Below are 70,161 nucleotides of genomic sequence, written 5' to 3' on the forward strand. Positions count from 1 at the left end.
TGGGTTAGTTAAGAGTCATTGAATGAGCCTTCCACTTAGCCCAAAATTGTACTAAGGCTCAGTTGGCTCCTAATTGAGTTAGTAGGGTTACTCCCCAAACTAACTCAAATTGACACCTAACTATGATAATTAAGGCTAAAACAATTCAATACAAGCAATCTCAGTTTTCCGACATGTTAATTGTTTATCCAAACTTCTGGTAAACTTCCGGTGAACTCCCAATGAACTCTCGATGAGCTTTCGGCGCATTATCTGAACCTTCGGTGTAATGCCCGATTCATCTATTCTTGGTGCATTGTTCGATTCTTCTAGCCCGATGCCCGATCTTTGGTTCTTGCCCAACATTTGATTCTTTAATTATTTTACCTTTTTATGATTGAAGTTAGCCCTGCATCACTTTTCTTAAATAATATATTAGATTGTAAACTCATCAATTGATTTCATGATCATCAAAATCTGGGATTCAATAGAAACAAAATAAATTTTATAAAATAAGATAGAACAAAAACGAACTCCAAAAGGACATAATCATTTGCTACGAATGCAAGAAACCAGAACACTTAAAAAATGAATATCTTTAATTGAAGAAGAATAAGCTACAAAAAAAAAAACTTAAGGTGACTTTGGATGAATCGAGCTCATCCAAAGATGAGGAGCAAACCAATGAAGGTGAGGTGACGAATTATGCATTAATGACTCTCAATGATGAGGTAAGTGACTCAATCGAATCTCATTTATCTTATGATGAATTACTTAATACTTTTAATGATTTATATAATGAATGTATGCTAGTTGGTAAGAAATATAAGTTATTAAAAAAGGATCATGCTTCTCTTACTAGTGAATTTGAAAAATTAAAAAATAAGTATGATAATTTCAAGTTAACTTCTTGCACTAAGTGTGAAGAGTTAGATTCACTTAAGAAGAAAAATATTTTCTTACAAGACACACTAGAAAATTTTAAAATTAGTAACAAATCCTTAAACATCTTGCTAATAGGGGTCATATTCATAAAAAGGAAGGAATCGGCTTTGTGAGTAGTAATACTCAATAAAAGCTAACTTTATTTATTAAAGGACCCACACTACCTATCCTCTCTAGAATTAAATGTAATTTTTATCGAAGATATGGACATTATGCTTATAAATCTCTATTTAAAAAATATAGCTCACACAAATTAGTTTGAGTTCCTAAAGAAACGATAAATAACCCATTGCCAATAGTCAAGATAGGTAGATCTATTTATAAGGGACTCAAAGTTAAATGAGTACCTAAAGTGAACCCTCTTTTCTTATAGATATGTCTATAATCAAAAGCTAGGAGCAAGAGATGGTACTTTGATAATTGATGCTCAAGACACGTGACCAAAGATTCAACATATTTCTCTAACCTCACTAGCCAAGATGAATGATATATCACATTCGAAGACAACAACAATGCTAGTCATAAATACACTACAAGCCAATCACATGAGTGATGACACGTGTGACATAATACATATTCTTTTTGCTCATTATATAATTTGATATTTTATTATTTTATATTACTTATTGCATATATGTATATATATTGTGACGTCCATGGATCTATGCAATGAGAATCAAGTCATCATGAGATCACGATAATAAGACCGATTCACCTTTAAAAATAGACCATAAATAATTTTGATCATAGGTCACTAGAGAGGGATATCGAGATAATCGAACAGACTAGTGTATTATATACCGTATATATTATGGAGGCAACTGGTCTCATAGTTGCTCATGTGGGGACATTAGGGATATAGTGCAAGTGCTCATTGGAGAATAAGTTCACTGATTAATTGGCTCACGGAATGTTGGATGGCTGATGATGCCTTATTGTCAGATAATGATTTCGTAGTCCCAATAGTGTATTTAGTCCTTAGACTTGAGATATCAAGGATGTCCTATATTAGTACAACATTCTTTAATGCCCGACTTATAGGCCTAAAAATTTCAAATCTAGCATAGCTAATCATCAGGAGTGGTAGCCAACTTATGAGAACTCTTGAGTATCGAGAAATATCATATGTGTTCTTACTTAGACAAATCCTTGGCCAGAGTCATTTGGATTGAGAGAGAAAGAGTACTTTGGGAGAATCCGATTAGAGCGAGACTCGAGTAGAAATTGTATGGGTTTGACAACATCATGCTCGGTATACGGTCTTTGGGATATTAGATAGACGAGAGACTATAGGTACACAGTAACTAAGGACAGATAGGTCCACTAGATTGAATTCCCCTATATCGTCTAGAGATTGTGATATAGTGGCCTAGTACATTCGTAGTTGATAAGAAGTGAATTATTATGAAGATAACAATTTACTAAGCTAGAGGGAGTTCTGACAAGTATGACTCATGACCAGATCGATATTGGGCCTAGAGGGTCACACACATATAGTAGGCATTGCGATGAGTAAAAGTTTGAATATGAGATATCCATTAGAACCTCTATCTTATTGGATATCTAATAAGCCCCTGAATTATTGGATCCTACGTATGAGATCTAATAAGAGCCAATGAGAGATTATTAGATAGGGATTCACTAATCTAGGATGCTTGAGCAGTTAGATGAAGATCCAATACCCAATAGGGCAAGATCCATTAGGGCTAAGTTGATAGGGGGCTTTTATAAATAGGAGGGTACAAAAAGTTCATAGGTTAGAACTTCTCTTGGTTGCCACCTCCTATTCTCCTCTTTCCTTCTCCTCCTCAAATAGCAAGCCTAGAGATTTGAGAAGCATCATCGCAGCCCTACTGTATAGATCACCGCTAGAAAGAAGAACGCTTGACAACGAACTATTGTGTGAATCTATAGGGATTCTAAGATGTATGATCTCCCTAGATAATATAATATTTCATATGCAGTTTTCGATTTTATAGATTTTGTGTACTAATCTTCGTGTGACGATGAAAATAATTTATAAAAAATTTAGGGATTTTTTTTATTCTTCTGCTGCGTATGTAATGTCACTCCTAGAATTCCCTATAGTGGTGTCAGAGCCAGGTTGTTCATGTGAAAGATTGATTTTGGATGGGTATACAACACAATAGTTTGTCCGATTATCTCGATGTACCTCTCGAGTAACCTATGACCAATATTATTTAGGGTCTATGTTTAAAGGTGAATCGATCTCATCATGATATGATTCCCATTGTAGATATATATATATATATATATATATATATATATATATATATATATATATATATATATATAAAATATAAAGTGATAAAATATCAAATAATATAATAAGCAAAAAGAATGTGTATCATGTCATACGTACTATCACTCACGTAATTGGCTTGCAGGGCACATATGACTAGCAACTCCAAGTCAAGCACATTCCAATGACATCTCTATGTCGTAGGCAAGATATCGAATCGTAATATAAGCGACCCTCAAGGGACTCGACCAACTCAACCTACGTCGAGATTCGATTTCTTTTTATAACGATAGAAGGTCACGTGGGTAAATCTAATTGTCTCACGCATATCGACTTAATATTATCATAGGAGAGGATTTTGATTTAATCTCTTAATATAACGTGTCACACATATATATATTTAATATATATTTATATCATATACAAATATATATACTTATCTAGTGGGTGTATAACAATCACATACATAGACACCCCAAATGATCATAGACCACAATTTAAAATGATCAAACCCGAGCTAATAGGCTCAATCACTTACACCATGATCTATGTGTGCATCGACGCATCTCCATGCCCGGTAATCATCAATCTCATCATCGTCGGATCTGTTGGCATCTCGACGCATCTCTATCCGTCGTAATCATTTGAATCGATCTTGAGGGTACTGCTGCCACCTCCAGGCTTCTGTTGCGCCTCTTCATGTAATTATAATATAATTATAAATACATAGGCCCGATAATAAATAAAAAATAGAGACTCGTAGGCCCTATATATATATATATATATATATATATATATATATATATATATATATATATATATCTCATTATGTAGGATTACTAGATAAATAATAATAGTTAATTAAAAATTTTAATTAACTATTATTTTATAAAATTTAGATATACAAGGAATTTTTTAAATTATGGAAGGTATTTTTATAATTTAGATAAAAAGGATAAAAGTTAAAATTTTAAAATTCAAAGGGATAAAATTATCCTTTTATCCAAAAAAAAAAAAAAAAGCCCTAATCTCCTTGTGGCGATCACAAGCCGACGCCAATGCAGTGGCCGCAACTCCTTGCGGTTTCCGCATTGCTTTGGCAGGCGGTAGTGCGGCGATCGCAACTTATTGCGGCTGCTGCCTCGTCGCTGGCGGTCGCTAGTGTGGCGCCTCTATGCGCATAGGCCGTTTCCGCCTCGCGTGCAGGCAGTTGCCTTTGCGACGCTGGCTCGCGCACAGGTGGTCACCTTTGCGACGTCACCTCGTGCGCAGGTGGTTGCCTTCTCGAGCGCAGGCGGTCGCCATTGCGGCGCCGCCTCATGCGCAGGCGGTTGTTGCATTGCACATAAGCGGCTGCCGCGGGCAAGGCAGCCGATCCGTAGGCAGTCGCATCACAGGTGGGTGTCGCCTTGCCAGCAAGCGGCTCACCCACGAGTGCTGTGCCCGCGGGTACCGCCATTGCGGGCTAGCGATCGCCAATCGACGTCGCCTTGCCCGTAGGCAGCCTGCTTCCAGGTATTCTGCTCATAGGTGCCGCCCTTGCGGGCCGACGACCGCCAGCCAACATCGGCTTGCCCGTAGGCGGCCTACGTGCATGCAGGCAAGTTGTGCCCTTACAGGCAGGTGCTACCCCTGCCCGTGAGCACCTTGCCCGCGGGCGTTGCCTCGGCGAGCAAGCGGCTCCTCCGCAACTCTTGCGCATGCATCACCTTCGATTGATCCATCGAGCAGCAACAATTGCCACCTTGTTTCCTTCATTTACATTAACAAATTTGACGTTGAAAGACTGCTCTAAAGACAACAAGATAAAGACGTCTTTCGAATCTGAAAACTACGCCTAACTTAAACACAACACCAGTTTATAAAGAACGTGTAAAACAATTCTATACAATTAAACACAACACCAGTTTATAAGCTAATCATTGCATATTGCATGAAGAAGTTGTGTCTGATACCACTATTGAAAAATCATTGATAGACATCTCATGTACAACGAAAAATAAAAACACAATAAAAATTTTTAAAGTACTTGATTTTTATATGATGATTGGTGTACAGTAAATCTGAAAACTGCATATATCATGTGAACAACCTAGAGAGATCATATATACCTGAAAATTTGAGATCTGACGGAGAGGATGAAGGAAAACTTGCATAATACAAACGCTCCTCAGGCTCCTCAGATTGTCTGATCTATAGCAATGATCCATATGCCATATGACAGACGCAGTGATTATGCTCCACAGATCGCTCCATGATCTCCCTCTCCACACGCACCATAAAGCTACCGGAGCCAAGGAGGAGGAGAGAAGGCTAAGGAGGATATGAGAGGCGACCACCAAAAGATCTAGTCTATGAATTGTGAGGTTCATCTTATTTATAAAGGTGCAAGCAGCTTAACACTTAATGGATCCTATCATTGGATCTCTAACTAATTATCTAATTTGATCTTATTTATAAGATCCAAATTAGGGGCTCCGTGGATATCTCATACATGTACCTCTACTCGTCGTAACATCCACTATATGTATGTGACCCTCTAGATACCGAGCTGGCCGTGAGTCGATCCTATCATAACTCCTTCTAATATAGTAAATTATTATCTTTATAATAATTCACTCGACTCTTCGACTATGAATGTACTAGGCTACTACGTCATAGTTCCAAGATGATACATGAGATCTAATCCATCAAACCTATCTATTCTCAATTACTATATATATATATATATATATATATATATATATATATATATATATATATATATGTATGTATATATATATATATATGTATATATATATATATATATATATATATGTATGTATATATATATGTATATATATATATATATGTATGTATATATATATATATATATATATATATATATATATATATATATATTCATCCATCTAATATCACAGAGACCGTGTATTGGGCATAGTAACATCAAGCCCATACGGAATCCTATCCGAGTCTTGCTCTACTCGGATTCTCTCGGAGAACTGCTTCTCTCTCAATCCAAACGACCCTGGCCAGAGATTTTGTCTGAGCAAGTATACGCGAGATATTCCTCTTGTGATATCGAGAGTAGATAATCATCTGTTGACACTCAATTGCCTTCAAAAGTTGGCTGTCATTTCCGAGAACCGACTATACCAAATCTAAAACTTTCGAACATATAAATTCAACATCAAAGAATGAAGTACTCATACAAGGCATTTTTGGTGTCTCGAGTCTAGAGACCATATATACAATTGGGGCTACGGAATCATTATATAACGTTAAATATCATTAACCATCCAGTATTCCATAAATGAATCAATCGGTAAACTCATTTTCCAATAAGCGCATATACTGTACCTCTAGTGTCCCCACATGAGTGACTATAAGACCAACCGCCTCCATTATATGGACAAGTATACAACGCACCAATATATCCGATAATCTTGATATCTTTCTCGAGTAACCTATGACTGAGATGATTTAGAGTATGTATTTAAAGGTGAATCGGTCTCATTATTGTGATCTTATTACGATCCAATTCTCATTGTACATATCCAAATATATTACAATATATATCCAGATAATATGTGATAAAATGTTAGAAATAATAAGTAAAGAGATTGTTGCAGCATGCTACAGGTGTCATCATTCATATGATTAGCTTGTAGTGCACCTATAACTAACAATAGCAATAAAAGAGCATGAAAAACTTATGATTCTATGTATTTAAACTCCGTTAAAAGTGTTGAGTTCCTTCCGCCTTAAGCTTCCAAGTCATTCTAAGGGAGGTGTAAGGATTACTTATAAAAGAAAGTTGTAATGGTTCTCTCTTGTGAAAAGGAAAAAAAAGTTACAACAAGGGTAGTTGATCTTCGCCCATTGAAAAGAAGATCATTAGTGAAAACCGATGGCCTCGACAAAGGAGGAATCAAGAGTGGACGTAGGTCACGACGACTGAACCACTATAAATTTGGTATACATTTCTTTTTATGCTTTTCATTGCTATTGCTTATTGATTTAATTACTTACTATACTTACACATATTCTAAGTTAAATATATTTTTGATACTAGTTTCATCGAATAAATTTTTGAATCATTTATCCATTTCGAAAGTACTAATTCACCCCCTCCTTCACCCCCCCCTCCCCCCCTCCCCCCCTCCCCCCCCTCTTAGTGCCTTTATGATCCTAACATGTGTCTGGTAGTACCATCGCCTAAGCTTGCTCAAGGTCACTATTTTGGCCTTCTAATAGGCCCAATTCGGCATGAATCCAAAGCCCATTAGCTTTCTCAACAAGTTGGTATAGTTATGACCCAATACCAACTCAATTTGACATAAAAAGATCTTAAATAAGACTTTAACAATCCAATCACATATCTAACATAATTATGAAGTTTTCAACAAGTTGTATGCCATTCCGGCATATCGTCCGATCTTCCAGCACTTCGTCCGAACCTTCGACACATCATCCTTTCCTTCGACATATCGTTTGATCTATCAGCATGTCGACTTTCTTACGATATATGATATTTTGGCATAATACCTGATCCTTCTAATATGATGCCTGAATTTATAGCACGAAGTCCAATCTTCGGCACGTCGACCAATCCTCTAGCTCGACGTCCAATTTCGACATGATACTTTTCTCGACACAATGTCTAATTATCCTACTTCGACGATTTGCCCTCGATGGTTTGCGTCATTGATCAATGTATTTCTTATGTCACTTATTTCAAAAGCGTATTAGTCCATAAACTCATCGATTGATTTTATCATCAAAATTTGAAATTTAATAACTATCTAACAAGAATAACTTTTCAACCCATTTTCATTCGCAAAATGACCTGATGCACAAGTACCCAAAAAAATAGAACCGTAAAGATGAAATTTAAAAATTATGAATGACTATTAAACAAAAATTAAATAAAAAATTATATAAACAAAAATATACCTATGCTTAAATCAAGATTCTTGTAGTTGGTTTTGAATATTCTATACGTATAATAAGTGTTTGATGATATATTTCATGTTTAAAGCCAAAACAAATTAGAGTTAATAATTCAATGAAAAATTATCTATCTAGAAAACACGAGAAATGAAAAAAAACACATTGTTCATATGCTAAAAAATCCATAAAAAATCAAAGAAATCTCTAAAATAGAAAACTACTATTATATGTCTATAAGTGTCCTATTCAGAGTTTTTTTAAAAATTTTAAATCATTTTTAACATTACACCTATGTGGTATATTATTTTTTTATTTTTTTTCAAAAATAGTGAATCACCTATTAGAATTTTTTTTTTCTAAACCAAATTTTTTACATATATTGTTGACCTATTTAGAAGCTTGAATGCAAAAAAACATATCATGGATGCAAAAAAACATATCATGGATGCATTATGATTTGTTAAAAATAAAAAATAAGAAGAAAATAGAAAAAAAGGCACATTGTTCAGATGCTAAAAAATCATAAAAAAAATTAAAATATAAAACCAATGACATATGTTCATAAGTGTCCTATTCAAAGTTTTCTAAATATTTCAGATCATTTTGAATAGTGCATATATGTGGTATATTATTTTTTATATTTTCTCAAAAATAATGCATCACATATTAGAAATTTTTTTTCTATACCAAATTTGTAAAATATATTGTTGACCTATTCATCAGTCTAAATGTGAAAAAATATTACATAGATGCATTATAATTTAAAAATATATATAAAAAAGGAGAAGATAAAAAAATATTATTTAGATGCTAAAAAATCCATAAAAATATAAAAGAAGTCTCTAAATTAAAATCTAGTGACATATTCCACAAGAGTCATATTCAAAGTTTTTTCTAAAAATTTGAGATCATTTTGAATAATGCATCCATACAATGAACTATTTTTTATTTTTCCTCAAAAATATTACATCACCTATTAGAAAATATATTTTTCAAGACCAACATTTTTACATATATTAAAAGCCAATTTAGAAGCCCAAATGTGAAAAAAATTACATGGATGCATTATAATTTGTTAAAAAAGAAAAAAAAAGAATGCATTGTTCAGATGCTCAAAAATTATAAAAATATAAAAAAATTATAAAATAAAAAACCAATGATATATGTTCAAAAGTGTTCTATTCAAGGTTTTCCTAAAAATTTAAGATCATTTTAAATAGTGCATCTATGCAATACATTATTTTTTAATTTTTCTTAATAATAATGCATCACTTGTTAGAAAAATATTTTTCTAGATCAAATTTTCTACATATATTATCGATCTATTTAGAAGCCTTAATATGAAAAAAAACATTGCATGGATGCCTTATGATTATTTCGAAACAAAAAACTAACATATTGTTTAAATACTAAAAAATTCATAAAAATGCCAAAAAAATTAAAATGGAAAACCAATTACATATGTCCTGTCATATTCAAAGCATTCTTAAAAATTTTAAATTCTTTTGAATAGTGCATACATGCAGTGCATTATTTTTGAATTTTCCTCATGCATCACATATTATGAAAATTTTTCTCGGACTAAATTATATATATATATATATTTATATATATAGGATCTCTTTACAAGCTCAAATGTAAAATAATATTATATGGATGAATTATAATTTATTAAAAATAAAATAAACAAGTAAATAATGGTACATTGTTCTAGATAAAGATTTTATTTTCATAAAAAAAATACTCAAAATATTGATAGTAAAACAAAAAGTTTTCAAATCATTATTTAACATAGTAAACATCAATACAACCCTAGAACCCTAGCTACACAATAAATTGAAAGCTTAAATTTTTAATAAATATTTTTTTAAAAAATATACCTTCAAAAATTATCGAAGTTCCATGGCAAATAATGTTAGTTGTTGCTATAGTTTTGAAACCCTAAAAGCGTAAAACATTCGAACCCACCTTATAATAATGATAATGATAGAATAGAAGCCCAAAGAAGTTGATATCATTGGTGATGAAATTCGACACTTGTAGATAATAAAACTCAATCCTAAACACAATAACACAAAAAGTCAATAATGGTTTGAGGTTGTGAAGTATATTGAGGCAACTGAGGATCAAATAGGAAGTAGTAAAAAATTAAAGATCATACAATACAGGTTGTGTCAATTAGTAAAAGTAAAACAGAAAGAGATGTATAGCATATAATAAAAGCATTGGTTTAATTTAACTTAATTTTTTTTATCTGATTTAATCCCTTGTGAATTCAAATGATTTTTTAAGATTAATATTATTTTTTTAAAAAATAAAAGGTGCCGTTTTGATATATATATATATATATATATATATATATATTGGTGAGGAATTCACCAACATGATATTTATGTTGCTACTTCGCCTGTTTTTGGTGGTTTCTTGAACCCACAGGGATTGAGCAGCAAAGAAGCACATGGAGGCGTTAAAGAGGGCGGTGATCCGAGTAGCCGCCACCCCGGATGGCCGCCTCCAGGAGCTGCCGTTCCTCCAACGCTCCCTCCTCCTCCCTCTTCTCTCCTTCGCTTCCTCTCTCTTCCGCCTCTCCCTCGCCCTACGCCGCCGTCTCTACCGCTTCGGCATCCTCCCTCGGCACAGGCAGAGCCTTAAACCCTCGATCCTCCTCTGTTCTTGTTCCCCTTTCTCTCTCTCTCTATTCGATCTTGTGAGTTTGATGATCTTCTCGTTTTTTTTCCTCTTCCAGGTTGCCGGTGCCGGTAATCAGTGTTGGCAATCTGACATGGGGCGGCAATGGGAAGACGCCCATGGTGGAATTCATCGCCCGGATCTGTGTCGAGGCCGGAATCCCGCCTCTCATCCTCACCAGGGTAATCTTGATCAAGAAGCTTGGTTTCTTTAAATACCTTTATGTTATTTATATAAAGCGTTTCCGTGTTCTTGTGGATCTGCAAAATGGGTTCTTTTGGTAATGATCCTTGTCAGGTGTCAGTTAGCTAAAGCATCGGAGTTGTCTCTAGGGTTAAAGAATATTATTGTTCACGACGCTAGGCACTGGTTATGAATACAAACTCATTCTTTGACACAGAAATGATGTGTGCTTGATGAACCAGTGACGATTTTCGAAGCATCTTGAAATGTCTTCAGTTGTTGCTTATCGATTCATTTCTTCTACCTCAGCCATGATGCTCTATTGAACGTGGAACCAATTAATCATCATGTTGCTTGCATTATTTTTCGTCCAGAGCTTGTCAGATTACAAAATGTTCTGCTTAAACATGGAACTGATATTTATCTTTCCAGAGAGAAGTTCCTTTTCTTCTGGAAACCAAATATGATCTCTAAGAACAAAGGCATCGACGGTGAAGCCGTGGCCTAACAAGGTGAAGCTTTATGGTTTCAGTTTCAGTTTCAGCTGAGGGATTGGAGATTGTATTGTTGGATGTAGATTATTCGACATTCTGGTGCTTTAGGCATGATTCACCAGGGCCTTTTTCCTTCTCTCTTTTCTGCTAACCCATAGTCACAACTCACAACCTACAAAGGGAGGGAATAGACCAAAAACCTTAGCCATTGGTGAGAATTTCGTTCAGATCTTCTTCTGCTACTTACTGTCGTAGCAAGACAAAGGAAACCTTTTTCTATACTTTCAATTGCTTAGCTTAGCTTCTTCTGGGATCAACAGGCAGCAAAGCTGTAAAGTTATCTCAGTTGCAAGCCCAGGGCCTAAATTGCTAGATGTGCTGATAATTTCTTTAGAAACTATTTAGAAAAATTAACTCATTGAATAAATCGTAATGTTGTTATCTGATTTGTTAATTTTTCATACTTTTTTGTGCCTGATATCAGGCAACAAAATCGTAAAGTTAGTTTAGTGGCAAGTAGAAGGTGTACATTTTTGGTGCACATGATGTGCTTATCAATTACTCAAGAAGCTGCTTAGAAATTCTATTTTCTTTTTGAACTTTCCTTGATTCTTTTTATCTGCCAAACTATTGGACACTGTCTTTTCATTTTCCACTTCCTTTGTTATTAATGTGGGTTCTGGTATTATGTTTGTAATTAAGTAATTTGATGGCTCTCAATTATAGATATCACTTTGTATGTATTATTCTTTGTTTAATAAAGAAGCTTGGCCTTTGATAAAGCTAAAAAGCAGGAAAAGACCATGTAGCAATGCACCCTATGGCTTGTTATTTTTCTTAGACAAATGGTATGCTAATTTAAAGACAAATCAATGGGACGGATAATGTTCATTTCATCTTGTTCTTGGGTTAAACAGTATCGAATTAGGAATTTGATGCATAGGCTGTATCGCATCAAGATCGTGTCTTCAGCGTTGCTTCCTTTGATGAATCATGTCACTGGTTCTGTTTATGAGATATTATTTTACCATGACATAGTGGTTATCATCTTTGCAGGGCTATGCAAGTGGTGATGAAGCTAAAATGCTTGAGAGACATCTTTCAGGGACTTCTGCTAGGATTGGTGTAGGTGCAAACAGGACTGCTGTTGCAGCTTCTATTTTTGAAAGGCATGGACACATGAAATTTGAAAACACATTATATTCAAAGAAACTCTCAAATCCTCACGAGTTTGGATCTGCATCAGAGAATGGAAAAGTTGGTGTTGCCATCCTGGATGATGGAATGCAGGTATTTATTTGTATTGTGCTATTTCTTATATGCATTCCAACAACTTTTCCAGATAATTGATAAGGAACCATTTGGTTGGTCGGCCATTGGTGCGGCCCGTAGGCTCGCGAGGAATTGTCCGTTTTATGTACCCGCACGGTTTTGCCCTTTCAGAGCTCGTGAGTTCTAAAAGGCACCTCTGAGGGTAAGGGAGATATGGTGGATTTATGAGCCCTTGGTTCCCATACTCTTCAACCAATATGGGACTAAATAACTTTATCAGTGCTCCCTCATGTAGGGGAGCCAAGGTGCATGGCTCGGGAGCGTGTTTGCTCAACCGAGATGCAGGCCTCGGGCCCTCCTTCTAGCGCCAATCTGATAAGGGACAATTTGGTTGGTCGGTCATTGGTGCAGCTTGTAGGCTTACGAGGAATTGCTCGTTTTGAGTGGTGGGTGTAGCCGTACGGTTTTGCCCTTTCAGAGCTCGTGAGCTCTAAAAGACGCCTTTTAGGATAAGAGATACCCGGTAGACTTATGAGCTCTTAGTTCTCATACTCCTCAACCAATGTGAGACTAAATGACCTTATCACTAATAACCCTGAAAATTATTTTTTGTTATTATCCTATTAAACATTTGAAATCATGATGATCTTATTCAGACTATTTTAAGCTTTGTACCTTATCTAGGCAACATAGTTAGGATTACATCCTCTGCTTTCAAGTAGGTGAATATGAAACACAATAATTTTCTGAAACCTGATTGTATCAGGTTATTTATCTGATTAAGTATGTTATTATTGATAACATAATCTGTTCTAACTTAATGTCCTCTTGTGTCTTTTGATAGGCAGCATTGGAGCATGTTGTGTGATGTGGAAATTGTTATGTTAAATGGCTTAATGCCTTGGGGGAACAACCATTTGATTCCGCGTGGGTCTTTGAGAGAACCACTGGGTGCACTTTCTAGAGCGGATATCATTGTAGTTCATCATGCAGATTTGGTATGTATCTGTGATCTGAAAAGTTCTGCCTCTAACGTGTACTTGGTTTGAGGTGGAGAAGAAGCCTCCTAAGAGCTAATAATTTTTCCAAGTTATATTTAGTTGAAGAAAGATAGACAATAGTTTAAGCATGAGCTTTAGAGGCTTACATCCACATGTACTTATAGGTTACAAGCCTCATTCTCTTACTAGACTCCTAACTCAACTTTGTCCGAACTTCACATTATAAAATAAGAAGCTGAAAATACTTTAAAATTTCTTCCTGTTAATATGTGTCGCTGTCAACTTTGTCCCACAACCTTCATTGTGGTTGCCTGCTGCCAGGAAAGGCCTGAGTGCCCTTTCTGCTTATTTATTTTGGTCTCTATTGCTTACCAAGCTTGCATTAGATTGCAGATACCTTTTTCAGCCTTAAGTGAAGCTTCATTGACTACTTTGCTCTTTGCAGGTATCTGATGGGCAGCTTAAAGTCATAAAGTCAAAGATGCAGACTGTTGATGCATGCCATGCGGTATTTTTCACTAGATTGGCACCATCACACTTTTTTGAAGTCAAGAATCAGCACTCAACATTGCCACTCAGTGTGGTGCTTAACAGGGTTGTACTGTGTGTTTCTGCCATTGGTTTTCCAAATGCTTTTGTCCAGGCAGTTGGGAAGGTTGTCCGATATTTTCACTTTGGTTCAATTTGGGGTGTTCAATATAAATTAAATATTATTTTGCCAAATATTTAGTATATTCTAAACATGTAACAAAAGCATTAATGTTTATTTATTGTTTGAAGTTTCTTTTGAAGCCGTATTCGTTAAACTATCAGATTAAATAACTCCTGGTTGCTGTATTCTTTTTTAAAGTTCTCGCCTGTCTTTTGCAGATTGGGCCATTGCTTGTTGATAGGTTAGACTTCGGTGATCATCACTCCATTCAATTAAATGTGAGTATCTTTTTTTCCTCCCACTGTTGCTGTAAATATGTATCTGTATGATTTATTTTGTCAGTTGCTGAAGAATTGGTGACTTGACAAAAAGTAATTAGCATCTGCTAGAGAATCTATTGAATGTTAAAATTATGAAAGACTTCCAGGTGGTTTTCTCCATATATGGAGGGCTACTAAAGCAAATCATATGGGGAAACCTACCAAATAATGAATTGACTATATGATGAAGAAACCAGGAATTAGTTTTTTATTATGAAGTGGTACATATAATGGAATAACAGCCATACTGCATGATACATGTTGGTACTTATTCCAAACCCAATTAATTGGTAACTAATCAATCTTAAACGGGTTAGGCTGGAATGGGTACCCAAGAAACCTTACCTGCTGTCATCTCTACCCTCCATCTTTCTATTTCCACACATCTCTCTTTTTCAATTTTCTCCAATTTTCCATTTTTAGCCTGTGGCTTTGTCTTGGTATTTTAAAATTGTGTGAAACCTGATATTAACTCATACATGCAATCCTTGGTATATGTTATATGCAATAAGATGGAGCAGCATAACATCATGTACCTTCTTTAAAATCCTTTTTTAGGTTGTTAAAATTCTGGAATACAGCAAGAGTTTTGTAAAGCTTGTAATAGGCATTAAAGAACATTGCTGGTGCATTAACAAAATAATGAAAAGGTGAGTTTTATGCCATCCATGTTTATGAAAAGACAAAAAGGTTGCTATGAAAGATGTTCTGATCTTGTCTGCAGCTCCATTCCACCAAGTGGGATTTCCTATTTCCAAAAGGAAAGTTGTCCTCCAACTGACCTAATATATTATACAGTGAAGGATTCACCAGAATAGTCCTGGTTGGACTCACACCAGTCAGATGAAACCATCCGTGAATTTTTTTTCTTGCAAAGATCAATGTTTATTTCATATTCTCTTGGCACATTGTACTAAATAAATTTATGTAGCCAAGTAACTGAAGGTATATTAGCATTATGTAATCAAACCACAATTTCATAATTTTACTTAAGCTCATATTTCACGAACGAAGTTACATAATGGAAGATAATGCATTATATGACATGTGGTACTATAATTTAAAAATTGCTGGGCATTGCTATTTTGGATGTTATCCAGTATCTAGGTTGTATGGTTCCAGAAGGTCATGTCATCCATCAGCTAGTGCTAATTGTTGTTTTCTGTGACCTGAGCATTGTGCCATGTGATTCACATCAAGCATTGGATTGTGTGGACACCTTCGTGTGCACAAGATTATAGGAAAGTTGTTTGACTAAATATGCTTTTCTGCATGAACATGAATGCTTGGCTTGTGAGTAGAACTCAGGACCTGTTTGGAATCATTTCTTTTTCCTGTCAAAAAACTGAGTTGAAAAATATCATTCATAATGATTGCTATTTCTTCTGACACGTGATACTGTTTCAATTATTTCTGGTAGTTAAAAAAAAAGGATTTTTGCTTCTGAAAATAACAAAAGTGTGACTTGTGAGTCATGAGTGGTATTGGTCTCCTAGAAAGACAGTTCATACTTATCTTCTCGGTCCAGTCCATATATATATATATATATATATGTTTACAGAACTGTAGAATTGTTGTGGGACTTCGACCATTTGACATGTGCTGAAAGATGCTAATCCTAATATTGATTGGCTACTATTATTTTCTTTCATGAAGTACTTAATGTAGGGATGAGATTACTTCCGTAAGATAAAATATCTTAAATCTTATTTTTGCAAGCATGGAAAATATGTGGCATAGTTTCAGTTAAAGCGATTAGTTTTATTTGCTTATTACTTTATATGTGGTTCATCTGAAGGCTTGTTGAATCTCCAAATATATAGGATATTGAGATGATCAAAGAGAGACTTGGCAAACTCAAGGATAGATTCAATACTGAAGTTGTTGCAGTGGTGACGGAAAAGGTATCATTGCAATTTTGATTTACTTTTTTAGTTTTTAAAATCATTCATGGGAGACTGCTCAGAAGGTTTAAGAAACACAAAGAATTGAATCAAAAGCTTAAACTGTCATTTGTTTCATTACTTGGTATCAACCTGGCTATTGGATTATTTTTCTTCTGGTCAGGACTATGATCGTGATGCACTAATTTTAAGGGAGATACACAATTTTGATGTTCTGGTCCTGTGTTCTTCTTTTCAAATCATGCCATCTTACGGACAGGGAGAGGATACCTTTAGGAGGAAGCTCAAGGAGCTGATAATTTCAAAGTTTGGAGGATGAAACATGTTTTTGCTCAAGTTTTCTTCTCTGTTATGTCTCAGCTTAGTTAAATCTCAGTAGCACCCATTCCCTCTGCCGGCAAGGACATTCCCTCTTTATGATCCTCTAGCTTGGCCGGTCCTCTGCACACTTGGTGCAGCTCTTGTCCTGGTGGCGGTCTCTAAACAAGAAAAAGAAAAAAAAGAGCAAAATATACAATCGTTGTAATTTAATTTCTTTTTACTGTTGATGTAATTTAATTTCTCGTTGTAGTCATCTAGTGGAATGGTTAAAAGAATAACATCAAAACCTGAACCTGGTAATAAATTGTTATTGAATTGCCTGAGTTATTTCCTAAAGATCAAAGTTGGACAGCCTTTTTTTGTTGTGACTTGCGTTACCCAGGTTTGCGATAAGCAGTGATAGAACTCCATTCATCCAAAGAACCTCCATCATCACAACTTGGAACTCCCCAAATTTATTATCGTCTGATGTTTTGTGAGGCTTTTTAGCGTGTCAGAGTTTTCAATCACCACATGTGAAAGTGTTCCGAGTCAGATGTGCTGCGTACATCACATTGATGAATGTTCGTGGACCTGTCTGTTTCTATTGTCGGTGAGTGATCTTATCGTCCAAGGCTTTTTACACACAACACGAGTGGAGGGGAGGGGAGGGGAAGAAGATAGCGATTCTGAAAAGCGATTAACTAAGCCTAATACTAAATGAGGCAGTTAATCCACTCTGAGGCCCGAGAAAATTAAGAACAAGCTGCTGTGTCGCACCAAGCAAACAACAGTTAATGTTAGGCTCCCAACGGAAGAAACTTGAATAGCCCACAACAGCCACAGCCACAGCCACAGCCATTTATTTGGCAAGTGTAACAACACCTCGCGTGAAACCATTAATTAATTGATTGCTTCTCCTATGCCAGACAGCAGAAGCATCACATCGATAGCTTTCACATCTCAATCGTGGCATTAATACAAGTCCCTTGTCATCGGTGGTGGTTTCCTATTACTCGTTCATACTTACTGTCTTTTACATTCGTCCTTTGCCTTGATCAAGAAAGTAATAATACATTATTAGTTAGTTAGTTAGTTAGTTAAACTGCTAAAGCAGCGACACGAATGTTGCCAATAAAAACAGGTTCAATTACAAGTTGGAGTATTTCTATTAGCAAAAAAAAAATGTATTGTTAGTTTTACATTTCTTATGTCGAAAAATTGTTAATGTGAACAAAAATATGTATTTACATGCTTCACATTTCTTGTACTTTGACTAGACTAATATATCCTTAGTCGTCATCTTAATTTGACAAGAAATTTGGGCATGGGACAAATGGTCCCATCGAAGCTACAGTAATATAACTCTGGCTGGTCGGCTGCTGCTGCTGCTGCTGCAGAACCACACCCCGAAGTAGCAAAAGAAAGTAAAAAAAGTCGAAGCGAAACAAGAAGAACAACGTCCCCCACCAGCTCCAGTGGTGATAGATAGGCAGGACAAAGGCTGCATCGATGCTCTGAAAGCTTGGCAAGAAGCACATGGAAATGGTGTTGGTCACCCCACAGAGAGATGAGATGATGATCCCGAAGAAATTTAATGCACCCCCCAACAAACAAACGCAAGGTAAGTCACACCTCTTGACTCCACCAAATCATTGTGTCTGTGTGGTCCACCAGGTCCTTCCTTCTCTTCCATCCGATACATCATTGTTGAGGTCTCTCCTTTGCACAACTCCCTACTCGGTATCTTTCTCATTTCCATGTTCATTCTTTCACTCATCTGAATAATGCTCCTGTGAGACAGAGAGAGAGAGAGAGAGAGAGAGAGAGAGACAAAATATATGACGGATGACTATTAGGCAACTTTACTGATGATGTCTTCTTGGCTCTATTCAAGATCATTCAGAAGAAGGAAGGATCATCCACATACTCAACTATTTATAATATCCCTAAATGCTTCCCCCTTTTTCTTTGTGGACTCCTAGTACTTTGTCTACATGCATTAGACTCCTAGTTAACAGCAGACATATGACAGATGATTCCTAGGCAATTTTACTGGCTACAGCCAATATAAACGTGTACTGCCTCGAGACTTGTTCATGTCGATGTGGTTCTCTATCAGCTTCGCTTCCTTCATCCTCTACTCTTTCAACATCACCACGAAAAGTTCGTGAGCGGAGAACTACAGCGGAAGAACAACTCTATTACGACTCGGATGAAAGGAAAACCTCATGTTTCTCCCCTCTGTTTCCGCAACTACTCTTGCCTCCATCCTCGGACAATCCGAACTTTGCATGACACGTAGCTCGCGGCAGAGACGCCGATGAACATCGGCGCTACTGATCTGTTTGAGTTCGCCGCCCGTCGTCGAGGAGGAAGAACGAGCACAGGATGAGATAGATCTGAAAGGGAGCGGTTGATGACATGGGAGGTATTGGCGTGCCTCAATCTGAAGACACGGCCGGATAATGTGCTCGAACGGGCCTTGTCTTTGGATTGAGCCGCGTCAATATCTCCCTCCGTCATACACTCACGTCTGAGGTACGCTTTCACTTTCTTTCTTGTTGAAAGAAGAAGCCTTTTTTTCTGCTATCTCAGCTACACAGATCCATCTTTCTTCTCCTTTGGGCATGTCTTTTAATGCTTTTGACTATGAAACAACGGATTCTCTTCCTTTAAGATTTATCCGAGTAAAATACTTTGGACGCCATCTCTGCAATCATTCAAAACTACGACCTTCGGAAGAGAACACAAACCATACAAAGTTGGCATTTTTAGCTTCCTGACAAGGAAAGCATGTCTTCAGGGTCCGATGATGCCTGCGAGTCAGCAGAAGAAAGATTCCTCTACTTTATTGCTCCCATCAACCCATCACTTCGTAGTAAATGCATAGATTAGTACGGGAATCTAATGGGGAAACTCACAAGGACATGATCATGGGTGTTCCAATCAGCTCATCACTTCACCTGAAGAAGGCCTATCAACAACAACACAATATTAATTAAGCTTGGAGCTAAGGAAAGTCACCAAAGTATTTGGGCAGAAATTATGCATCAAGTAGAAATTTCCAGTACTCGTCCGGCGGTGCATGCAACCCAAAAATCTACATCAGCTCAGGTTTTTTTTCTTGTCCAACAATGAGTTACTGGTGCATGCTGAAATTTAGAGAAATAGTGCCTTCTCTTGTTTTTGGTTTTCTAGGATCAGTACTCCCACACACTTTTCTTACTTTGTTGATTTTTTCCACAAATCTTTTATCACTACTTCCAAACAAAATTTGCATTCTCCATTCTTATTAGGTAACAAAAAAATCATGATTATGGTAAATGCGTTGATCTCGATTAATTTCTAAAAGAAATCTAGTTAGCTTGATACAAAATCTTGATTTTGTTTTCCAAATGGATCACTTTAAATTGTTGTTATATTGAAACCTAATTTGGACTTACTTCAGCAAACCCAATGCACAAGACTCCCGACAATGGATGTGTGCTTGAACGCACGTGCGTGCGCACGCATGCACGTGCGTGCGTGCTTGTGTGTGTGTGTGTGTGCATGTGTATGTGTAAATCGTAATAGCTAACACGTTGGATCTCTTACGGTTGCCATTTGAAGATCCATGTAAGACACAGATTGCAAGAAAATAATGGCACACAATTCTTATTGCTGCACTCTTTTAGAAAACACCAAAGCTGAAGATAGATGAATCAATGTGAAAGAATAATAGGAGCAAGTTTTCTTGATGGGATTGGACAATGTAAAACTTACAAGGAACTGGAAACAGGATGTTCATATCCTTCATTAGAGAGAACCCTTTGAGCTTCTAGGAGAGCATTCATCTGCATAAATTTTCGACATATGAACCTTGATTGGGCCTTGTCTTAGTAATGTATGTAGGAAAATTTCTTTGGAGATATTACAGAGTTATATCCATTGGAAAAGAGCCTAGAACTCGAAGAAATGTAACAAATTCCTGCACAAGCAAAACTATGTTAATGGAGTAACACAATGAAGACCTTTAACTTCCAACAAGTCATCATAGACTAAGTGGTGAAGGTGCCCTCACTTGTGCACAACTGCAGTCTCAACTGTTTCTCAGTGAATAATAACATGAAGAAGGTGATAGTTTATGCTACTAAAATGATTTTATCAAATCTTGACTAGTGATTTGTTTACAAGTTTACATTCAAGACTCCGCTGAAATGAGGAAAAAAAACAACTTGATAAATGTATGAAGAAAAATGAGAAGACCATCCTACATCTGAACTTATTAGTCATGTCATTAAACACTAAGCAACAAAAAAAGGGTTTAGCAATGAAGAAACAAGGAAAGAAGTAGAAGTTTATCTTTCAAGATAAATAAATGATCAAAATTGTCTGCTTAATTCAATATAATATGATATCATTAGATGATGAAATCTTCCTACTTCAAAATGACCAAGACGGACATAAATGGTGAAGGTGTCCTGAAACTTCTGCAGAACCGCCGTCTTAACTGTTCCTCAGTGAATAATAACATTAAAAAGGTTATCGTTTGTGCTAAAGAATGATCTAAAGATGAGTGTTACACTTTTTTTGGGTATTAGGTTAATGCTTTGATATTTCCCACCGGCAATCATTTCCTTCTATTCTAATTTGTGTTTTCGTAAAAGCTGTTGTAATCTATTAATTTCATCCCCTAGCTAATGTTTTCTTTAAAGATTGACCTCATGTCCTTGGACCTAGAAAATGTACCAGGATTTCCAAACTGTTCTTTGGTATGACTTCACACAGACTAGCATATATATATATATATATATATTCTGAAATATTTATAAGTGCAGGTAAATGTTTTTCCAATTCACTAATCCCTGGATAAGTAGACAAGCTCCTGCAGGAAAATGTCAGCGGCGACAACAACTTGACAGGGGTTTTCATTGTGATTTCTCAAAAGTGTAAGAACTAAAGTAAGACAGAGAAGTAGGCTCTTTTTTTCTGACCTGTAGGTTGGACAAGGCATTTTGTGCACCGGGCTCCGCCATGGATGCTTCAAAATCAATGTAGAAAAGATAATCAAAGTACCTAAGATGAAAGTTACCACTTAAACCATGGCATACGTACCAAACATTTAATAGATACAATAGTTATGTGTAACCAATTATTTTCCCATAATCATAATAATAATTACATTAAGATGGTAGAGTTGTAAGTACATGCACTCGATCTGCAAGAAAATTGGAGAACAAAAAAGGAAAGAGAATGGAGAACTTACTTGGCAGTACCATGATCTGTATCATCAACAAACCTCAGAGGGCGTTTACGTTGTGGCCTGCTCTCTATCTACAATTTGCAATAAGAAAAATGCAATTAACTCTAACAAATTAGGTAAGCTCTTTAGGCTGGAAATATTGATCTATATGTCAGACCTTTGTCAGATTTATATTTCTAAGAGCAAAAACTGCCAATGCTTTATACAGTACCCCAGAACCATCTTCAAGAGTGAATACAATGCTTGTCTGAAACAATTAGCAAAAGAGTTTGTTTTCATATCACTCCAACAGATAAAAATAAGAGGAAGCAAGTCTGTTGACTACCTTAAAAGGACAGCCAATCCTTGGAATTATGGGTTCCCGAGCCAGAATCAGAAAACGTGTAATATTAAAAGAGATGTCCTGCCATGTTTGTTACAAAATGTTACCATGAACAATGAGAACTCAGAGCAGCTAGAGATGGAGCGGCTGGAGGACTCAAAATTCTGAATCAACAGGAGATTGCTATATATGCTAAAATTAACTTGAAAACTATATGTTGAATTATATGGTATGAAGGTGTAATTTGATGGTGAAGCATAATCGACATATATATATCTGGCATTAATGATAATCTGATTAAAAAGAAAAGGACGTAACCAATGCACGAGGCTTCCGCCAATGCAGGGTCTAGAGAGGGTCAATGTATGTAGTCTTACCTTGAAATATTTAAAGAGGCTATTTTTGTAACTCGAACCTTGTACCAAGGCCCACCCTCATTAATGATAATTTCATTGCTAATCCCAATCTTAAGGAAGTGCAGCCTTAGATGTAAAATAAAGATCCCAAGTAAACGACTTCCCACATGTATAAATTACTAGTGTTCTAACCTATTACAATTTACAAGCATATTAGTTCCTATTATCTTTCTGAACTTTACTGATAGGCCAAGACTCCAGTACCCTAAGTGATTGCAGAGTTTAGGACCCTTTGCAAAAACATGTCATATGGTAGTTAGCAAGTTTTGCAAATTGTTCAGCTCAATGTATTAAAAAAGGTGTATGTGAGGAATAAAGAACTGCAAATAGTGCTCCACCTAGTGAGTCATAATTTGCAATACAGACAGCAACGACGATTACACTAGAGCTATGTGGCCAAACTTTTGTGTGGATGAACTGCCATGCTCGAGCAATTGTCTTGCATCATAAGATAAATGAACTTTAAAGCAACCATTGTTGATGATTGCTCTTAAAAATTTCCTGTCATAGAATGTACCATAAAATGAGACCAGGGAGCAGTCATGAATATTAGTTTGCAAAATAATGCAGCCTGTGTTTGGAGCAGACACGTCTGAATGATTACTAGTGCAGACTGGAGATCCTTTATCTCAAGGTTTTGCAGACTCTTGTTGGTTATGGAGGCTGGTGTTTTGGACACCAAACAAGCAGAAGATATGGTGCTCGACACAAGTTATCATGGCTAGTATGATGTTTGCCAAAAAATTTCATACGTAATCATTCTTTTAAATTAAACTGTAGAGCTAAAATCAAGTTTCACTTTTGAAGAAGTTTTTCGATGTATTTCCTTTATCCGCAAAGGATAGTATAGGAATTTGATCTTTAAAATTAGGAGCTATTTGAAGGAGATCCTGCAGGAAACTTCTACTACAATGAGAAACATCAGATATGTTGTTGCTATTATGAAAGAACAGGATTGCATAGAGATTAAATTGCAAAGAAGAGATAAACAATCAGAGAAAATAGGTTAACAGACGAAAATAAACAGCAGAAAAGAAAAAAAAAGCAATAGGAAATTCCATTTGCCAGAGAATCTTTTCACATATGACAAACATCTGAGAATACAATAGCTGCAAGCATCTTTCAATAGAATCAAAAGCAGACACATTTCTGCACACACCTTTCCTAACTAAGACTTGTGGACCCTTATAAGAGTAAATTAACACAAACCAAGTAAAAGTACCTCAAAGATAAGAAGAAAAAGTAAACATAAATTAAGCAGAAGTCATTTAAAAACCTAATCTAGAATCAAAATTGACTTGGTTTATTACAGAGCTGGCAATCAAACAACAGATGGTCTTACCATGCAACTTTGTCGACATGCTAATTCTTAAGGAAAATGTTTGATTGCAATTGGAAGGATATCAAAAGTTGCATTGCATTATGAATATTACCCTAGTTAAAGATCCTGATGTAATTGGATCCTAATAGATGATTAATAAACCACGAATTTTAATCTAGTTCAGATAATTGTTCTAGCAGACAACAAAAGTGAGTTCACAAGCAAAAAAATCCTCATGCATAGATCAAGTGAAGAATAATCAGCATAACAGAATTTAGACTCTTGAATCAATGACACTGAACTGTACCACAAACAAGCCTCATGGCTGGCTTTTTTTACTTCAAAAAAATATGAAAGAAATCTTCATTACATTAGATGGCATACATGACACTCACATGTGAACTCAAACTCAAGACCTATCACTTATGCAATAATGCACTAACCAACAGAGACAGCCTTATGGTTGATATTTTATTGAATCTTGATACAATATATAAGTACCATTCCATATCAGTCTTCTCTCAGTAGACAATAGATTCACAATTTAAAGCTCCAAAAGATGAACAATTTGATAAGAGGAGTCAGACAATAAGATGATGATAGTTTAGAACTCGGTTATGTTCATGGAAACCAGATCATATAGGAAATCTAGATAAGATTCATGTCAGCTTGAGATAGAATGGAGAAACAGATACAACTCACATTAGCTCAAGATAAGGAATTAAGTCAAGTCTATCCTTGGTCACTAGAAGCTGATAGATGAAAAGGGGCATCAAAAGGCCCCAAAGATCTGAGCAGAATATTACTGATTTACAACATTGATAAGCCATAATATTCCAAGTATTTTAGGGTGATGACTCGGCAGAATACAACTGATATAAAGTTTGAAAATGAGGGATGTCTATCACTGATTATGTAGGACATCCCAGTGTAAGGGCAAGGGTACATAAAACAATTTTTTTGTGATAGAAAACATCAATTACCTGTATCTTGTCCTCAAGTATATGAAGCCCGTATATCTCTGCAGCTTGGGCACTTGCAATTGCTCCAACATCTCCTAAACCTTTTGAAGCTATCAACTGGGAGAATGTTAAGAAAGCTAACAAAATATAGAATCCTCTACACGATACTGATAATGTGAAAAGGCAACAAGTATGGAACAAATGTATAAAAGCATTACCCGAGCAGCACCAGCAGTATCATCAAAACTCTCTCGAATGACGCCTAATTTGCTCAGTGCAATCTCGCATTGCCCAAGTGCCTGCAAGTGATATGTTGTTGAGAACCACAAAATCGAGACATATTAAACATCAGACAAATAGATATCAACCTGCGGGTGGCTTAAGACACGTTTTAGCTCCTTTTTTTTCACACCTGGCAGAGCCATAAGACAGTGGTCAACAGCCAATTGCACCTCACCCACAATATGCAAATTATGAGAAAGAAGCAAGTCATGAGTCCGATGATAGCTTCCAAATGATGAATTCTCAATTGGAAGAACTGCTTTATCAGCCAGCCAAAGTTGGACCGCCTGCAAATGAGAGAGTAGAGTCTGGTTGGAGATGACATTTTTTTTTAATTTTTGATTAATGTGGTACTTTCAACATGCTACAATCAAGAACCTGGAAAGCAACTTCAAACTGTTCGCATGGAACTGCTTGACAATCTGGGTATACTTTACGAGCAGCAGCCTCACCGAATGCACCTGGGCAACCCTACGCATAACAAGAGAAGAACACCGATGTTTATGCAAAGCTTTAAGAGTCACTATGGAAAACACAAACAGCAGTTAATATACCAAAAGGGATACCTGATATGCTACACGTATGTTAGGTTTATGGCCAGAAACAGAAACATCTGTTGAAGACAATGGTTCTGCAAATTTAAACGAAAGGGATTACTAAGCAAAATGTCACATAACTTTTATACTATGGCGTATCTTTATCACGGAGGTTTCAATGATGAGTTATCAATGGTACAAACAGCTTAAGAAATGGAATCTAAAGTATGAACTATCAGCACTACTGTGACCTTATGATACGTTCACCAATAGACCGAGACATGCCACACACAAATACATAAACACAATAGTAAAACCATCAAATTTCTAACATAAACTGCCTAATATAAATTCACATCTTTCCCTCTCAAGAAAGCATGAAATAGCATCAGCAGAAAGAAACCCGAGTAGGACAGTTTTCATGCATTTCATCACATTGCACTCAACATCCAAACATTAGAAACAAATCCACCTCAATCTTACTCCACCAATCAGTAACAGCAAATCACCAACGTCCACGCAAATAGAAAAGGAAAGTACTCAAATCCAAATGGAAAACCCACTTGGGAGCGGAAGCAAACTAAGGTTCTGGTTCCTTACGGACTCCTCCTCGGGAGGAGTTGGAGTCAAGGAGAAAGAAGCCCGCGGCAATGACAAGCTCTCATCTTTCACCAGCTTAACGGACAATCCGAAACGCTTCGGTCTCCTGCCTTGCGCCCTCTCCCGCCTCCAAGATGGCACCGGCACCGACAGCGCTACCGGCTTCCCACGTCCCAGATCCCTCCAACGCAGACGGAGGGCGCCGCAAGAACACGTCCCCGGAGCCTTCAAATCCATCCTCTGCTTCGGGATTCCGAGATTTCAGGGCCCAGATCGCGCCATTTCATCAGAGAGGGAAGATGAGAGGAATTGTAACGGGAACTTAGGCAGGTAGGAGAAAACGGAACTTTTCGATGCGTGCGGATGCTTCGTACGCTACAAATGTTTGAACGGCGACTGTTAGTGGCCGGCGCAGGCAGAGATCGCTCTTAAAGCGAGCCAGATGCGGTGCTTCTACCAGTTCAAAGACACGGACGGTTGAACGGCAAATCTTTTGGTTATCGACAAGGATTCTGTCAGCGAATCTTAGGGTTACCTCGTTTACTGTTCATGTCAAGTATCGGTGGGATTTGTGGACACTGGTCGAGTATACGAGGATGGAAGCATTCAACAGGATTTCCTTCTCGTTAGTTTGAATGCTAAATACAGATGTAATGCGACATTTTTAGTGTACGGTAGATTTGTTTTTAAGCCAACGAGCCCTCAACCACTTTTGATGATTTTGGATTCAATAATTCATGATTTACTCTTTTTTCTTTGTTGTTTTACAATTCAAAATTTTCGAGAAGCTTATCATTTAATAAAAGAAAAATCATTTTCAATAAATATACTCGAGACTCTCATCATCGATCCAATAATACGGATATAAATATATAGAAAAATTAAATACCATGAAAAAAGATGATCACAATCATAATTTGGCTTCATTTCATTGGACAGAATCTAAAAAAGATTCTGCTACAGCTGTTAAACAGTAACGGAAGAAAGACCAGATCAACTGAATTGCCCAAAGTACATCTGCCCAATTCACTTGCTAATCCACTGCAAGAAGATATGTTGCCATGGTGGAAGCTAAAGATGAGAGTATCAGCAACCTGAAGCCATCATCCATTGTGGTCTATGAAGATACATAAATTCTCTAACCACATACTTGCAATCCACATAGGTCATCTGCTAGTCTGGTCTTCGGAATTACCTAATTCTTCCGTGACATGCCCGGCCATAACAAATGATTCAAGCAAAAGATCTGTTGCATTGAGCGATCACCACTCGATGTGTTTTCCCCTTCAAATATCTACCAAACTTCCTGCCACAAGCTTCATCCAGTATAGAGGAATTCCACATCGATTAACCTCTCCTTTTGCATGCATCAATTCACAATGGCTGGTTGCACAACATCAATAACTTTCTGCGTGGCGAATTTAACAGGACCAAACATGAAATGTCAAAGCTGCAAAGCCAAATCCGGCTGCTGAGAGTCCTTGAGAATCCCTGAAGAGTGCGGAACAGGAGATCCTGGGGGCTGGAAGCTAATGTTCAAGTCTGGAGGGCAAACGCTCTTAGGATGCCTGTTTTCTGTTTGTCGAAGCAGGCCTTGCTGTGGAGTCTGACCTTGAAATCTGGACATACCGGTTGCGCCTAGTTGTGGGAAGATGACCAGTCCTTTGTTACAAAACTGGGGTTCAGAACCAACCACCTGAATGGGCTGCCTAAAGGCTTGAGACATGGAAGTTGTGTTGGAATCATCAGAAACTCTGGAGGATACCTTTGGTGCTCTCGAAGTAGAACCGTAAAAATATGTAGAAGCAGATGCATTTGGACTGTCACGACCATTAACAGCATTAACTGACGTTTTAGATTGTGTGGAAGCTCCAATGGACATCCATGCTCCAGCTGCAGCAGCATCTGCAGTATTTGGACTTTCTCTACCAGTTGGTGGAACAGCTGATGGCAAAAATTTAGAAGAATCAACAGAATTGTTTGAAATGTTCGACTGGTTAAGCATCTCGATTGGCCAGCCCATTAGTCTTGACGGATGATTGAGGCCATACTCATGTAATGTCTGGTGTTCATCACCCACATTTCCTTTTTGATATTTGGAGGAAAATCCCATGGTATTTCCCAGAATGTTGCTGCTAGATCCACCCAAGACTTTCCCATTACTTGATTGACCAACAGGAACTCTTCCATCAGTTGTACTGCATGGCACCATTGCCACTGTTTGTTTTAGAGGTTCAGGCTGCCCAAGTTTTCTGTCTAATGAAATTCTCCCAGGAGGTTTAAAAGCGGCAACCCCTGTAAAGATTTCAGGCCTTTGTACAGATTGATCTACCAAACTACAACTTGAGGAAGATTGCTGATGTTCTCGGGCTTGTTCCAAAAAGGTACCACTAACCTTGGCAAGCTTAGAGGTCACTTGTTTGTTCTTCTGTTGTAATACAGCAGCATTTGGCCTTAGCTGAGTTTCAGAGATGAAGCTAGGCGACTGTTGCTTCACTTCTGTAAATCCACAAAGATTATTTCCCCCCGTCACAGGACCAGAACCTCTATTGTAAATTGTGGTGCCTAGCTTACTCTGGATACCATAATTTACTTCCCGACTATTTCCATTGGCTTTTTTACCCAATGCAGTTGCTTTATCCTTCAATGGCATCTTGGACTGCAGAGTTGTATTTGTATCTAGTTGCTGATGCTGTAGCTGGGGAATGTTCTCGAAAGAAAGAATAGGAGTTGGAAGTGGTTCATATTCTCCAACCCAACCAGAACCAAACTTAACACCAGAAGGCAATGCACTTTCAATTCTCTGTGAAGCAATTCTCCAGGCAATGGGCCCAAGATTACCAGCAAAACGAGCCAGGCTCCTTGCATACGAGTATTCTGCATCGAGTCCAACCTGATTCAGAAAATAAAAAATCAGATGGACACGGAAAAACGAAAGACATCAATAAGTAACCTTTGTTACATACAGGGACCAGCTTCCTTTGCTCGCCATCAAGAACATCACAAACCATGCCAGACACCTGTGGAGACTGTTCGTCACATACATTGTAACTAGCACGCCGATTTTCATCTCCCTCAAGTGACTTTTTCCCAAGCTTAGATGGAGAGCCTTTCACTAGAAGAGAAAACAAATTGATAGTAATAGATAAAATGTGAAATAATTCTTCTTAAAAAAGTCAATGATATAATACCCACTTGAATTTAGCCAGATATCACTATGCCCAACAGTTATTCCATTTGAACACTTGACCCACCTTTGGATGTTTACATCAGATAGACTATCCTAAGTTATGAAAAATTAAGTTACTTACAATGTCAATAAGGCACATATGTGGTGATCTGCGATCCTGTACTGCCATATTGAAGTTGTGAATACATAACTTCTAAACTGCACACCAATAAATACTGTGGCGACATGACACAAGACACAGTATCCCCATGGCCTTCACATGGTGTTAGTCTGGTATCCATTGGGCGGATGCAGAACCTGTAGGACTCCTACACTCATGTTGTGTTAGCACCACCCAAGTACCACATTATGGCCACACCGGCTTCCTTTTACATCATTATCAAAGTTCATTTCCTTTGTAATGGCTTTTGATGTTTTCATTTTAGGACCATCTTAGCCCTCTTCTTATAAAATATGAAGGGCATTCTCCTTGTAATCTAATATTTTAGTGTAAGGTGGGTAAAAAAACTGCCATGTATCTAATGAAAGAAATCTTGGGTGGATTTCAGGAAACAAAATGATTCACAGTTAAGTAAAATTATACTATATCACATGGGAACTCTATAGTAACCCAACAAAAAAACATGACTGATTAACATCGACCGAATCGATGTCATCATAGGAGCTATTGCAGGTTACCATCACTGTCTAGTCAATTCACAACTCTTTAAGGATTTTTAGCTACAGCAAGCGATCTTGGTTCTAGAACATCAGATACTTTCAAAAACATCTGAATCATTTAAATAAAGAGTGTAGAAGATCTTCTACCAATATCATAACCTATTGAAAGCCCCTAATTACCATACCTCTAAGGTCATCCACCTTCTCTGACTTACTCTCCCCGAGGGAAGAACTGCCATCAGCAAGACCATTGGAAGTGGTTGCAGGATCTACACCACTAGCTTCTGCTGTGCTCAACCCAGTACAGGGCTCACCTCCAGAAGCAATAGTTGTAGCAGAAGAGATATCAGACACAAAATTTTCTTGAGCAACTCTTGGCGGGCACATCTGTAGCAGTTTTTTCTCAATGGGATTGAAAACAGTCTTCTCTTCACATTTAGAATAAGTTTCCATGCATTTGCCCTCAATTCTTAGCTTCTGAAATTCTTTTCTTCCAATATCTTGCATAGACCGTGCCTTTTGGGGAGTAGGATAAGGATTATTAACAATGATTATGAAGAAGACCATATCTATCTATTTGTCTGAACAATACAGTAGGAGCTCCTAATACCTGTCTGAAGTATATTGTATCTGGTGCATTGTACTGCATGGCATTACTGCAAATCAAGAAGACATCATCCTGCATTTAATAATTAATCTCATAAGGAGACCATATAAGAAACAAAGTTTACAAGGATCAATTTTCTGAGAGAACGAAGAACTTGAATTTTCATTGTGAAAGTTAAAATATATGATAAACAAGTTTGGTCAGTAAGACGGACCGAAAACATGCTTCTAGATCTAAATTATCAGCTGTCCTAGTTGTGAAACAAATGATGAAGGGGAACCAAGTGATATAACAGAAGGAAAAGAAAGAGGAAGCAGGAAAGGGAAAAGAAAAAAGGAGGGTAGGGTGGAGGAGGGGGGGTTGGCTCCAGGAATCTCTCTAGGCTAGGTCAGCTTCTTAGACTACGTGGGAGAAGCATAAATTACAATTTTCTAGCTCTGTCAGCAACAGTTCCTTCACTAGTGTTGGATATATGCTGTATAATTATCTACGATTCTTCTGTGACACAGAATACATGGAAATTATGTATGACTCACCACTGTGGACATGAGCCCTTTCTCTGTGAGTACAAACATAAAACAATTATACAGTCTATCCAGTGTTTTGTGCAAACTTGCAAAATGTATAGTACATAACTGTTTGAAAGGATATAAGTATATATACAATTAGGGGTACCCAAGTGTAGATGTACTTAGGCCCATTTCTTTTCCTGATTACCTTTATTAAGGTTCACTATAAGAATATGGACTAGAGTTTAACAGAGGTTTATGCCATCACAAAGAACCTTTAAGTGTTTGTGCGATTTAGCAGAGGTTCACAAATGGACCCAGTCAATAACCTTTTTTAAACTGATTCAGAAGACATTAATAGAAGAATCGACAGCCATTATCCATCTAACCATCTTCTTTGGTGTTCAATCAGTAACCATGACTTCAATTCCAGAACCTCTAAATCTCTCTAATAAACCAAAGGTTAGTTGTAGTTGTCTATAACTGAAATCCTTTCATTGCTCTTTGGTGAAGTCACTAATTTGCACAAAATAGGGCTTACAGCTGTTAGTATTTGATTTTTCTTCTGCTTAATTCCTCTTGAACAATTCAATTTATGTGTTTGTTTATCCATTATTATAATCTGATAATTTATGCAAATTATTTATTTTCCAAATTTTGTTCCTCTGTATTCCATTTTGGTTTTTCTCTGATTGCACGAATTAGAAATAGCCTATTGGTTTTTTTTTTTTTAAATTACAGTATTGTGTAAGCCTATCTAGCCAAAATTGTCACTATCAATTGGAGAACTCACTTGACTCAACAAACTACTTATGTAAAAATTTATTTACGTATCACAGAAAGAATTTCAACACTAAAGCCCCAAAGAAAAATATATGTATGGTGGATGCACATTCATATTTGCATTTGACCCCAATCGAGTGATGTTAAATGAAGCTTTATAAGCAATAAATTATTAATTGATAAAAAGAGCAGCTAACAACCCAAAAAATTAGAAAAACAAAGAAATTATGTGATATCCCATATACAAGCTTATATGGCAATCAAAACCCAATAAAGAGTGTACTAAATAAAGAAACTTAAATATGAGTGGTGGCAAAGACAGCAGCTATAACAGCGCAAGGGACTAGTAAAAGTGGACGATGACGATAAGAAAAACAGGTGTGAAGTGCAGCACAATGACAAGAAAAGAAAGAAGCCATGTGCAGGTATAATGAAAAGTGCATGCAGTAGACATGATATGACGCTGCATTACATGCTTAAATTGTTAAGAAGTATAAATTATGGTAGCTTTTTTAACCTGCAATGCCACCTGGCTTACAGCATCTCTGGTGTTCTTTTATTGCTTTCCTATAAATCCTTCTAGGTTATCTCATTAGTTTAATTTTGGGCAAATAAGGATCCTATTGCTGAGAAGTGAACTCCCTCCAAGTTCTTTCCAAGGATGCTACACATATTCAATTAGTGTGCAGGACCATACACTCATTATGCATGTTAAAATGCAAAGTAGATGAGCAGTGATTTAAAAAGCGCTAGGCGCCAAGGTCCAAAAACGCCCAAGGCGCTAAGCGCTCGCCCAAACGCTCGTCCGAGCAAAGCGAGACGCTAAAATATAAAAATATATAATATAATTAATAAATATAATTATTTAAATAAAAAATATGCTATTAAATTAAGAAAATTGGGTACAAAATCACAATAAATAAATAAATCATAATAGTATATTTTTATTTTTTAAATAACAAATATAATATTAAATAAATAAAAATTAATAGTATTAAAATCAAAATAATATATTATTAATATAATAAATAAAAATACTATTATTAGTATACAGTTAGCGGTATACTGTTAATATAATGTTAACAGTATAGTGAGAAGAGTGTGAGAAGACCGAGGTTACTGAGGCAACGACAGTGGTAGCAGGCGACAGCCGTAGTTGGAGCGGGAGCGGCGACAACGGGAGTGACGAGCGACAGCGGGAATGGGAGCGCGAGCGACGAGCGGTAGAGGGAGCAACGAGTGACAACGGGAGCGGCGACAGCAGTAACGGCGAGCAGCGATTGTGGCAACAGCGAGTAACGACAGTAACGACGAGCAGCGACAGCGGCAGCAGCAGCAGAGAGCAGCGACAACGGAGAAGAAATCTTGGCAACAAAATCGCGAGTGTTAGGGTTGGGGAAGTCGGGGAAATCGCGAGAGGGAGCCTGATATCGGTGATTTAGTTGGTTCGATTGAACCAACTAAAGCATTGGAGACCAACCAAACCTAAAAATCTGGTTTGGTCGCCTAGTTTAACCTAGGCGCTCACTCGAAGCGCTCGACGCCTGGGCTCGAGCGAGCGCCTAGGCGGCACCTCTTTGAAGCGAGGCGCCTGGACATGAAGCGAGGCGCTCGGGCCTCACCTCACCCAAGCGCCTATTGAAATCACTTGTAGATGAGTAAAATTACAATTGACGCACTAAGATTATTGATATAATTATGCTTAAACAACTCCAGCATAAATTGCTGTCTACATTAATACAACCTGATAAGGCCAAGACTAAGAACAACCGCCTTTATCACATCCAAGTTCAGAATTCAAATGGGGAAACAAGTGCTGTTTGTTGGTAGATCATGTAAACTAGACACTATACTACCTAAACCCAAAAATGTAATATTTAGTACTACATATTAAACAAGCGATAAGCATGAGAATGTGGAAGATATGATGTAAAACAAGTGACAATTAGTAACAAAAGCAATCTACTCAGGTTGACAATCTGAAATGCATCTACGAAAGTAAATTTAAATAATAAATCTTATTTGGATAAAATTAGATAGCCCTGTAGTTTAAGAAACAAAAATATGGAACCTAGAAATTTAGATGAAATTATCATACGGACAAAGGCAATGTGTTTTAAAGGGGGAAAATGTCCCCAAAAGTGCATTTCATATGTTCTGTTTCAAGAAGCTAAGTCCATGTTCAGAAAAAGAAGATATCTGAGATAGCTTCAAAAAATATGTTTGCAGCTCAAATCACTTGTATTATGGTTCCACCTAACTAGCCTTGCCATGTCAAGGTTGAACGTCTATCATAACTATCATTCATTGAATGAGTTCACATAAAGCTTTACCAATGGTCTGATTCTGGTCATGTATAGTCAATCTGCATATTTATGGTAGGACAAACATGCATATTGGGCTGTACTGCAACATGTAACAATCAAGCAACCTCATTTTATTATATTAAATGCATAACAAGCAAGCATAAAGCGTAATCTTAGTATGGGCAAAGGGCAATTTTTTTTTGCTTGTAAGGAAGTAGGCAAAGGTATGTGTGGTTCTGAAGAAAGTGCCTACTTCCTTACATTTGTGAGAAATATAGATGCTGCAAACTGTAAATATGGAGCTACAAAAGAGATGAAAGGACTAGATTTGATTTTTGAAGGGGGTTTTTTCCAAAGCCAAAAAACTGCTGTTAAATGTAGGATTTGCATATCCACACTATCTATATTTCCCATAATCAAATACACCATTGAAAAAATTAAAATGAATAGGGTTATTGTCAGTAAAAGAAAAGGATGATTACACTAGGTGCTTTGCCTTGATAGCTAGTCAAAAATCAACAATACATTAGCACAAACTTGGAAAAGATAACATAATAGGTTGTCCAACATCAAGTTGTTCTCAAACTTTTCACATAAATCCTGATGATTAGGCTGGGTTCATTGCAACAAAACAAATGGAAACTTCATTAATAATTTTATTATGAGTTTCTTCTCACTCCTACCTTCTCAAGGAACTAAATAGTTTCCAGCTATTCACAAAGTAATTTGCTGCTTAAATAAGCATCTAAATTATGTGGAATACGAAATATAAATTTGCAATAGCAGTAATCAAAGTGGAAGGGTTACCTCAAATTGTTCAAAAGAACGATAGGCTTCGGTTGCCAGCTTCTTCCTTACAGTCCCAAAGTCCATCGGATGCTCAATCACATCATAATAATCAGGAAGCTGAAACAAAACAAGCATTGTAATAAGGTTGAACAAAGCCCACCATCTTTCCTCTAATTTTTCGAAGTATCAAGTATAAACAAACCTCTTCAGGATCCACTGGCTCCGCAAACACTCCATATGTGTCCTTCCTGACACACCAAAATCATAGAATTCAATAGGAACACAATGCCACTTAAGCAATTACAACGGGAAAAAAAAAAAACTGTTCTCCATATAGAGCAATTTACTTCTGAATCTTGTCAAGAACGGCCTCCAGTAATTTCCTCTCGGGCAAACACGTTCCTGCCACCTGAGAACTAGTGGACACCCCTGAAGACAAGAAGCTTACACCATCAATTTTAAAGAGGATACTTTGCTCGAACATTATCACAAAACAACGAAGAACTACGTAGAATCTAACCTGTAGCAGACCCCTTCAAACTCTGAAGAAGAATTATCTTCCCCGTCTGCAAGAATAAAGAGTCAGTAAATATTATCAACATGTGGAACGAAATGGAATTAGAGGGAACAAAGAAGCAGTGTGTAGGAACAACTTGAACTGTACATTGTACCTCTCGGTCACCAGATCCACCAGAACGAACACCATCATCACATCCGTCTAATCGCCGCTTCTTCGGCGGCTTCATTGTCTCCCCCTCCGCCTCCTCGTCCTCTTCATCATCATCATCCACATACGAAGAAAACGAAGCCAACGACGAAAAGGACGATGCGGGCACCACTGGCGCACCCCTCCGAGGCCTCTCCTCCTCCGTTGTGGCGGTGGTCGGGCCAGCAGGAGGCAACTTGAGTATGAGATTTAGCTTCCGCCTCTTCCCCTTCCCTTCCTGCTCCTCCATCACCTCCTCCTCCTCCTCCTCCTCCTCCTCCTCCTCTTCATCCAAGTAGTCGTCGAAGTCGGCGAAATCGTCTAGGAGGGTACGGCGGCGCCGTGGGCGGAGAGTCCGGCGGGGAGCCGTCGACGGCCGTGGAGGCGAAGGAGGAGAGTAGTGAAGGTGGCCGCCCTCCCGCTTCTTCCGCGGCCGGCCCCTCTTCTTCTTCGTCGCCGCCGCCGCCGTCATCGCTCGCCTTTTTCCCTTTATTTTTTGTTTTTTGTTTTTTTTTTTCTGTTCCGCCCTTTCCCAAGTCGTCTACAATTATATATTCACTAAGCGATGCTGTTCGTTTACGTCCAAACCGTACCCCCCACATCCACCCTCCTCTGACTTGAGAACGGAGCCCTTGTGGGACGCACCGTGAGTCCATCGCTGCCTGATTGGAGACAGGTATCGTACACGGGTAATCGATAGTTTTTGTTTTATTATTATTATTATTATGATCATTATGTTGGTAACTCTTGCTGACTTTGTGCTTGCATTTATCATCCGTTGTTTATTTATTAGATACAGATTTTAGATCAATTGATACTTAAAATTTGTTCTTATTTTTTCTTTTTTGAGGCATATAGATATATTGTGGATGTTGAGAAAGGGTAGAATCAGAGGATGGGTTTGCCACAGAAGAGTTGATACGGTGTGTGGGGTCGCTGCTTGCTGCAGTTGTTGAGCACAGTGAGGAGCTACTCCTACTGCTAGTAGACTTGGGGATTAGTCTTGCATGATGAGAATCTTAGTACGATAAAAATGTGGTCCATACTGAAACGAAAGGGTAGGAAAAATTGTATCTTTAACATGATGTAGAGTATATATAAATGTCGCACACTTGTTTCTACAGCAGCTCTCAATTATGATTCGTACGTATCCAATCGATGGCTCAGATGGGTAGCATACAAGTCTACAGTGACGGTAGAAGAAGTACAACAGAGAAATGACGCCAACTCTGACATACTCTCTAACTCGGTCATGAAACCAAGAAACATTACTGTGCACAAAGTTTTGACGGAACACTACTCTCGTGTGGTTCTGTAAAATGGAAAAAATACATCATTTAATCTAATGTAAATGCTGCAAACACAATCATAAGAGCTCGTTTGATTTCTTTTGGAGGTCATTGACATGCAAATATGTTTGCATCCTCTACGATTATAGCTTCAAAAACTTATCTAATCCCTGACGTCACGGGGAGTACTGGAACATCGAGACGTGATCAACCTCGACCACCGCCGCCGCCGCCGTTACCTCCTGCTTCGGCTCCTCCAGCCGAGGCATCTCCGTCGCCTCCACCACTTCCGCCGCTACCACTTGCACTTCCATGACCGTCCCCGCTAGCCACCACCCCTCCGGCACTTCCCACTCCGCCACCACCTCCCGACGCTCCACCGCCACTCCCCGCACCTCCTCCGGCACCGCCTCCGACGCTCACGCTCACACCACCAGGCCCGACACTAACTCCAACTCCGCCGCCACCTCCGCCACCGACGCTGACGCTGCCGTTGTTCGCACTAGCGGCACCGCCTCCGCCGACCCCCACTGCGACGTTCGCTCCGCCTTTCCCTATGTGGATGCCGACCCCAACACCGATCCCTCCGCCAACGCTAGCTCCCCCGCCACGTGAAGTGCCAGCTCCGCCACCAGCTCCTCCACCGATAGTGATGTCAGTACCAGAGCTGTTATGGCTCACACTGATACCAAACCCACTGCCGCTGCCGCCGGTTTTTAGCGAGAAACGCTTGTTCTCAGCCAAAGCGCTATTATCATCAAGCAGAATTCTCGCACAGGCAAGTGAGGGAAGAATTAAGATCGGCAACATTGCGTGCGTTAGAAACAGAAGAAAGGAGCATGGCATCGTCACGGATGCAGCAGTAGTAGAAGTAATCATTGTGATGCTGTAGTGAGATGAGTTCTAACTCAAAGTGAGCTCTATACAAGGAGAGAGAAATCAATGGGATCACATTCCTATCTTACGGCTGGTGAGTGACCTTGTGGGCTGCCATCGGACTTCGAAGGGCCGCCAATGGCGAGGGTGGTGATCGGGGTTGTCACACACCTAACGTACCGTATGATATCTCGGCGTTGACCAGTACACAGGCCTCCGTTCACCATGTTTGAGTCGATGTCTCTTTCTTTTCGGTGGGGATTGCGGAGGTCAAATTGATCCTGTTTAATTCCACAGCTAAGACTTTGCCACCACTATCACATTGACTCCTTCGCTACTGAGGTCCTGGTAAAAATCGTGGACCAAGTTCTTATTCTTGTCTTCGCCTACTCTCGGGTGCAGTAGTTCTATCTGTACTGCTCATACCAAGCATCTTCTGATTTATCAATGTGTATCCATCAGCTGAGCTGATCATAACTAAAAGTAAATGTTGTTTCATGTCATATGTGTTTGTATGTATATATGAGTTTTTCTCAATAATTTTGTCCTGTGTTGCACACCTAAAGATGAAGGACGTTCCATGGTGTCAATGGTTTACACTAATCTCGGCTCTACTTGGAACACACGTTCTGCTGTTGTTTGTTAACATTGTCCATAGATTTGTAGCCGTTCTGAACACGAAAGCTACAGTTGATTACGTTGGGACGATATCAATGGTAAGTGGGTTTCGAGGAACAGTTAGCTTGAGTCAGCCGAGAGCTACTTTTAAGCGTAAAGTAGGAAAGAACACAGTTTGACGCTAAAGAAGCTGGCATATACCTCTTCTCTCTATTAGACTTCACGCTGGATGGGAGTAGGCCGAAAAGGAAGATACTATTCCCATGGAAAGAGGCTTCCCAAGTCAAAGCAAATAAGAACAGAGATTTTACTGTGTTTGGTGATCTAGCACTCTAGAGAACTTTTCTTTGCGGAGAGGAAACTAATAGAATCACAAACATTAGGAACCGCATTTTCTTGAGAAGTCGCTGATAGTATGGCGAGGAGGCACTAATACATGCAAGCACATGTTCCTTCACATCTTCTGTAGGGACAACATCCACTAGGAGGTCAAAAACATAGGTCCTCGTGATGGCTGCAGCAGTGTCGCTCTTCCGCAAGATGCTTCGCTTGTTCTCCTCAGCATGGGTCCATGAATTATACATCAGTTCAAGAATAAACGTCTCATATTTCTGTTCATGACCTCTTTTATCCGCGCCACTCTGGTTTTTGAGATTAGAGTCTGCAGCAATCTCCTGTTATTGGCTTGCCTAAAACATGTGTGTCTGGATGCAGTTGATTCATCTGCTGCTGCCGAATGCTGTGATAGGGGAGAAGGTGCTGAGTTGGTTGTACATGGAAGCTGCAGGAGCAGTCAGCTGGCTGGATGAAGGTGGGAAGCAGGCGACCATCATTTGATTAGCTTGATATGGCAAGCCAACATATGGTAATTGGACAGCACCATTCACTGCTTGCTGCCCCTGCTCTGGGACCTCCTTATCGACCTGCACCAGTAAAATCCTACTTCCTTCTCATGTTTCTCATGAAGAAAGAAACATGAGAAGGAAGAAGAAAACATTTAATTAGAATTATGACTTTTCTTGTTCCGATAGAAAAGCATTTTCTATGGGGGATGGTGGGAATGGAGTAGCCGCAAATGCAGCTTTCCCTCAACATTTCATGGAACACAAGCGACAAACCGACACCCTTGCTTAAGGCATAGAGAAAGGAGCATGTTCTTGGACAAAGGGACACGATGACGAACAGTAGATTGCAACTAAAGCTCAAGCAACCCTGGTTATAGCACAAAAGGATGAGCAAGTAAGCTTAAGTTTGACCAGATGTTCCGGACCATAAGAGGCTATTACATTGCCCTCTGCAGATTTTAGTCCAGATACAGATACAGTACAAAGTCTCGAGTCACTCTACGTGTTTGACCATTTTTCACACAAGATGCAGAATCCTTGGAGCATGCAATAGAAAATGACCGATTATGCTACTGGTAAAAGGTTTACAACTTTACATATTGTATTTAAAAAATATTATTTTTATCATACTAATTATCATGGGCTGAGCTAGTTTTACGTAAATCGTATGGCACCCTTGCTTATCTATGCGTAAAGGATCGACCTCCTTAAAATATTTTATGAGTGATATGAAGCATTTAACTTGGGATCCCACAAGTAGATACTTTAGTAAACACTTGATAGGTAATGCAAATTATAAATATAGTCTTGGTAAACTTTGAACGTCTTGCGACAAAAGGTCCAAGGTGATCAATAATGACTAACAATCCCCATAAGTATTCACATGACACTACTGTGAAATAGATAGTTAACTAATTCTGAATAATATCCTAAAGAACCATCTAATCATATGTCACCCAGGTAATTCCAAGGTGTTGTACTGACCAACACTCCATACTACTCTATGGAACTAGAAAACTCCCAAAATAACTATTTAGATAGCTTATTTTTGGTAATTTTGCATCTGCACAATGACTACACGTAACCTACGTTTATAGGATTGAAACAATCACAAAAACTAACCAAAATGGGATTGACTAGCCTACTGTAAACCCTTTATATACTATACAAAGCATAAATAAGCCGAAAGACTTAAGCATACATAAACATTATAGCAAACATCTTTTGTACAAATTTGTTTGTAACATTCTCCTCCACTTATTCATTCGATATTCTCGTCAAAGCCTTGCAAGTGTGCATCTTCTTGCTTTTGCTTAATTTTTAATGTTCTGCTTTGGCTACAATGTACCTCCCTTAATTTCTAACTATTTTCGTCACTATTATTAAAAAGTCAAACTTTAATTTACTAATTGCTTCAACTTACTTGTGACTCTGACTCTAGTGTAGGGTTGGTTGTGTTATGCTGAATTTTGTTGGTTCCTATAGATCCCTCAAATGAAAGAAAAAATCCTCTTTATTGTATGCTAATCTCTCAAACATCTCGTGTTGTTTGAACTGAGTGGATGCTTATTCTATCTTTAATAAACATCACCTCATAGACTTTAAAGTTATTGAGATCTTTCCTCCGTAAAATTTGGTCATCAATTCCTTTTCTATTTAGTTGACACCTCTAAGTATATTCACATCACTTGCACTTTAGATTGATATTCTATTTAGAAATGAAGCAAATAATCTATTTTTAGTAGAATCAATCATCATTAGTGATTATTTAACAACTATAGTCTTTCACTATGTTTCTTTAAAAAATCTTTGAATTTGTACAAAGCTCTTCTACTAGATAAATAAAAGAATTAGAATACTCGATTTCACTTATTCTCTTAAGAGTTTGGAAGACAAAGGTTACTTGACTTCACTCGCCTTCCCAAGAGTTGTACTTCATGCATAAAGATGGTTACTAGCCTTTATCTACTCTTTGCTCAAACTTTTGAAGCCCTTGAAGTATTTGAACTTTTTACAATGAGTTGGCTACTACAATTTACCTCATATCATCAAAACTTTTTTAATACAAGAAGTTTTGCTAAAAAAAGTAAAATTTTATCCCAATTTGGAGAAAGTCTCCAATACTTTTGGTCACCTTTGGGATTATACCATCTTTTTTCATCATTTTTGTCATCTACTCCTTTGAGGTGAAAAGATACAACACTATATATTATCTTCTTTGTTCCTTGGTTAAGTACTTCTACGTCAACTCGAAGCCTCCCACTTTTTAGCTATCTTGATGAGAAGCCCGTCAACACCAGTCTTATGAAATTCCCTAGCCATTGCCTCTACATTCTTTACCTCCTTGGCCCTCTTTTACAATCATGCACTTTCTTTTTATAAGAGCAAGGAATCGATGACTTTATGAAAGTCTTGCTGGTGGTACCATAGCATTATCATACCCATGGCTATACTATATGTTGCTTCATGTATGTGTCAATTTCTTTATGATAGGTAGATCCGTCTTTTCTATACTATAACACTCTTCTGATTCCACCTCCATCCTAACTGACACTTAGTTTCAGGTAGCTAAGTCCATGTGGACTCATCGTTGCTTTCTCGTCCCTTTCGATCATCTACTTCAACACCTCTATGTTCTTCAAGTAATTAACCTTAATCGATGGAAAGATATGCCACAACTCATATGCATGGCCTTTGGCATCATATTGTAGGTCTTATGTTGATTTTATTCTCCTTTGCATCCTTAGTAGTAATGTTCACTCACTCGACCTTATCTTTTAACTTACTGGGTTTCCTCAAGTAAATATAAGCTCTAGAGTAGTTCAACACTCCAACCATCCTGATTATACCTTTATATGATCAAGTTTCCTTATAGAACTCACTAGTACTTGCATCAGAAATTTCTCTTGATGGTATACAACCCTTATATGCTAATGACTAAAGTCTTTATCCGATGCAAATTTAGTGCACTCATGGAAGACCTGCCTCTACAATATCATGGTATTCACCTTGAATCTATAGCCCTTTTTGTCATCGTGTTGTTCATCGAAGTGGAGCTCCCGACCATACCTCCATATGATCAAATCACTCATAGGACTTCTTTCATGTGTGTTGCATTATCTCAAACTATTCCACTATAATTTGTTATATCATGTCGCCTTTTAGTGATATCCCTATTATATTATGATCTTTGTGAGATGAAATCAAAATACAACTCTCAATGTGTAGCCTTTGCCAGCATATCGCAATGTCTCTGTCACATCCGATTGCGTTCACTCTTTTGACAATCGATCTTCATCCACTCGCTCTCGAGTCATACATAGGCAAAATATAGCTCTAAGGTACTCCATCACCCAAGAGCTATCATAATCCATCAACTTTACTAAACTTGGTGCGTCATTATCTCGATCATGGGTCCTACTCTTAGTACAATCTCCACTATACATAGCCTCTTTTGTGGTAACTTGAATGTCAGTAGTATGATATATTTTTCAAGAGTACCCACCTTCTCATCATCTTATAATGTGTCAAAGTCTTTTAACCCTAATTTAGCCTTCGTAAGTTGAGTCACCTTAGTCACTCTGTCAATTGTTTCATCAAGATAAGGTACATGTGCCTCGAAGCTCCCTTTGACTTTGACACCATACAAGATGAGTTTATTCTATCAAAACAAGGGACCCATGGAACAACATGATATCACTCTTATCTCTATAAGAATTCATGTCCTGGACTTTTATCTAAGAAAGCTTTGCACTTTCAGTTCATGTTTCGTCTTATATGTCAACTCCTTTTATACGACTTGGGCACTACATCAAGTTCCACCCAAGTTAGTCCACTCTTTAATTTGCATTAAGTTGATGGTGGCCCTCAAACTCACCATTTCATAGGTCAAACCTTTGTTGAGTCTGATCTTCATATCGACTCTAAGTATGCCATCGTTTTGTGTTATATAAAATCTCTCCCCCACTTGATTATGTAATGCATCAGTATTATCTTGCACGAGATCATACGACGACTCCTTGTCACTCACTTAGTCTATTGAGCTTTATGAAGCTATCATTTTAAGATACCCCCTTAATATATGTGATTTGTTATACATGATTCTTCCTATAGAGAATAGAGACTTATCCCTCCTAGATAACTATCTCATTGGAGCACCTTTTCTTTTTGCATCTTTTTCTTTAGAAGTTTTGGAGACTACTTGATACCGGGGAGGGTAAAAATGCAGAATGGATTTTGAAAGAACACCGATAGAGCAATTGTTCAGATAGAAAATGTCATAGAAGGTAAGGAACGAACTCTTGAAGAAACTTCGGTAAAACGAAAAATAGTTCACCACCAAGTTTAAAATCAAAAGGGATACAGAAGATCACCACCCTAACGATAATAAACAAGAATACAGAACTGAAAGCAAAAGACTTACTACTCAAGGACGCACCCAAGAGATATAGAGTTCAAAAGAGCACTCCAAGAGAGCTTATGCCAATATCCTTATTTTCTAAAGTCCTTTCTAAGCCCTAAACCCCAAAATAAATACTAGTGCATGAAACAACCCTTCATGCATAGGGAATTTTAAAATTAAGTGCTTTACAACTGCCAACCAACTCTATTAATGTATTCCTTAGCCATGAAGAAAAGCACCATGATACAGCTTTACAGCTACCAACTCCATTAATGTATTCCTTTGTGCAGGGAATATGCTGATGAGCTGTCTTATCTGAGTAGATTGAGTTGAAGATTATGTGGTAATATTATTGGCTAAAAAAAATATCATATTATCAACATGGTCCATATGAATAGATTGTAGCAAATTAAACACTCCCGTGTCAATCTCCCTTGGTTGAAAAAGACATGTTCTCAAGTCCTTGTTTGTTTCGTCATCATGATTATAAAAAGGACTTAAATCAACCACATTAAATATTGGGGATACTCCGTAATCTTTATGTATTTCAATCTCATAAGCATTTTTGCCAATTCTCTTAAGCACCTTGAATGGACCATCAGCCTTTGGTTTTAGTTTTTCAAATTTGCCCGGCGGAAACCTCTCCTTCTTTAGATGAATCTAAACTAAATCACCTGCATTAAACTCCACATGTTTTCTGTGTTTGTTAGTAGCTTGCATGTACCTCTCATTTTGTTTCTCAATGGTTGCTTTCACACCCTCATGCAGCTTCTTTATCTGCTTAGCTCTTTCATCAGCATCTCCACTAAATTGCTTTGTTGTAGAATGAGGGATTAAGTCCAAAGGACCAGTAGGATTAGTACCATAAACTACCTCAAAAGGACTCTTACCAATACTATGATATATAGAACAATTGTAGGCAAACTCAATTTGTGGAAGAATGACATCCCACTGCTTAATATTCTTGCCAACATAGCTTCTAAGCAAATTTCCCAAGCTTCTGTTTGTTACCTCAGTTTGCTCATCGGTTTGTGGATGATGCGAGCTGTTGAAATTCAAAGAAGTACCCAGCTTCCTCCAAAGAGTTCTCCAAAAATGACTAACAAATTTTGAATCTCGATCAGACACCATAGTTCTTGGAATACCATACAATTTAACAATATCCTTAAAATATAAATCAGCAATATGAGATGCATCATTCGATTTATTGCATGGAACAAAGTGAGACATTTTTGAAAATCTGTCAACAATAACCATGATAGAATCCTTATTCCTTTGAGTTCTTGGCAGTCCCAAAATAAAATCAAGACTCACATCCTCCCATGGAGCATTTGGCATAGACAATGAAGTGTACAAACCAGAATTTTGACTTCTTGTTTTTGCCAAATGACACAATCGGCATTGCTTCACATGTTTATCCACATCTCTGAACATTTTAGGTCAGTAGAAATTTGATTGAACAAGAGCTAGTCTTGTCCCTACCGAAATGTCCTCCTAGAACACCACCATGAGCTTCAGCTAGAATTACTTGTCTCAAAGAACAAGATGGAATACACAAAACATTAGCTCGAAAAAGAAAACCATCAAAGATAAAAAAATTATTGAAAGGAACCTGATTTATAATTCTTCCATATCGAGCCGAAATCCACATCATTCTCATATAGATCTTTGAATGTTTCAAATCCAACCACTTTGACTTCCATTGCTGATAATAAAGAATGCTTTCTGCTCAATGTGTTAGCAATTACATTTTAAACACCAGATTTATGCTTGATTGTAAAGTTATAAGATTGTAAAAACTCCACCCAAGTTGCATGCCTCTTGTTTAGCTTATGCTGGTGATTAATGAACTTTAATGCCTCATGATCAGAATATAGAACAAATGGCTTGACAAGAAGATATTGACTTCAATGAGATAAAGCTCGATAAATCGCATAAAGCTCCTTATCATAAGTAGAGTATTTCTTTCTTGTATCATTCAGCTTTTCACTAGAAAATGCAATGGGCTTTCCGTCTTGGCTCAAAACAGCACCAATTCCCACATTAGATGCATCACATTCAACTTTAAACACATTATCAAAATTTGGTAGAACTAAGATAGGAGCTTCGGTCACCTTTCTTTTCAAAAGCTCAAAAGCATCATTAGCTTCACTAGTCCATTTGAATTTATTACATTTCAAACATTCGGTGATTGGAGCGACAATCGAGTTGAAACCCTTGATAAATCTTCTATAAAACGAAGTTAAGCCATGGAAACTCCTCATATCATGCAATAAAGCAGGTGTTGGCCAACTGAGAATAGCCTCTACCTTACTTTGATCCATCATGATTCCATCTTTTGAAACAACATATCCCAGAAATACCATACTAGAAGTAAAGAAATCATACTTCTTTAGATTAGCATAAAGTTTTTGATACCTCAAAATAAGAAAGATCTCTTTCAGATGATTCATATGCTCCTCTTCGCTCTTGCTGTACACCAATATATCGTCAAAATAAACTACAACAAATATTCCAATGTATGGCTTAAGTATGTGATTCATAAATCTCATGAAGGTGCTAGGAGTATTAGATAGCCCAAATGTCATAACCAACCATTCATATAAGCCTTCTCTAGTTTTAAATGCTATTTTCCACTCATAAATCTCATGAAGGCCTCATTCTTATTTGGCGATAGCCACTCCTCAAATCAATTTTTGAGAAAATATAAGCACCACATAATTGATCAAGTAAATCATCTAACCTTGGAATAAGAAAGTGATAGTCCACTATGATTTTGTTGATGGTACGACTGTCCATGCACATTCTCCAAGAACCATCCTTCTTTGGCACCAACAAGGCTGGAACCGCACAAGGACTCCTGCTCTCCCGAATTAACCCTTTTTTCACCAATTCATCAACTTGCCTTTGAAGTTCTTCATGCTCCTTGGGACTCATTCTATATACTGCCTTATTAGGTAGAACAACCCCCGAAATAAGATCAATATGATGCTGGATATCTCTCAAGGGTGGAAGGCCATGTGGAATCTCTTCTGGTATAACATCTTCAAACTCTTCCAGCATTTGTTTCATGATTACTGGTGTCCCCTTGTGTTGTTCATTTTCCTCTATTATTACTAAAGCCATAACATGACCTCCCTTGTCTAATTCATCTTTGCATTCACCATAGGACATAAAAGCGCTAACTTTCTTCTTTGGTGCACTGATTTCGGATGGTTGTAATGGAGCTAAAATAATCTTCTTTTCATTCACCTTAAAAGAATAAGTATGTTTGTAGCCATTATACAACACCCTTCTATCATAATGCCAAGGTCTTCCCAATAGCAAATAACAAGCATCCATAGGAGCAACATCACACCATACTTCATCTTTATAATACTTGCTAATAGAAAATGAAACTAAACATCTTTTAGTTACATTGATGTCATTTCCTTTTTCAGCCAACATAATTGGTATAGATGTGGATGAGGGATGATATCCAGCTGCTGCTGTCGATGATTACCAAGCACACCTTGCCAAGAGAAGTGCATTTAGTGTGAAACACATTTTTTCTCACCCAACTTTCATCGTCGGCCACATAGGACACTTGTAAACTTCCTCCTTTTGTATAGCCTTCTTTTAAGCTGTACAGAAAACTCTTTTCAAACTTCTGTTACTTTTCAACTTTTAATGCTAACTTACTCACATCATTTAAAGACCAATATGGCGGTAGCTGAACAACTTTAGCAATCTCATACTTTAGACCTCCTAACTATCTTGCAATTGTTTGCTCTTCCGGTTCCACAAGCTCTCCTTTTAACATCAAATTATCGAATTCTGCAGTGTACTCCTCCATACTAAGATCTTTTTACTTGAAATCATGTATTTTGAGAAAGATCTCTTGCCTATAATTATGAGGTAAATATTTTCTCTTCAGCTCCCTTTTCATTTTCTCCCATGTAACGATCTTACTCTTCCCCTCACGTTCTCTTTGTTTCTTCAGATTTTTCCACCAAAAAAATGTATTTCGCCTGAGTTTCAGTGCCACAATTTTGACCTTCTTTTGTTTTGGTGGTTTATGAAAATCAAAAATTCTTTCTACTGTATTAAGCCAATCAATAAAGTCATCAACATTTATTTTACCTTCAAATTCTAGAATATCAAATCTGGGGTTATATTTATTCTGCCACTCGTCTTGGACTCATGGCTCAACGACTCAGCGTCATCTTCATGATCGCTACCTTCACCAATTACATCTTTTCCATTTCGCCTTGCCATGATCTCTAGCCTTTAGCTCTGATACCAAACTGATACTGGGGAGGGTAAAAATGCAGAATGGATTTCGAAAGAACACCGATAGAGTAGTTGTTCAGATAGAAAATGTCACAGAAGGTAAGGAACGAAATCTTGAAGAAACTTCGATAAAATGAAAAATAGCTCACCACCAAGATTAAAATCAAAAGGGATACAGAAGATCACCACCCTAATGATAATAAACAAGGATACAAAACTGAAAGTAAAAGACTCACCACTCAAGGACGCATCCAAGAGATACAGAGTTCAAAAGAGCACTCCAAGAGAGCTTCTGCCAATATCCTTAGTTTCTAAAGTCCTTTCTAAGCCCTAAACTCCAAAATAAATACTAGTACATGAAACAACCCTTCATGTATAGGGAATTTTGAAATTAAGTGCTTTACAACTACCAACCAACTCCATTAATGTATTCCTTAGCCATGAAGAAAAGCACCATGATACAGCTTTACAGTTGCCAACCAACTCCATTAATGTATTTCTTTGTGCAGGGAATATACTGATGAGCTATCTTATCTGAGTAGGCTGAGTTGAAGATTATGTGGCAATATTATTGGCTGAAAAAAATATCATATTATTAGCATGGTCCAAATGAACATATTGTAGTAAATTAGACACTCCCGTGTCACTACTATTCCCTTAAATTACTCTGTTTTATTGAGCAAACTTTATACTATTTCACCACCATGAAAGTACTTGTTAGATTGTGACTCTTCGCCAATACAACCACCCTCACTATGCCCCTTAAAGTTTAACAACATGCTGAATCTATAATATACGTCAACCTTCTATAGATGTATCCTTTCTATACCAAAGAGAAAGTTTTTCTGCTCTATAACATCGAGTTTTGGTTGCCTTTAGATGGCCACAAATAGTCCATTGTTTTCAAACAAGCCCTTACATGAGTATCAAATTCTATGAGTTAGTAATTTTCTTTATCTCTATGACCTTTGTACAAGTCTTTCAGTTGCTAAGCAACCCTTCCCTCATTGTAGGTCTCATCCTTTGCTAAGCGCTCCTGATTGCCTAGAGCACCATTAAGCTTGGTTGCCAATATTAAGCCATAATTCAAACTTAGTCATCCTAATCTTTGCGCGTTATATATTCTTCCTAGCTCGCTTGTCTCATGGTGTCTCTTATGTGAAGCATTAGTCATTCTTCTGAATACAAATCTTGGATATCCGCTTATTTAAGTAACTTCTTTCTTTATATCTCTACACATTTTTCCCTTAAACAATCGTCCATTCTAGTTGTCCTCAACGTAGCTTGACTAGATCCCCCACGCTTGCATACCTAGTGTTTTAAGGTGTGCTTATCACTCTCTGATATCATATGTCATGGACTTAGCTGGGTTTATCTAAGTTGTATAATACTCTGATGTGTCTGTTCATAAAAGGTTAACCTTCTTGATGTTAGGAACGAGTTGGCACTAAGAGGGGGGCTAAATTAGTGCAGCGGTAAAAATCACGTCGGTTTGAAAAATCTTCGTACGATTAAAAGCGATAAGAAATATGTTTAACTTAAAAACACTTACTTAATCATGTAATGAGAAAGTAGAGTAGTGAGAGTAAAGAAGGGCAGTTTGCAATAAATGTAAATTGCAAGAAGTAAATGCAAACCGAGTTATAGTAATTCAGTCATTGTGACCTATATCCACTCCATCGATTCCTCTTCTGTCGAGGTCACCAGCATCCACTAATGATATTTCTTTAATAGGCAAAGATCAATCTCTTTTTTATAACTCTATTCTCCTTTTATAGGCTCAGGAGAGCATATTTACACCCTATTTTTACAAAGCTTCCCTCACACTCTTCCTTAGAATGGTCTTTAAAATTTAGGAGGAGGGACTCTATACTTTACAAGGGTTTTCAACTCTAGAAACACAGAGTTTTTATTCACTTTTCTTACTACTCTATGCAGGAATAGCTAGGGTATTTATAGACATCAAATTAGTTAAAAAATAGAGCCAAAATTCAAATCCCTGAAATTTCAAGGTACGAGCGATACCACCGCCTACAACCTGACATTGGGCGGTACCACCGCCTAGTATGGTGGTACCACCACCTAGAAGATTGTGTCTGGTAGTACCATCACCTAGATTGGTGATATCACTGCCTAACATAGTCTTGAAGATTATGCCACGATAGTTTCATTTGTTTGGTCATTATTTGGGCCTTTCTCTTAGCCCAACACAGTCCAAACTTGGGCCTAACTATCCCCTAATTAGGTTGGCCCAATTCTAATCCTAATTATATGCTAACTATGAATTTTAAGATATTTACTAAGTAAACAAAGTCCATAAGTCTAGGTTTCTTCCGACGAACTTCTAACAATCTTTCGGTGAACTTCCGACGATCTATCGGTAATGTTTCAGCGGACTCCCAAAAAGCTCCTGGACTTCACGATGATCTTCTTAGAAAGTTCTAAAGAATTTCTTTGGTAAACTCCTGGACTTCTTGGTCAATTCCAGCAGAACTTCTGATGAACGTCCGGACTTCTAACGAACTCTCGAACTCCTAACGAAATCTCGTTCTTGACTCCGGAACATCATTTTGATTTATACCTTGCTATCGTAGTTAATCCTGCATACATAAAACACAATTCGATCTAGATAATTATTACTAAGCATGAATCATGTTGTCCGGCATGTCATTGGTCCATTGACGCTTCGTTTGATTCTTCGGTGCATCGTCCTCTCTTATGGCCTATTGCCCAATTGGCCAGTTGACCTCCACAACTCCGATATCCTTGGCGCAATATCCACTCTTCTTGGCTAAATGCCCGAAACCATGGTCCGAAGCCTTCTGTCAATATGTCGATTGATCCTTCAGCGCGACGTCCAATCTTCTAACATGTGTTTCTCCGACCCAACATGATTCTTCTTGCTTTAATTGTCTCTCCCTGATTGAAGCATCTTGCTGTTACGAACTTAGCTGATTTTGCCTAAGTTGTGTGGCACCCTTGCGTGTCCGTCCGCAATGGTCAGCCTCCCCGAAACCTCCCATGGTCTCTTAGGACCTAAAAAAGAGAAAACGGGTTAGAGAAAGCGTCTCACTCGGGGTCCACAATCAAACATTTTCAAAAACACTTCATAGACAATGCAAATTACAAACATACTTTACAAGCTTTGAATGGTTGCACAACAAAGGGTCAAAATGGTCCACTACAGATCAAATATCTCTCATAAGTGTCCACATAACACAACATTTATTTACAAACCTAAGAAGGCCACCAAACCCAACTAAAATAGGATTGTTAAGCCTTCAACCGTTCCTCTACATGTTGTGCAAAGCATGAACAAACAGAAAGATACGGACATACACAAGTACTACATCAAACATCCTGTTTAGAACTTTGTCCATGACACTACGTCACTTAAAACATAGATTAAATAATAAATACTATCAATTGGTTTCATCATCAAAATCCGAGATTCAACACTTGAAACCTCTTATGGTCCCTTAAGGATCTACAAAAGAAAAGATAAGTTAGAGGAAATGACTTAGGATCCTACAAGCAAATATTTTAATAAACACATGATAGACAATGCAAATTACAAATATAGAGTTTGTAAACTCTGAATAATTATGCAACAAAGGGTCCAAGACGATTCACCATAATCAAAAGTCCCTACAAGTGTTCATACAATATTACTATGGAATAAGATAGCAAACTAGCCTAGATAATATTCTAAAGGCTCATCCAGTGATTAAGACTGAGCAGGGCCGATGAGAGTGATTCCAAGATTATCCCAAGGTAGAGCTAGAATATATTCAATCACTACGGGGACCTTGCACAATAGGTCGATGTTGGGAAGGATTATCGACCCAAACATTCCAATGCATAAGTTAGCTTATGAAAATTTGGTTCTATATCTGGTAGGGTTTTTTGGGATCGATCCTCTCTTTAGACATTGAAACCAGTTTTTATATATGTAGAGTTGATGGATGGGAACTGCGGCTACAAGAGCCGCTCGTACCTCTTATGGTGCCTTCATGCGAGTGATTGACCCGTATAACCTCTTGCAACATGAGTCAACCTATTTGGGTTCCTGTGACGTGGCATCGATTCATACCACCTTGTGTAACACAGGGTTGGCAAGGGACGATCGAGGGAGTGTCGATTATCATTTCAACCCTCTTCTATATCAAATAGATGTCACGTTGTCCTCCGTATCAATTCCTTGCGACTACCAATCAATGACCTATGACTAGTGCCGAAGAACTCTCTATCATTAATCTTTGTACACAAGTAGCTAACCTTTACTATTTTAGAAATACTTTGGACCAAAGTTTCTATAAAACCAAAATGATTTTTAAGGAAGATGTGAAGACAAACCCCAAACATCTCAAACTTGTCTAAGAAGATATTATACAAACAATAGGTTCAACATATGGTAGAAACAGCAGGAAATCAGACCAACAAAAAAGAAAAACAACTTATTCATATTTGTGATCACAATAAGAGGGAAAAAAAAAGGGAAGAATGAGAAAATGTAAAGAAATGAATGATCAAGAAGTTTGCCTGCTGGTGATCTCTGGTGGAGATTGCGTTGTTATTCTACGGCGAGTGGGTCATTGATGATCCTCGGAATCGATCGTATCCTACGGCGAGGGGAGGAGGCGACGACGAGAAAACCAGAGTGATGGATTACGGCACGCAGTCTGGCATTTATCTTCCTCGGAATCGATCGTATCCTACGGCGAGGGGAGGAGGGGACGACAACATCCGTTACGGGATCGGCAATTGGCTGGTCCGTTCCGGTTCAAGAACGCAGTTCAAAACCCCGAATAGTTGTGCTTGCAGCTGTAGTTCATTACGTATAATAAGAACAGTAAAAGCTCCGGACGTGGATCAGATTGCACGATTAGAGAAGTCATTTGCCTGAAATTTGATTCCCTTTATTGGCATTCGAACTAAGTGAATAAGAATTTTTTTAGATCAAAATCTGGATTCATTTTCTTGTTACTTATGGGTTGTGCAGTTCCGGAACTGAGGAAAAGCAATGGCATTGCATTTCCTTTTGGTTCTATCTCCGCGCTTGTTAGGGGCAATCAGATGCCATTTGCCCTGCAACATCTTCATCTACTACAAAAACAGATAAATGCGAAACATATGCGTGAGTTTTCGAGCTGGCATTTATTGCATGCAGCAATGCTTGCTTTCTTTGCCTAACCTGCGTTCTGATATAATCACATGAATGCAGATCATACACAGATTCAATTAGATCTCACTGAAATAATCGGAGATTCATAGTATTTGAGATGACTGAGAAAGATTGGAAGTAGTACAAAGAACAGTAAGAACTAAAAATCCAAGAAGAAATCAATGGAAGAAGCTGGCAAGAGAGAGAAGAGAGATCGTGTCAGCGAAGATGCTTGTGCTTGTGCTTCACCAGAGTGGCCTCGTTCGACGGCCTGACGCCCGGCCGCAGAGAAGGGCGTTCCTTGGGATTGGATTCTCGTCCCTCCATGAGTTCGCCGGAGAGTAGACGCGGATATAGAACTGCTGACCCAAGTACTGGCGAGCCCAGTTTTCCGATCGGATGTTCCACATGCCCACGTTGTCCAAAGGCATGTAGATAGCTGACCATGAGTTGGGATACACCTGCAATCACATGCGATCATCAGCAGCAGACCCACCGGAATGAATGCCATGTATACTTCTCAGCAAACCAGTAAGACTGTATCTAAGCATAAATGTCATAGTACCTGAACAGTGCAACGAGATACTGCATCTCTTAGGTTGTAGCTATCCCTGCTTGCCGGTGTCCATTGCCCTCCATCCATTCTGCCATTTCCAAGTCACCTTTGGTTACAGAATCACAAGTAAATCAATCTTACAGATCGTATGTTGCAGCAGCAGTTCTTACCCGACGATCCAGAAGTTATATCCATCGATATGCCAAGACTGCACGCTGGTCTCGGAGTTCTCGAACACGATCTCGACGTAAGCTCGGAAATCGGCCGCCATGACTGATGTTCGAAGAGAACCAGGCCCGGATGTGGGGATATCTGAAATGCTTCCGAGTTCAAACACTCCGGAGATGTTGTAGAAGTCCGCTAGCTTAAGGGGCGTATCAGCTGGAATGAAGGAGAGACTGTTGACGGCATATCTCTGCTTGCCGTTGATGACCGGTGCAGAGTTGGCAAGCCTGATGGTCCTTGTGACGTTCACATAGCCGTAGTGATAAGAGCCTTGGGGATTGGGTCTCGGTCCACTGGCTGTCAGGTTCCACCTGGTGTTTGGATGCACAAGAAATGTGAGAATGCCTGATCATTGGAACAATTTGACATGTAACGACAGTGTGAGGATATATACCTGATCGATCTCGCCTGGTTGAGGGACCATTCGATGTCAGTAGTCGGCCCGCCCGGCGGTGGCTCGACCCGCTTCCCGTCGGAGTTGCTGTAATGGAGGATGGCGGTGGTGGAGAGCACGGTGGTGGTGAATCGCGTCGAAACGACGATGTAGTAGTCCATGGGTGGCTGATCAGCCGTGACGAGGAAGGAGTAAGACTGGCCGAGGTGGATGTCGAGCGAAGAATAGGTGTTTTGGAGGGTGTGAGATCCTTCCACCTCCACCAACAGCAATGCATGCCCTTGAATCCTTATGTTCAGTGATGTTGCCACCCCCACGTTCGATACTCGAAACCTATACGTCTTACCTTAAAGACGAGGAGTTTTAGGTGAAGAAAATGAACTGCTACAAGATTATGTTGATCGATGCAGAGATGAGAACAGGTACCTTGATCGACAGTAAATGCGCTTCCATTCGATCCTTGGCCATTAATTAGAAGACCATCAGGGAAGGGAAGATCTTTGCCACCGTCCAATATGTTTCTCAGGTCCTAAACAACACAAAAAAATAAGTGGGGAAGGGATCATCATAGTGGACTACGTGAAGAAGAGGAGTACGAGTGTCAGCAGATGCATGCTTACAGTGTGGTTAGCCTTGTACCAGTCGCCAACCAAGAGAGTGTAATCGGCGGCCGGAGGTGCAAAAGGCACTGGGATTAATGGGCGGCTTAGAACTCTGATGCCACCATATCCACCGGCGGCCTTGTGGAAGGCCAGCGAGGGGAAGTAGAAGTAGCTCCCGATCTGGTCCTTCACTTGCATGGTGTACGTAAAGTTCCCACCGGGGGGGATGGGGCAGTTGGTGCCATAAACACCATCTTGCCACGAGCTTCTCCTTTGTTGTATTCCGTTCCTGTAAGAAGAAGACCAATGATATCCTCAAACAGGTCTTAAATCGGTATCATCGAATATATGATGGAAACAGAGTAAGACTTTTAGGTTCGACGCACGAGACAGATGCACAGAAGATGAAGTGAAGCTGAGTCAAAAGCCAGATTTCTCTCTCTAAAAAGAGGAACTAAAAGCTGAGTCAAAGCAGACTAGGCAACCTTTCTGCAGGTCAGAACCTGACACAAGATAGCCACCAAAAAGAGGAACTAAAAGCTCCTTAAACTTTTGACCTTCAGATCTTGCTCTTGGCGATATGAGATTAGATCCCACACACCGACATTTATCACCATAAAGGCGTCCGGTCTGATTCAAAGAAACAAGAAATAATCTGGTAGATCGTCGAGCACGCATCCCCAGTCAAACCAATAAGCCAAACATGAGACAGGGAGACACGGAAGATATGGTGCGTCATGATGAAACAAGGGCGAGGACTAATGGCAGAGAGGAGTAACCAGGAAAAGAGGAAGGGCTCCGGCAAGCTGTTGAATACATTGACGATGAGGTTATCGTTGGTGACGGCCTCGATCTGTGGCCCCGGGAACTGCCCATTGATCAAAATCCCCTGCGTCGGTTCCACAAGTACAGAAGAGCAGTCTCTTTCAGTCTCCAGAGAAGGCCAACGAGACCAAAGAAGGAAGAAGCATGACAGGAAGGAAGAGCAGACCTGTTGCTTGACGCCGAGAGGATAGATATCGCCATAGGTCACGTTCCAAGTGAAGAACCTGTATGGGCTGTCCCCCAGCACGCAAGAAGGCAGCAACAGCAGCAGAGAGAGGAAAGAGGCCAAGAGGCGACTCTTTCCCATCCTCAAAACTAGCAATAGGATGCTGCTGCAGGAACGGCTCCTTCTGACTGCTGCACAGAAAGGAGGTGAGTGAGGAGAGAAGAGAACCGCATGCAGCCCAACTCTGGATCAATGACCATGATATAGATGCAGCAGAGACACAACGAGAGAAAGAAGGGAGAGGAAAGTGCTACCCGTCTGTCAATGGAGTCGTCACTCTGATATGAGCTGTCACGGCCGAGGCTGGGGGAAAAAAACAAGGAAGGGAATTGGCCGGTGGTGAGAGGGATGCATTTGTGATTCACCGAGATCTCAAGTTCCTTCGTTTAAACGATTTGATGCGTAAATATTTCACCTTCTTCGAGGAAAACCCGCCGAATTCCCAGAATGCTTTCACTTGACACGTGGAATCCTTCCTTGCGAGTAGTGCCATCTGGCAAAGATGCTTTCAGACTTTGCTGCTGCTGTTGCTTCTTAGAGACCAAGCTGGTCTTTTTGACTTCTTGAACGGCAGTTCTGGCATCATCTGCAATGAATGTGCGTCTTGTCACGGTGGTTTCTCAGTGAGTTGGGAGTAGCAATTAACCAATGTGACTATTTTAACGAAGTTCAATTCACGAACGTATGAATCACAAAGTTTTGGATGCATAAGATATCTAAAAATAAGTATGACGACCACTCAATTGCATAAAGGAGAGGGAATAATGTTAGTATATTAGAAAGTATCATGCGAGAAATGATCAAATTGTTATCGTGGCATGAGTATGCAGAGCAGCGAGACGGCTCTACGCGCATAGGCATTATTACTTAATCAACGCATTTGATTGATGCGAAAAGGGGATGATCAAAATCCTTCTTCCAGCAATTTATGTCAGTCTGTCTATGGAAGGTGGTGGCCAAAAGAATATGAAGTTGGTGTGACAGAGTCATCTTGGAAGGTGATAATAATGTCCAATTTGCATGACATGATCATGGGGCAAGGAAGAACCGTAGACTTACATGTGAATGTCTCAGCTCAAAGACACCGTCCCATTACCTAATTAAAGCTTAAGACCATGTGGGTGCATGGGCATACAAGGTGTTCACTTATGCACCCATCTCTATGCACATGCATCGTTATCAAACAACATTAATTCCACAATTTTTATTCCACCTACTTTGAGTAATTCTTTGTATGTAACAAAAGAATTTTCATATGTGACATATGGTTAACTTTCTTTAGCTGCTGTAAGTTTTCTGTTAATTGAAAATTCTAATTTATGTTGATATCGTGTAAATCTCATACTTGAAAAGCATTAGCAACATTTCAAATATTGTATAGACTTCTTTTATCCTCAGAACAGTTATCTTCACTATTTCTAGATGGATACTAATAAGAATGACATATGCATAGGATAAATACTATCTTAGACTATACTAAAATTCATGTAATTGATGCCAAATAGTTGGAATATCAATACATGATATATGTCATTTCTCAAATCTTACAGGATATATAGAAAACAAAATTTTCTGTTTTTCAAAGAAACCCCTAAAGGTATATTATCAGTATAAAAGACCTGGAGGGATCAGAACATGATCTCACAGTTCATTCACAGAATTTATCTAAGATAGAAATTTCTCAGCTACTTTTTCTTCAGATTATTTTTTGACATTTGACTACAATAGAGAACCAAGTTGTTCTAAAAACAAGTGTTGATATGTTGTTGGGTGCAAATACTTCAGGCTGAAATAATCATCGGTTCAAGTTTGCATAATTATTCACTCCATTTCCCTTCAGAAAGGTTGCTTAATTATGATTTTAGGTTATTTTTCAGAACAAATGACTTTCGCAACCACTGGCGGATTTCTTTATACCATATCTCATAACTTTTATTCCTGAAATACATCGATTCCAAAATTTCTCACAGTAAAATTTCTCTTACTAAAGTTCTGATTATGAAATCAAGTTTGCAAGTGAACAAACCAAGAGTACAATCACTATCATCTACATCTTTCTAAATAAGTAAACATGATGTTACTTGTGACAGTGGAAAGCCAAGATCTTAGTGCCGGAATAGTAAAAGTCATTACTTACAACGTCTGGTTCAATGAAGAACTGGAACTGCATGACAGAATGAAAGCAATTAGGCGCCTGATACTGCAACATCTTCCAGATGTAGGTATCACCAACTCCTGCAAGTCTTAAAGCTTCTGCATTAACACAACATCTACTTAACACCTATTCTCAACTGTGATAAACCTAATTCAAGAAGTCTCACAAAATATCTATGACATCTCTCAGAGCTCATCCTGGTGGAAAGCATATCAATGTTCAGTTTCATCAGAGGTAGCAAACATAAGATGCTTCTGCATGCTGATATACTCATATCTGGAATATGTGTGCATGTGTGTTGTTAAGTCATTGAATCCTTGTTGTTTTCTTTAATTTGTTAAAATATATCATATTATACTGTTTGACATTTGTGCCTCAAGGTAATCAGTTGCAAAATTTTGGATCCATCTTTTCTCTTTCATTGCATAAGTAGATCATCCATTCAACTGATCACATTTATATGAACAGATACATTCCTTGTCGGGTTTATATATATGCTACATTCCTGCTGTATCTTTTTGTGATGAATCTACAGGGTGATCATGAATATCTAAGCTCCTACGTTGCATGCAGGGATCAAGATTTAAACAAAAACATCTACAAGCAACCACCAGAAAGTAGGCTTAGCCTTTTGGTTCCTTTGCTTTTTTTTTGTAACAGTCTGGCATAAAATAAAATATGTAGGGTAAAGTTGAACTGTGAGCTTAATAGCAAACTAATTATGTTTGATTGACAATGTGCTAACATTATTGCTAACGCTAATGCTAAAACTAAAAATTGTTAACCTGTTGTAGTTGACCAAGTCACCTGGCAAAAGGTTCTCTTGTGGTCGCTTTCCAAACTCCTCCATGGGAAGAGAGCTTTGAGCAGCTGAGATTGATTTGGCATGGGTCAGAATCTAACAGTTGCAACTTGCAACTAGCCATCTGGAGAGCCCAATACCACCAATTATGCACAGTATGGAGGGTCTAACACAAGCTAAAATGGCTCTTAATCTTCTATCATATGCACCCAATGTTATATTTGGTGGTGATAATGTGATATGAACTCAGATTAATAGTTAAATGGCCCTTTCCCTCTGCACGATGGTTGGCTTGATGCTTGGAGTGAGCTGAGACTTGAAGAGAAAGGATGGACTTCTGATACCAAGTCAAACCCAATGTTAATGCACAACAGGCCATTGTGGAAAAGACTGGATAGGTTCATCTGCAAATTAAACAACTTCAGATTCATCAAGGTGGACATGATTAGCATGGAAGCAATACCAGAGCTTTCATACAGGAAAGAGGAAGATGCTGCCGGTTTTACCTGTGTGTGTGTGTGTGCACTATGAGCTAAATGCTACAATTTTATTCTCTATTAAATTTATGTTAATGCTTTAATCAATCAGTTGCTCCTTTTTGTTTCTAAGGAAATAATTATCAGATAATAGTATTGGCTTTCAGGAAGCAGTCATTCTGCCCCATGATGTCTGTGGCATAAAACCCTTTTCTGGTGGGCAAGTGTATTACATGAGGCACACTGTGTTATGTTTGGAAGTTTTCACTCATTTATAGTTCCTCCAAAAATTGATTTTGATTTTAGTCCTACTAGTTCAAGTAATTAGTGACTGAATAGACACCCATGGCACAAGCAGTATCCAATTGCATGCAATTTTTTCACTTACTATCTAGTCAAATGACATTGCCATTGTGAGAGGACCATCAGATGTGGGAAATCCTTTAGCAGACCACACAGTTAAAATTGAGTATATCACAAAATAGCATTAATCATCAAACATTCATAACAGAACAATGACAGCGCCTCTTGCATCAATCTCACAATTATAAATATTAGAGAATAACTTAAGTAACAAGTCTCATCACAAACGTGAAGGTTTTTGTAATTCTAATTGTGGAACCTGGATCACTCCTATCAATCAAAAAGCAAGAGCTGGCTTCATGGTGCCCTTCTCTATTTCATCCATATTAATCAACACTTAATGAGTGATTGGTTTTAATTCTTATGCATAGACTGCTAAACCAATATTATGTAAAGACCTCTTGATTTCTAGGAGAACTCAGAAAGCTATGAAACATAATGCTGATACCTTAATTGATGAGTCATACTCCAACATCCGTTTGCAATTTGATCATGGAAAGTGAAATAGATATGTACATCTCTGCAGTCAACTGAGCGATGATCTAAATATTGGTACTTCAGCAACAACAAGCTTAGGATCACATATTAGAGAGACATCAAATGTCAAAAGTTCTGCATCAGCTTCTAGCATAACAGAAAAGGCAGTAGGCTTGTCAGTTGTTCCGGACGTATAACATGATGGTATCTGCAGTTTAAAGATTGCCTTCACCTAGGGTTGTGGATAGAAGAGAAACAGAGTACTTCACATTGAGCTTTGCTGAATCCTCGGAAGAAAGACTTCCAATAAATTGGAGAATATTCATTTCATTTTCCCAGCAACAAGCAACACCTTGAATCATATCAGTGGCATAAGTCAGAGCTCACAAAACCTTTCTGTTGACTCTTTGTAACCCATGTGAGTACAAGTAATCAGGTAGTCTGGAGCTTATAATGCTGGTTATATCACAAGATCTATCAACAAATAGAGCAGACGGCTGCTCTGGGAATTGCTTTTGTTTGCAATCAAACACAATGGGACCAAATAAGTTCAACTTGAGCTATCGAAACTGAACACCATTTTGATTAAAAAGCTGTAGCAGATGCAATAATTCTTCGTTGGATAATTTGGAAGGTCTCTTCCCTTCAAAGCCCCCAGACTTCAATATCCCAACAGCCTTCTCCTTAAAAGAACTTACTTCAGATGCATTCTGCTCCAAAAGATCATCATCATCACGATTGTCATCATCATTCTCCTCGGCTCCATTATCATTCTGCTCCTCTTCCATGAAAACTTTGGTAGATCTTCCTTCAGACTTGGACCTCCAAAGTAATTCGGCGATCCTCTTCTTCTGCTTAAAGATGGCACCCAGGGTCTTGTTCTTGTTGCTGAAGCATGTGCGGGAGAAAGCCAACCATTCATCCAAATCAACCTCAGGAACATCAGTCCTGGGCTGGAGACGCACCAGCGTAGAGTCCACCTTTGGGCAAGGCACGAAGTCCTTCTTGCTCACGTCCATCAGCAGCTCCACTGTGGCCACCAGTCTCACGTTTGCAGCCAACCGGTTGAACTCCGAGTCACCTGGCACGGCCAGGAGCCGCCGGGCGAACTCCTTTTGGAGCAAGAGCACCGCGCTCCTGAAGCTGGATGGCCTGCTCGTACTGAAGAGAAGCTTCGCGATAAGAGGTGACGAGATCCCGTAAGGTATGTTAGCGACGCAGATGTCGAACTCTGGGAACTCCGTCTTCAGCGCGTCGCCAGTGATTACCTGATACGTCATGTTCCCATTCAACCCAACAAGTTACAGCAAATTCCTATTCTTACTTCACCGAGGAATTACGACGAACAAATTAAGGGCGTGGGATCGAGTACCGTAAGTCGATCGTCGACGCCGAGGCGAGACGCGCGAGCGAGGACAGAATCGACCATGCGTGGATCGATCTCTACAGCGACTACTCTGCGGGCAGACTGGAGGAGCCGGGCGGTGAGATTGCCGGTGCCGGGGCCAATCTCGAGAACGGTGTCGGAGGGGCGGAGTCCGGCGACTCGGGCGATGGTGTCGAGGACGCGGGGGTTGGTGAGGAGGTACTGGCCGCGGCCCTTGTCGAGGCGGAAGCTGCGGTCCCAAGGTTCGCCACCGCCTCCGGCGTCGTTCCGCCTGTGCCGATCGTCGGGGTCGTCATCGGGGCGGCGGCGAGCGGCTTTGGTGCGGAGGTGCAGATGGCACTGAGATCGGAGGACTGAAGGGAAGGAGGCTTTGTGGAGGGGGTCGAAGTGAATCAGGCGACAGAGGTCAGCAGATCGTCGCGCCATCAGGGGAGGAGTGCACGGAGTCGAACGTTCAAGGATGATAGTGGGTCAAAAAAATTTGCACCTGCAATACGTTATTTGTGGGTTTTCATCCGTGTTCCCTGACTCAGAATAGACAGGCTTGCTTTCCTCGTAACGCCCGTGGTTTCGGGCCTCCCTTGTAAACGCCGTCTCCGAAATATTCTTTTATTTATTTATTTTTTCCACCCTGGATATCCGGCTTCGTGCGTACGCTTCCGATTGTCCACTCTCTGATGCTTCTTCCCATTTCCTCTCTCTAGAGAGTCTTAATCCCTAATTCCTTGTCTTCTCTCGATTCATTTTCATCCTGGTGATCTTTTATGTGGTTCCTGATGGATTAGGGTTCGGTTTGGGAAATAATTGGTGCAGAGCTCGATGGCGGAAGGGTCGGAGAGGGGGTACGGGCAGCTGGCCAAGATGGACTCCACCGAATCCAGATGGGTCGCCCGGGACGAGGAGGAGGATTCGGATGAGGAAGGGGAGTCGTTGTCGCAGAGGATGGGCCTGGAGTCGGAGGAGGAAGATGATAATGTGGAGCAGAGGCTGATCCGAACCGCCCCCCGAATCGATTCCTTCGACGTCGAGGCTCTCGAGGTACCTGGTGCCCCTAGGAACGATTTTGAGGTGGGTATTGATCATCAAATTGGGATATTTCTTGAATTTATCATGTTAATTTGATTGGTATGTCAATGTATCCTGATGGCTATTGTGCAGCATATTTTCCAATGCAATTAATTATGTTGATATTTTCTGATTATCTTTAAAGAATATGAAAGAATTGATTCTTCAAAAAGAAAATGGTGGTGCATAACTCTTGGTAGTGTGGCAATTGAGGATTTAGATTTGGCCAGCTTTAAAGATAACCTTCCTTTGGAATATGTATTTTCGTGCTGGTGATTGCTCTCTAAAGCCGGTCTGCTTGATTGCGCAGGATGATAGTCTGGGAAGACATATAGTCCTTGCTCTTCAGACACTTGGAGTGGTGTTTGGTGATGTTGGGACCAGCCCGTTGTATACTTTTGATGTTTTGTTCAACAAGTATCCTCTCGCTCAGAAGGAAGATGTTCTAGGAGCACTCTCTCTTGTTTTATATACTTTGATCTTGATACCACTTGTGAAGTACATCTTGGTTGTCCTCTGGGCCAATGATAATGGCGAAGGTATGCTAGGAGCCGTATGCATGGGTATTATTGTATGCAACCCTTTTTTACTAGGAGGTTATTTTGGTGTCTTCTCATTATGCTGTACCTTTTGCAGGGGGCACCTTTGCTTTGTATTCTTTGATATGCAGAAATGCAAAGGCCAGTCTTCTTCCAAATCAGTTGCCTTCTGATGCTCGCATATCGAGTTTTAGGCTCAAGGTGCCATCGCCGGAGCTGGAAAGGTCTCTAAAAATCAAGGAATATCTTGAAAATTCATTATTACTCAAAAAGCTGCTTTTGATTTTGGTTCTTTTCGGTACCTCTATGGTGATTGCTGATGGTGTTGTCACTCCAGCAATGTCAGGTTGCGTGATTAGTTTCCTCAAATCCATATTTACTGCTATCATGTTGCCTAACATTTGAGAACAAACATAAAAATCTTGTTGCTTTGCCTAACTAGTAATATGTCTTCTTTTTTTTTGTTACTTCTTCTTATATGATTATTTTATTTAATATTTGTGATCGCAGTTATGTCAGCTTTCAGTGGATTGAAGCTTGGAATATCTAGTGTGGAGCAAGGTAACCTTGTGATCATAACTATTATTCAGATGCAGGCATCTTTATATGAATGTTTTCATTTAACAACTGGTGAAATGTGAGCATTACTGATCACATTCAACATTCCTGCAATTCTTCTGATAGTTTTTAATCAATATATGTTGTGATAATTTAACTGGTTTATCTAATATCTATACTATATGTGATGTAGAAGGCTGTGTGGCTGGTGAGATTCATGGGTTGCCCACTAGCCGCACACCATATTACTTTTTTTTTATCTGTGCACGGTACATGTGGTCCAAGGCTGTCTATCATATATGAAAGGCCTTCCATTGTGTCCTTGGAGTTAGTTGAAATTTTTGTATGCCTTATGAGCTTCATGCTTTCCATTGTGTATGGCTTGGAGTAAGTTGAAATTCTCCTATGCCTTCTGAGCTTCAGCTTTCCTCTTACAATCTTTTAACTGTTTAGGATAATTGTTGTTAGAAAAAGGGGTGATGAGAGACATAAAGAGGAATCTTGCATGATTGAAGAAGTATCGCCATTTGCGGTATTCCATCTTTCCCAAGGTAGAAGTCATTTTTCCATAGCTGGGTATGGGAGGATGACCATTCTCCAAGTACGGTTTGGTGAATTGTATGGGTGTGAAGTGTCGGGCTTACTATAACCCATGCGGTGAGATGATGATACCACATGTGGATTTTGAGACATAATTTAAGTGTTACCTTTTGTGGATGACATGGGTCGTTATTCATTAATGCAGACCATCCACCACCAAAACCATGCCATTTATAAAAATACGTCTTGTCACATGGTTGTTTCCATCTCATTGATCAATGTGGCTGGTTTGGATTAGCCCTCCACTGATAGAATTGGGTTATTGCCACTCAGATAGTCCAAAAATGTAGTTTCTGACCAATGCTGTTTTATTTTAATCAGAATAAATATGTTCAAAGCTAGTTATCAGGCATGACTTGCGATATTTGAGTCCAAATTTGTGTCTTATTAGGCTTGTCAGATGGATTGGATGATCTTTTTCCCACCCTTACCTTAACCTCACCAATTAAAGAAATTGATAACCATTAGTTAATGTATCAAGATCTTGCAGATTCTTCTAGTGTAGTTTGTTCACTGAAAACACACCTGGGCAAAGTAAGCCTGTGAAGATAATCCATGGTGAGGGATGTATTATTATAAATCTTAGATTGGAGCATGAAATTCAAGTGTAGCTCTTTTTTTTGTCTGTTTAGTTTTCTTACGATATTTTATCAGTGTGTATAGTTAATTTTCTCTACAACTTTTTGCAGATGAAGTGGTGATGATTTCAATTGCATCTCTTATTGTCCTGTTCAGTGTTCAGAGGTTTGGAACAAGCAAAGTTGGGCTTGCTGTGGGTCCTGCACTGTTTATATGGTTTTGCTCACTTGGATTCGTTGGAATCTACAACCTTTTTAAGTATGGAACAGATGTTTTGAGAGCATTTAGCCCTGTTTATATCTACTATTTTTTCCAAAGAAATCCAACTCAGGCATGGATGTCTCTTGGGGGTTGTCTTCTTTGTGCAACAGGTAAGGAGCAATCTTTTAATTTTACTTATTTACTTAAAGCAAAAGAACAAGTCATTACACTCGATGTCTTGGGTATTGTCATCAGGTTCTATTTTAACATACTATTTTTTCTTGAAAAAGCAACTGTATCTTGTGTTGCAATAGTGGAGGTTTGACATAGATTGGTACATTCTTCATGCCTAATCTGTACCTCAGGAATAACTGCAACTTATTATGGCCAAATAAGCGTTCTAGGTTTTTATTGCTTCCATCAGGTTTAAATGGTAAAGTTATAGTATTTTCACTGTCTGATTAAAGGTCCATTATATGCATTCTACAAAATTTGTTGACTGTAATTGTCCAATCAGTGTTTGTCTTCCATCAGAACAAGTTGAGATCTAATTGATAAACTAATATTGTTGATCTTAGTCCAATTAGGTAATCTAGTTGTGATATATTAGATGTTTACTATTTTTCATTAGTAGCCAAAATCGTCTTTGATGACATTAAACAGTTAGATGCTACCATTTTTTGACTTCTTCACTGAGTAGTATGTCCAGCTTGTTGCCATATCAAAAACCAATGACTATCTCCATTAAATATGGATGAACCAATATAAACTAAACTGTACAATACAACTGTACCTTGAGTAAACAAAAAACTTGAACCATGTTTGATGTCTGTTTGTGAATATGTAATATTTACAATGTTGTCCAAGACAATGGCATTCTACCAAGATATCTTTAGGTTGCATTCAACACACAACAGCAATACTGTAATTCCCAGCTGTGTCAGCTAAGATCCCAGAAAAATAGGACATTGTTGCATTTTTTAACCACTCCAAAGTCAACTCAGTATTCAATTAATATGAATTGGAGCTTTCTACCATAACAAACATGTTATTTTGTTAATAGTTTCTTTAGTTCAGGATCCGAAGTGCTTTCTAGTAGCAGTCTGATTTTGATATAACTTGACAAAATGACTCATGTGGCAACTTGAGTATAATGAATATGATAGCATGGAGATTATGTGAAGTAAAAAACTGAAATCCTTAGTTACTCATAACAAATACTTCTGTAGCCCTTCTTCAGATTCTCTGTTGCTCAACATTATCTATAACTATTTCTTCAAGCTAAGTGATTGACTTGGCCATTGTATTTCAGGATCTGAGGCAATGTTTGCTGACCTTTGCTATTTCTCTGTTAGATCCGTCCAGGTAAAGCATCGAGAACTATGAAATTTTGTTTCTTTTTGTTTCCTTTCCTGTTCTTTCAGAACTTATTTTATAACATTTTTACATGCTCTGATTACTTTAGCTCCTTATTGCAGCTCACCTTTTTGTTTCTCGTTCTGCCATGCCTTATCTTGGGGTACCTTGGTCAGGCTGCATTCCTTATGGAAAATTTTACGGAAAATCAGCAGGTCTTCTTTTCATCTATCCCGAGTAAGCTAGATCAATCTATTTCCTGTCTTCATTACTTTCTTCTAACTGATATCTGCAAGTTGAAGCTAGATCAATCTATTTCTTGTCTTTGTTACTCTTTTGTATCTGCAAGGTTGTCTTCTGCTTGTGCTTGTGATGTTCTAATCCATGACACCATCAATCTTTGAGCAACATTACAACTTTTGATCAGTAAACTAGGTCAAAATCCATTTAATATGACAAGTATGCTTTCAAGGTTTGGCAAATTTTCAGGACATAACTATGCTATTTACAATTGCAGGTGAAGCTTTCTGGCCAGTTTTTCTCATAGCAACTATAGCTGCGCTAATTGCAAGTCGAGCAATGACAACAGCAACTTTTTCATGCATAAAACAATCAATAGCTCTTGGCTGTTTTCCTCGACTTAAAATCATACATACGTCTCGGAAGTTCATGGGCCAAATATATATTCCAGTGATAAACTGGTTTCTGCTGGTTTTCTGTGTGGCATTTGTTGCTACCTTTGGTAACATATATGAGATTGGCAATGCATATGGTGCTTTATTCCTATCCTTTTGCTTATCTTTTGCCTTGAAAATGATATTGTGGTCCTTTTTTAAATTTTTGTTTAATTATGATGATAATCTTCATGACAATGTCTTTTGGTTGGGGATAAAAAAGCTATGGGTAATATGTAGGTGGAGAGAAGAGAAATTTCTGATGCATTGAAGCAAGTAGTCATACTCTTTCTATGGATCACCTCTTTATGTGTCACACTTATTATTTCTCCATAATTTTGTCTCTTCATCTCTATGTTGTTTGGTTAGCCAGCCCACGTTTGGGGCTTAAGACTTGTTGTTCTTGTTGTTGTTGACCAATAGTTCTTGGAACTCATTTTCAGTCACTGAGATTAAAGTTACACCACCTTTCTTAACCATTTTGATTATAATTGCCTGTGTACAGTCTGATTGAATGTTGGATAACATATGGACATTCACATGCAAAGGTTTTCTTATGATGCTCTGATGGATGGATTGTCATGATTCTTATTTACCCATTCTTACATCTTGTAGTATACGTTCCATGATCAAAGTTTGCTCTTGATTTTGATATAAGCAAGTGTTTGATGAGAAGTCCAAGACCAACTCAAGAGTTATTAGGATTGGTGAGGCTCTCTCCTAGGAATTCACATCCCACTTCCTAAATGGAATAATAGAATAAGATGGTAAATTTTTGGAAGCTTGAGAAATCTACACACGTATGCTTAGATGATAATTATTGTTAGGAGTTTTTTATCTTCATGGTCAGAAAGAGCATGTCATAGTGAATATGGTCCTTCGGTCATTGGCATTTTGATTAGTTTTTCTGCTATATGGAATATGCTTCCTGAATCCTGAGTCCATGTGGCATACACAATGAAGAATTTTCAGTTAATGCCTCTTGAAACTTTTGATCAGAAAATGTGAAAGATTGTGAGATTGTCTCACTATTGATATTTCCAACAATACTGGTTCTTCCTATTTCATTATATATTTGTTTCCCTTTTCCAAAATATTTTTGAATTTTTTTTCCTTTTTACTGATCGGAATAGCCCATTCATTCATATATGTCTCCTGTTTTGTTTCCTTTATTGACAAAACATATTGTGCAGGCATTGCCGAGCTTGGCGTGATGATTATGACCACAATCTTAGTAACTATAATTATGCTTCTTATATGGCAGATCAACATTGTATTTGTGTTATGCTTCTTGACTTTCTTTCTGGGGTTGGAACTACTTTTCTTCTCTTCAGTTCTGGGTAGTGTGGTAGATGGTAGCTGGGTGATGTTGGTTTTTGCAGCAGTATTGTTTATGATAATGTACATATGGAACTATGGCAGCAAGCTTAAGTATGAAACTGAAGTGAAACAGAAACTTTCTATGGATTTGATGATGGAACTGGGTAGCAACCTTGGTACTATAAGGGCCCCTGGAATTGGCTTGGTTTACAATGAGCTAGTCAAAGGAATCCCTGCAATCTTTGGTCATTTCTTGACCACTTTGCCAGCAATTCACTCAATGATCATATTTGTGTGCATAAAATATGTGCCAGTTCCTGTCGTGCCACAGACAGAAAGGTTTCTCTTCAGGCGGGTCTGCCCTAAAAGTTTTCACGTGTTTCGTTGCATTGCTCGGTGAGAATAATTTACTAGGCTTTTGAGATGTTTATATTTAGTAGTTTAGGATAACACTGTGGCAAAGATAAAACAATGAAAAACACTTCCAGTTTCTTCTGTCAATTAAAATTTGCAAAACAATATTTATTTTCTTCTAGTGCATTTACTATATTGACAATTCTGAAGGTTTCCATGACTGGTCATTGTTCGCACTCCTAGTGCCTTGACTTAGATGTTGATGTCCTCTCTAGGAAACTATTATCAGTGGGAACCTCAACGAGTGAGAGACAGATCCCGTGTCTATGCACCAAATGAGGATTCTTTAGTCTTGAATTTGGTTCTGTACAACTACGACCTAAACTAGATGAAAGGTCTAATTTTTTTTTAATCGAGTTACAAAGATGAAATTAGGAGTCCTAAAAGATCTTAATCTTAACAGTAAAATTTTAAGTTGAAAATTGGTTAAACTCAAACTAAAAATTGAGTTGAGTCAGATTTAAGTTCTCTTATCTGTTTGTATATTTATGGATATTTTTTATGAATTTTCAGAAACATTTTATTGTTATTCAAACAGCTACATGTCATTGAAACTCTCTTTAGCAAACATATCCAGCATATTCTATGTTCATAATTTGCTGTCCTATTTTTCTTCTTTCCATGATATTGTTATAATATACTCAAGTAGGGATGATATCTCTGGCACCTCACCCTGGTCATTTAGTCAGTTGGTGGTCTGTAGCTCACTGATT

General features: G+C 38.4%; 7 protein-coding genes across 17 annotated transcripts in view; 2 read left to right on the forward strand and 5 right to left on the reverse strand.

Moving 5' to 3' along the window:
• The first annotated feature begins 10,538 nt into the window (after positions 1-10,538).
• Positions 10,539-17,302, forward strand: LOC135587832 (probable tetraacyldisaccharide 4'-kinase, mitochondrial). 3 transcript variants are annotated; one of them, XM_065079633.1, is made up of 8 exons: positions 10,539-10,780; positions 10,887-11,010; positions 12,562-12,795; positions 13,626-13,775; positions 14,224-14,433; positions 14,649-14,708; positions 16,574-16,654; positions 16,818-17,302. In XM_065079633.1, exons 1-8 carry the CDS (start codon positions 10,599-10,601, stop codon positions 16,971-16,973), a joined length of 1,197 nt encoding a protein of 398 aa, XP_064935705.1. In that variant the 5' UTR covers positions 10,539-10,598; the 3' UTR covers positions 16,974-17,302. The 3 variants fall into 3 exon arrangements, with proteins under 3 accessions (XP_064935705.1, XP_064935706.1, XP_064935708.1); XM_065079634.1 differs by having other exon boundaries at positions 14,224-14,286; XM_065079636.1 differs by lacking the exon at positions 13,626-13,775.
• Positions 17,303-20,506: 3,204 nt separating this feature from the next.
• LOC135587834 (arogenate dehydratase/prephenate dehydratase 6, chloroplastic-like) lies at positions 20,507-27,295 on the reverse strand. Of its 2 annotated transcripts, XM_065079641.1 has the most exons (12): positions 26,602-27,295; positions 26,069-26,133; positions 25,881-25,973; positions 25,589-25,789; positions 25,439-25,519; positions 25,242-25,337; positions 22,525-22,602; positions 22,357-22,446; positions 22,203-22,270; positions 21,931-22,012; positions 20,872-20,924; positions 20,544-20,790 (listed from the first exon to the last, which is right to left on the reverse strand). In XM_065079641.1, exons 1-12 carry the CDS (start codon positions 26,873-26,875, stop codon positions 20,787-20,789), a joined length of 1,185 nt encoding a protein of 394 aa, XP_064935713.1. In that variant the 5' UTR covers positions 26,876-27,295; the 3' UTR covers positions 20,544-20,786. The 2 variants fall into 2 exon arrangements, with proteins under 2 accessions (XP_064935711.1, XP_064935713.1); XM_065079639.1 differs by having other exon boundaries at positions 20,507-22,012.
• Positions 27,296-27,539: 244 nt separating this feature from the next.
• On the reverse strand, positions 27,540-36,721 carry LOC103994754 (uncharacterized). 2 transcript variants are annotated; one of them, XM_065079637.1, is made up of 9 exons: positions 36,154-36,721; positions 36,003-36,048; positions 35,830-35,911; positions 35,685-35,730; positions 35,501-35,599; positions 31,099-31,167; positions 30,674-31,004; positions 29,605-29,753; positions 27,540-29,531 (listed from the first exon to the last, which is right to left on the reverse strand). In XM_065079637.1, exons 1-9 carry the CDS (start codon positions 36,658-36,660, stop codon positions 28,083-28,085), a joined length of 2,778 nt encoding a protein of 925 aa, XP_064935709.1. In that variant the 5' UTR covers positions 36,661-36,721; the 3' UTR covers positions 27,540-28,082. The 2 variants fall into 2 exon arrangements, with proteins under 2 accessions (XP_064935709.1, XP_064935710.1); XM_065079638.1 differs by having other exon boundaries at positions 27,540-29,515; positions 29,592-29,753.
• A 963-nt stretch (positions 36,722-37,684) lies between these two features.
• On the reverse strand, positions 37,685-38,287 carry LOC135680340 (glycine-rich cell wall structural protein 1-like). The gene has a single exon (XM_065194220.1). It carries the CDS (start codon positions 38,285-38,287, stop codon positions 37,685-37,687), a length of 603 nt encoding a protein of 200 aa, XP_065050292.1.
• A 15,455-nt stretch (positions 38,288-53,742) lies between these two features.
• On the reverse strand, positions 53,743-59,483 carry LOC103994690 (L-ascorbate oxidase homolog). Of its 2 annotated transcripts, XM_065079643.1 has the most exons (11): positions 59,445-59,483; positions 58,620-58,717; positions 56,737-57,068; positions 56,423-56,613; positions 56,211-56,320; positions 55,450-55,720; positions 55,256-55,358; positions 54,830-55,175; positions 54,381-54,746; positions 54,220-54,298; positions 53,743-54,115 (listed from the first exon to the last, which is right to left on the reverse strand). In XM_065079643.1, exons 4-11 carry the CDS (start codon positions 56,561-56,563, stop codon positions 53,900-53,902), a joined length of 1,632 nt encoding a protein of 543 aa, XP_064935715.1. In that variant the 5' UTR covers positions 56,564-56,613; positions 56,737-57,068; positions 58,620-58,717; positions 59,445-59,483; the 3' UTR covers positions 53,743-53,899. The 2 variants fall into 2 exon arrangements, with proteins under 2 accessions (XP_064935715.1, XP_018686358.2); XM_018830813.2 differs by lacking the exon at positions 59,445-59,483 and having other exon boundaries at positions 56,423-56,610; positions 58,620-58,732.
• On the reverse strand, positions 58,435-62,707 carry LOC103994691 (ribosomal RNA small subunit methyltransferase, mitochondrial). Of its 4 annotated transcripts, none has more exons than XR_010475980.1 (4): positions 62,128-62,707; positions 60,727-62,023; positions 59,445-59,843; positions 58,435-58,735 (listed from the first exon to the last, which is right to left on the reverse strand). XR_010475980.1 is itself a non-coding variant. In XM_018830814.2 (2 exons), exons 1-2 carry the CDS (start codon positions 62,566-62,568, stop codon positions 61,316-61,318), a joined length of 1,149 nt encoding a protein of 382 aa, XP_018686359.2. In that variant the 5' UTR covers positions 62,569-62,707; the 3' UTR covers positions 60,724-61,315. The 4 variants fall into 4 exon arrangements, 1 of the variants encoding a protein (XP_018686359.2); XR_010475981.1 differs by having other exon boundaries at positions 58,435-58,717; positions 59,423-59,843; XR_001979565.2 differs by having other exon boundaries at positions 58,435-59,843.
• Positions 62,708-62,811: 104 nt separating this feature from the next.
• The window catches only part of LOC103994689 (potassium transporter 7), an 8,579-nt gene continuing 1,229 nt past the window's right edge, over positions 62,812-70,161 (forward strand). For 2 of the 3 annotated variants that reach the window (XM_018830800.2, XM_065079642.1), the window contains exons 1-9: positions 62,812-63,210; positions 63,518-63,746; positions 63,844-64,092; positions 64,257-64,307; positions 65,594-65,854; positions 66,997-67,049; positions 67,163-67,277; positions 67,558-67,812; positions 68,908-69,430. In XM_018830800.2, coding sequence (XP_018686345.2) covers positions 62,962-63,210; positions 63,518-63,746; positions 63,844-64,092; positions 64,257-64,307; positions 65,594-65,854; positions 66,997-67,049; positions 67,163-67,277; positions 67,558-67,812; positions 68,908-69,430 — 1,985 coding nt within the window. In that variant the 5' untranslated portion in view covers positions 62,812-62,961. The remainder of the gene's footprint in view (positions 63,211-63,517; positions 63,747-63,843; positions 64,093-64,256; positions 64,308-65,593; positions 65,855-66,996; positions 67,050-67,162; positions 67,278-67,557; positions 67,813-68,907; positions 69,431-70,161) is intronic. The other variant, XM_009415097.3, reaches the window with a different exon arrangement.

Source organism: Musa acuminata, chromosome BXJ1-8, assembly GCF_036884655.1.
Source record: "Musa acuminata AAA Group cultivar baxijiao chromosome BXJ1-8, Cavendish_Baxijiao_AAA, whole genome shotgun sequence".
NCBI lineage: Eukaryota > Viridiplantae > Streptophyta > Magnoliopsida > Zingiberales > Musaceae > Musa > Musa acuminata.

Bases quoted from the DNA above. Each gene is read 5' to 3' on its own strand.
- LOC135587834 (XM_065079639.1), bottom strand. From the start codon at position 26,875: ATGGATTTGAAGGCTCCGGGGACGTGTTCTTGCGGCGCCCTCCGTCTG. The intron at 25,974-26,068 runs GTATCCCTTTTG...TGTTATGCGTAG, and splicing joins ACATACGTGTAGCATATCAG to GGTTGCCCAGGTGCATTCGG. The intron at 22,447-22,524 runs GTAGTCAACAGA...TAATTGTTTCAG, and splicing joins GGATTGGCTGTCCTTTTAAG to ACAAGCATTGTATTCACTCT.
- LOC103994691 (XM_018830814.2), bottom strand. From the start codon at position 62,568: ATGGCGCGACGATCTGCTGACCTCTGTCGCCTGATTCACTTCGACCCC. The intron at 62,024-62,127 runs GTACTCGATCCC...ATGACGTATCAG, and splicing joins GCGTCGACGATCGACTTACG to GTAATCACTGGCGACGCGCT.
- LOC103994690 (XM_065079643.1), bottom strand. From the start codon at position 56,563: ATGGGAAAGAGTCGCCTCTTGGCCTCTTTCCTCTCTCTGCTGCTGTTG. The intron at 55,359-55,449 runs GTAAGCATGCAT...TGTGTTGTTTAG, and splicing joins GGTACAAGGCTAACCACACT to GACCTGAGAAACATATTGGA. The intron at 55,176-55,255 runs GTACCTGTTCTC...CTCGTCTTTAAG, and splicing joins CGCATTTACTGTCGATCAAG to GTAAGACGTATAGGTTTCGA.
- LOC135680340 (XM_065194220.1), bottom strand. From the start codon at position 38,287: ATGTTGCCGATCTTAATTCTTCCCTCACTTGCCTGTGCGAGAATTCTG.
- LOC135587832 (XM_065079633.1), top strand. From the start codon at position 10,599: ATGGAGGCGTTAAAGAGGGCGGTGATCCGAGTAGCCGCCACCCCGGAT. The intron at 11,011-12,561 runs GTAATCTTGATC...TCATCTTTGCAG, and splicing joins CGCCTCTCATCCTCACCAGG to GGCTATGCAAGTGGTGATGA. The intron at 14,709-16,573 runs GTGAGTATCTTT...CCAAATATATAG, and splicing joins ATCACTCCATTCAATTAAAT to GATATTGAGATGATCAAAGA.
- LOC103994754 (XM_065079637.1), bottom strand. From the start codon at position 36,660: ATGACGGCGGCGGCGGCGACGAAGAAGAAGAGGGGCCGGCCGCGGAAG. The intron at 35,600-35,684 runs GTTTGTTTATAC...GTTTTGTTTCAG, and splicing joins AGCCAGTGGATCCTGAAGAG to CTTCCTGATTATTATGATGT. The intron at 31,168-35,500 runs GTAACCCTTCCA...TATTAAATGCAG, and splicing joins GTTCTTTTGAACAATTTGAG to GATGATGTCTTCTTGATTTG.